The sequence below is a fragment of the Syzygium oleosum genome, unplaced genomic scaffold (assembly GCF_021117445.2).
Source record: "Syzygium oleosum isolate NSW1041296 unplaced genomic scaffold, Sole_v2.1 Sole_v2.07, whole genome shotgun sequence".
NCBI lineage: Eukaryota > Viridiplantae > Streptophyta > Magnoliopsida > Myrtales > Myrtaceae > Syzygium > Syzygium oleosum.
The window spans coordinates 8995743-9067831 of record NW_026607491.1 but is presented as its reverse complement, the minus strand read 5'-3'; the positions used below and the strand labels follow the sequence as shown (position 1 = coordinate 9067831).

The window sequence follows — 72089 nt, the reverse complement described above, 5'->3', positions numbered from 1 at the left end:
TAAGTAAATTTTACTGGTTGTCATATAAATCAATCTAGCAACTTCCTTTTTCACACTTCACCCTCAGGAGCTTGCACGCCCTTTTGATATATCCGTCACTTGATCCATGTTCGAAAAACCTGCTTTTATGGAGAGTTTGATCGCTTTATGGTCAAGGTAGAACCAACGAATAAGTCTATGAGGAAGACGAACACGGAACCGAAGACCTCGGAAGTCTCAAGGCTCCTCTTCCGTTTCCAGGTCAGGGAATCCGACAGAGACATGGTGGTAATCGAGAGTGAATGGCTTAGTGGCGGTGGACGAACAAGGGAGTCGAATCCTGGGGCTTAAATAGCGAACTGTAATTAAAAAAAGTTCAGAGAACTGTCCAGTATTCTCATCATAGACTATATTAATTTTGTAAATTAATTTTCTCTAACAAAGCTTTAGAAAGACCATTCCAAACAAAATTTACTTATTTTGTAAATGAGATCGAATGCCTGTAGTTTAATGGGAGTTTGATACTTGACTACCAATCACACAGTACCGTTTTTTTTTTTCGTGATATTTTTTCATCCCATGATTGATATAATTCGTCAAATCGAATTTAATAAATTACTCTTCGACAAATAAAATATCCCTCTAGAGAAACGTTTTTGTCATGTTTTCAATACCCGCTCGATATGCAGGTCTAGGATTGGACAAGTTAGCGACGAAATTGAGACCCAGTTAGCGATGAAATTGAGACCCTGTGCATGCGCGCAATCTAGAGCCAACTACCCGACCTTTGTCTCTTTCTCGGTAGACTAGCGAACTACCCGGCTTTTGTCTTTTTTTCTCAAAGGTGAGGATGAAGTCAAGTCATCATGATTTTTTTTTTTGCTTGTATTGATTAATTGAAAAGGCCATAAATTAATTGGCGGGCATGAAAGAACAATTATATTTATATGTGAATATGTGCAAAAAGTCGTATTGCATTGTTCCTCGCATTTCAAATTTATCTTTTGTCAACGAATCAAGAGAGAATAAAACAAATAACCCCTCAACTTTGCCTTAATGTGCAATATGATTCCTGGACTATTAATTTGTTCAATGTGATCCCCGAACTTTAATTAAATGTGCAACGTGGTCCCTAAACTTTTAATTTGTTCAATGTGATCCCTGAATTTTGTATACATGTTTAATTTAGTCCCTCGACTAGATAATCCAGGGACTTGATTGAATTTAGGGATATAATAATTCAGGAACTAGATTGAACTTTTACCAAAAGTTTAGGGACCGCATTGAACAAATTAAAAGTTTATGGACCAAAGTGCACATTCGATTGAAGTTCAAAGACCATATTGGTCATTGAGTCAGAATTCACGAATCATTTGTGTAATTATCCCACGAATTAACGACAGTAATGGTTGTTTGGCCTCGAAGAGAAGCATCTACTGTGTGACATCCGGAAATTTCGTAATAATATGTTTGTGACGTTAGAAATTTTCTATGTTTGAAAATGATATTTAGATTTAAAGCTAAGTATTATTTTCGAGTTAGTATTCATGCGGACGCGTAGGAATTTTCGTTGGATCGTATTTCACGAAGCGCGGATTCGGAAACGTAATCGTACTGAGTCCGACGTGTTTAATATTTAGACGTTGTCGTGTGCGTTAATTGTAATGCGGTGTTAATTAAATTACCGTGTTTTGGTAACTAGTGGGTGTTATTATTATTATTGATTAATCTTGGTTAAGTAATGTTATTGCCGTTAAGGAAAAGGGGGAAGATATCTTCTCAAAATATCCCTCTGGAATCTTCTTCTCTCACGTGGCTATTGAAGGAAAAGTTGACCGAATGCCATTTGTCCCCTTGAGCTAGACACCTAAGCCTTGGGTAATCATTTTCCTTGGCCAATACTCCTACGATTAAGCCACTGATTTCTTCAACCTTGCCATGATGAAGAGATAAGGTGCCACATGTGGATACAATGAATTTACCCACCCCTTCGTATACTTCTCAGTTTTCATCTTCGTCGGGGTAATTATCGAAGACAATTTCACCCAAACTAACTCTCTCTCCTTCACTTTCTACTTTCACCATCACCGATCCAGAATTTCCGAGAGAGTTTTAACCTTTGGGGTGTTCAGATTCTGTGCAAAGTAAGTGAAAACTCTAGGTTTAAGCTAAGTAAATCAACTTGACACTTTTAACTTGGTTGCTTGAGAAAGGTTATTTTGATGTGCAATAGTGAGGTTGTGATGATGGTTGAATCTGTTTTGCTGATTCTGTGCACGTTCAAATGGATGTGATTTGTTTCCTTAAAGTATGGTGAAAATCGGCAAGTGAAACGATTAAATCTGAGCGTATAAGTGTTATTTTGAGGTGATTGTTGGATTCTTCTTATTGGTTTATGTATGTTTAAAAAGGGTAGAAAATCGTTTTACTCAAAGTGATGATTATGTTTATTTTGATACTCAAAGTGATGATTATGTTTATTTTTTATACTCAAAGTGATGATTATGTTTATTTTTGAAACTGGGCAGATTTTAATCTTAAAATCTGGTTCTGTATACTTTTTAAACTGTTCAGACTTTACCTTCAGGCCCTACGTTCAAACTTTACCTTCATACCTTACCACTCAGACTTTATTTCAGACTTTACTGCTCAGACATTACTGTTCAGACTTTACCTTCAGAATTTAGCCTTTTGAGTCTGAACCCGTTTCTGAGTCTAAATCCACTTCTGAGTTTGAACCCGCTTCTGAGTCTGAACCCGCTTCTGAATCTGAATTCGCTTCTAAGTTTGAACCCGCTTCTGAGTCTGAACCCGCTTCTGAGTCTGAACCCGCTTCTGAGTCTGAACTTCCTTCTGATCCGAACTTGCTTTTGATGACCGAATTTGCTTCTGAACCCGAATTTGCTTCTCAGTTCGAAATGTATTGTTTCATTTTTAAATTGCTTGGATGATGCATTTCATGGCTTTAAAGTACAAAAACCGTGATGGCTCGGTATGGGACGGGCCAAAGCGGATTTATGCATGCAAATACTTGGTTGTCATGACTTGCATGAGAATAATATTAATTCCGTCGCCTATTTAGTGGTGTGTGATGATGTCCAGTGTGTTGGGATGCCCCATAGGTCGGGATCCAACTTTACGAGATCCATGTGGAGCGATGACCGATGTGGATCCAACTGAAATTCGCGAATCAAATTTTGAAGTGGGTACAGAATTTGATTATGAGACAGAGGATGAAGATGATGCTCATGAAGAAGACGGAGATGAAGACGGAGATGAAGACGGAGATGAAGGTGAAGATGAAAGTGAAGATGAAGATGAAGATTATGATTTTTGAGACTTTTTACTAATTATGTCTAATTATTATTATTATTGAGACATGTGTTTTTTGTTGTTATCATAATTTTTATTATTGTTGTTGTTGTTGTTGTCGTTGTTGTTCTTATTAGAATCCGTGGCTAATTAGCCTCAGATTTAGCCACGGAATTGAAATAGTCGGGAAAAAGCCACGCGACTATATTTCCGTGGCAAATTTCCCACGAATTTAGCCATGAATTTCAACAAAAGGCCATCTCCGCCAGAGGCCTTATTTTCGTGGCAAAATTCGTGGCAAATTTGCCACGAATTTTGCCACGAAAATAGTACCTAGAGCAATATTTGCCTCGACACTTGAATTTCGTGGCAAAATTCGTGGCAAATTTGCCACGAAAAAAGTACATAGGAGAATAATTCCCGAGACTTTAATGTCATTGCAAAATTCGTGGTAAATTTGTGGCAAATTTTGCCACGAAAACGAAGTTTTACTAACAATTGCCCGGAAAGTTATTTTCGTGGCAAAATTCGTGGCAAATTTGCCACGAATTTTGCGACAAAAATAGTATATAGGAGAATAATTGCCCCAAGATTTTGAAATTCGTGGCAAAATTCGTGGGAAACGTGCCCCGAATTTCGAAAAAGGCTGCAAACGCCTAACATTTTTTTGTCGTAGCAAAATTCGTGGCAAATTTGCCACGAATTTTGCAACGAATTTCAAGTTTATAGGAGAATTATATATTGCCCCGAGGTTTTTAAATTCGTGGCAAAATTCGTGGGAAATTTCCCACGAATTTTGCCACAAATTTCAAAAAAGGCCCCCAAGGCTGAATATTTGAATTTCGTGGCAAAATTCGTGGGAAATTTCCCTCAAATTTTGCCACGAAAATACTATATAGTGCAATAATTGCCCGTAAATTTGAAATTTGTGGCAATAATTCTCCTATATACTTGAAATTCGTGGCAAAATTCGTGGGAAATTTCCCACGAATTTTGCCACGAATTTAAAAACCTCGGGGCAATATATAATTCTCCTAGAAATTTGAAATTCGTGACAAAATTCGTGGGAAATTTCTCACGAATTTTGCCACGAATTTAAAAACCTCGAGCAATTATTGCACTATATAGTATTTTCGTGGCAAAATTCGTTGGAAATTTCCCACAAATTTTGCCACGAATTTAAAAACCTCGGCACAATATATAATTCTCCACAATATATAATTCTCCTATATACTTGAAATTCGTGGCAAAATTCGTGGGAAATTTCCCACGAATTTTGCATCGAATTTCAAATTTCCGGGCAATTATTGCACTATATAGTATTTTCGTGGCAAAATTCGTGGGAAATTCAAATATTCGGCCTTGGGGGGCTTTTTTGAAATTCGTGGCAAAATTCGTGGGAAATTTCCCACGAATTTTGCCACGAATTTAAAAACCTCGGGGCAATATATAATTCTCCTATAAACTTGAAATTCGTTGCAAAATTCGTGGCAAATTTGCCACGACAAAAAAATGTCAGGCATTTGCGGCCTTTTTTGAAATTAGGGCATATTTCCCACGAATTTTGCCACGAATTTCAAAATCTTAAGGCAATTATTCTCCTATATACTATTTTCGTTGCAAAATTCGTGGCAAATTTGCCACGAATTTTGCCACGAAAATAACTTTCCGGGCAATTGTTAGTAAAACTTCGTTTTCGTGGCAAAATTTGTCACAAATTTGCCACGAATTTTGCAACGACATTAAAGTCTCGGGAATTATTCTCCTATGTACTTTTTTCGTGGCAAAATTCGTGGCAAATTTGCCACGAATTTTGCCACGAAATTCAAGTGTCGAGGCAAATATTGCTCTAGGTACTATTTTCGTGGCAAAATTTGTGGGAAATTTGCCACGAATTTTGCCACAAAAATAAGGCCTCTGGCGGAGATGGCCTTTTGTTGAAATTCATGGCTAAATTTGTGGGAAATTTGCCACGGAAATATAGTCGCGTGGCTTTTTCCCGACTATTTCAATTCCGTGGCTAAATCTGAGGCTAATTAGCCACGGATTCTAATAAGAACAACAACGACAACAACAACAATAATAAAAATTATCATAACAACAAAAAACACATGTCTCAATAACAATAATAACTAGACATAATTAGTAAAAAGTCTCAAAAATCATAATCTTCATCTTCATCTTCATCTTCACTTTCATTTTCACCTTCATCTTCGTCTTCATCTCCGTCTTCATCTTCATCTTCTTCATGAGCATCATCTTCATCCTCTGTTTCATAATCAAATTCTGTACCCACTTCAAAATTTGATTCGCGAATTTCAGATGGATCCACATCGGTCATCGCTCCACATGGATCTCGTAAAGTTGTAATGTTATATTCATCGGTCATCGCTCCACATTCGTTTAAAGTTCAGGAACCACATTGAAAAAAATAAAAGTTCGAATATCACATTACACATCGAGACAAAGTTCATGAATCATTTAGGTAATTATCCTGTGAATTAACGATAGAGATGGTTGCTTGTCCTCGAAGAGAAGCATCTATTGTGGGGTCAGCTCCCCCGTCCCATGCTCATAATTCAATATTACGATCCTCATTCAATACTATCCACAAGATCGGACCTCTCCTGCACATGTCAACCCATCCCCCGATCTAACGGCCAGAAGATTTCCTTTTGGAATAACGCGAATGAAGTGCGAGACACCAGATTCGGACATTGAGTATTCAATGCCTCCCGTAAGTTAGTTAGCTCTGCCAAAGCCGCCACCAAAAAAAGGTTGTACTTCTGCCAGATAATAATATGCAGAAGAAAATTGTTTTATCTCGTAATGAAGAATACATGAAATATTTATAAACTTTACGAGAGAACTATTTAAGATAATAATAATATATTATAATATCAATTCCAATGAATTAGGATCAACCAAGAATATGCACAATCAAATAAGATATATGTATAATTATGAGAGATATGGAAAACCTCCTCATTATCTCCAGCATCCTCTCCAAATTAATGTGACATAGAAGAAGTTAATTGGAATTTGGAGAAAAGATGTAAAAACATCCGGATGGGTGTGCCTTAGTAAAGGTGTCAGCAGTCCGATTAACCGATGAAGCGGAGGCGAGATGAATGGTGCCACGAAACACGTGATGACGTAGAAAATGATAGCCTATTATAAAATACTTGATGCGCTAATGAGAAATATTATCACGTGATATTTGGATAGCACCCCGCTTGTCGCAGTAAATGATTATCCCACCAGTATGACGAACTCCCGTGTCTTCTATAAACATTGCAATCCCAATAATTTCGATGATGTATCGGCAAAAGCATGATATCCCATCTTCGTACTTGATCGAACGAAATGAGCTGTTTGTTGTTTGCACCATTAGATAAGCGGTAGCACACAGTGAAACGACGATCTATAGGGTTAATTCCCCAGTTCAGTCTAACCTAGAGCTATTGCCGTCTTAATTATACTTCAGTTTAATTGAGTCAAATTTACGAACATTGATTCCGTGCAAATCAAATTGAACATAAATAAATGCATACAATATTTATACTTGTAACCCATTCAAATATTATTATGGGTCGAAGACTTTCTTATTCGCTGAATAGATGGCCTTTTGAATTAACCAATATATAAAGAAAAATACGTGAAAAAAAATATCCAATTGCAGTCAAGCGAGACTAGCAAGCAACAGACAAAGGCCGGGTAGTTAGCTCTTGTTTGTTCCCATGCCTTTGCATCTCAATTTTGTCTCCAACCCACCTAAATCCTCGAGCAATTTATTCAACAGAGCGACAAAGACTAGAGGAATAATTTATTTGGTCAGAAATAATCGGATTGATTTGATGTCATGAATTATGTTAATCGTATAATAATGATATGGTCAGACTCACGTTAGCTCTCGCAAACACAAAAAAAAAGAAAACGATCAGTGTTTTGGAAGTCCTAAAACTTATTATGAAAATGTAATTGAATCCTAAAACTTTCAAAAAGTGCAATTAAGTCCTAAAACTTATTGCAAAAGTGCAATTGAGTTCTAAAACTTTTAAAAAGTGCAATTAAGTCTTAAACTTCTCAAATTGATCCAATCAAGTCATTCCGTTAATCGCATTGTTTTGAAATTTTTAGGACTCGATTGCACTTTCGTGACAAGTTTTAGGATTTGATTGTACTTTTTAAAAATTTTATGACTTAATTGTATTTTCATGATAAGTTTTAAAACTTTCAATGTACTTATCCTAAAAAAATAAATAAAGAAAAGAAACCATACCCTATGAATGTGCAGCGAAAACACAGTTCATACTCAAGTGCCAGACTACCATTAAAACAATGGGCATTCAATGCCATTCGGAAATAAGTAAATTTTACTTGGTACAGTCTTTCCTGAGACTTTGTCAGAGAAAGTTAGTTTGCAAAATTAATATAGTATATGATGTGAACACTGAACTGCGATCTGTCCATCATGCAAGATTGCATCATGGACTTGGAAGTTACTAAGACTATGGGAAATGAAGTAGTTGCTAGAGGTTTTGCAAGTGAAATTCAACAACCGCTAGAGGAGATCCAAGGATTATAAAGAGAAAGAACGCATAGGCAGAAGACACGCTCGAGTCATGCCAAAACTCTGCTAATTTTTTCTTTAAAGTATTTTACTTTTGAAGCAATGTCTTTCCATTTTAATTTCATTTTTAGGATTAAGCTTGTAATCTATAATGTGCATTTGTGAATACTGGTGTAGTATCCATTTCAATGTTTCCATTTGAGCGTCAAGGTGTTTTTAACTTTCCTTTATTTTCAATTCCAGTGAAGTTTGATTTCCAATAATTAATTTCATGTTCTTATCTTTATTTTCCTTTAATCCCTACACTGTTCTTTTAATTTCCTCTGATTTTCCAGTTCTTGGTTTTTCTTTTTTGGTCAAAAGTCCTTGGTATTTACGTTTCAAGTAAATTTACTTGTTGTCATTTAGATCAATCTAGCGAATTCCTTTTCACACGCCCTTTTAATATATCCATCACTTGATTCATGTTCGAAAAACCTGCTCTATGGAGAGTTTGATCGCTTTAGGGTCGAGGTAGAACCAACGAATAAGTTTTAGTTATTTTTGTCAATCACTTTTTTGCCAGATTAGCATTAGGTCGAAATAGCTCCAACACTAGTAGATAGCCATAGTTGCTGCTATAAAATATCGGAATTGGAAAGGAGTTTGACGTAGAGTTGGACGTAGCATTGGAGGAGGATGTAAATAAGCATGATTTTTATTTCATAGTCGATAGAACAGATCGTTGATCATATAAGCCTCACGATAGAACCCACATAAGCGATAATGTAGATGGACTTGATCTATATAACTATTCGTGGTAGACATAGGTCAAACGCCCATACCTTGCGAGTAAATCTGTGCTGTGACTACAATCTCTTTTTAGGACATATAATTACTTAGAACATGGAAAACTGGCAAATGTGCTACAAAACCAAGAGCGAAAAAAGTATGGCTGTGATCGAGAACCTCGGACACAGATCACCTTTTGCCACAAGGTTCATGTCTTCCCGGAGTTGCGTCACCGAGGGTCGTTACTTCGGGGCATGATAATATGCGAAGACCGCATAGAATGCTTGAAGGAAAGTAAGAACCAACAGAACAAAGGCAGCAACAGCCGAAATGAAGGACCAAGGACTACCAAAGTACTCGCGCTTGGTCCCCGCCCAAATCACGTGCCATTTGGTTCGGTGGTATCTGTTCACTTGCTCAATTATCTTGGCCAAGTAGCTTGTCTCGAGATCAATGGCACAGTCCTTACCCAGTTCGTTGAAGAAAGTTGCGACCTCTGCATTCGATCCCAAATAGTTCACTAGTATTTGGTTATCAGATAAGAGCTCTGCATCCACTTCTTTGTTCACGAGACATCTCATGAAGGTGATGTAACTGGTGATGTGCCCGGAGCAGTGGATGTAACACTGCTCGTAGGCGACGCAGTTGAGAAAGAAGGAGCTTATGAAATCGTCTAGAGTCAAAGTAGGGATTTGAATTACTCTACCATTGAATTGGATGTTGAGTAAGTTCGAGTCATCGCCGTTCGTCAGCTTGATCCCGGAGCGAAGAAGCTGCGTCGCTGAAGGGATCAATTGTAAGTAGTGAACATCGACATCTTCAGGTTGTTCCAGCTCCGAATGACCAATGAAACTCAATCGGAATAAGTCAAGCAAGTGTTTGACATTGGAAACCCCATAGAACTTCTTCAATTGCTCCTGAGGCCTTTGAGCCGCGATGTTGAAGAATCTTAGCGCGAGCTCACTGAGGGAGCCCTTGGCGGCTTCTTCTGCTGTGTCGCCCTTTGATAAGTCGAAGATGTCTTGAAGGACAAAGAAAGGGATCTGGTTTTCGATCCGAAGAAGGTCCCTTGTGAGGAAGGTGAAGATCCATTGCATCCCCAAGAAAGGATCGTCGGGATGAGGCTTAATTACATTCCCGAAGATGCGGAACACCTCGACAATGAAACAGGCATCAAGGACTATCATCTTGACTAGATCCGGGCTTTCGCAAAGACGCTCTGAGTAGCAATCCCGAATTTCTTTCTCCCTCGAAGCAACAGCATCGAAATAGTCGTCAAGGCCCACGTCTCGATCCTTGGTTCGTTCGAGGAGAGTGGAGAAGAATCGAGGTTTATGCTGCTCGATCATATTTAGCCGTTCCTTGCCATGGTGGTACGGACCGATGGAGACAATCTGGGGCTCGTAAGCCTTCTGGTTGATCTGAACTAGGCTTTGTGGGGCTTTGAAAATGCAGCAGGAGAAGTTACTGGCGGAGGGTTTCAGAAGAGTCGGCTGTTCCTTGAACTGCAGCTCCATGGAAGATGACCATCCGCTCATTTCTCTTTTCAAGAAAGTAAGGGGAAGATTGGGCTTAAAATCTAGGGAAAAATCTGCTGAAAAGAAAGTTGCCTGAGTGTGCTTTGAGGGCTGCACGAGAAGTATGTATATATATAAAAATTCTACGTCGGCATTCTTCATTAGTCAAATTTGATGGAATTGACAAAGGAACTCAATTGCATCAGATAAATTTTAAAACTTGATCGCATTTATTGAAAGTTTTAGAATTCTTTTACACTTTCTTTGCGGCAAAAGAACACTACAAGTGCCGTAACTTATATACGGCGCTCACTTTGGTGCCATAAGTTTTTTTTGGATCACTTCAGTGCTAAAATTTTTGAAAAACGATCACTTAAGTGCTAAAATTTTTGAAAAACGATCACTTAAGTGCCAACTTCGGTGCCGTACACAACTTTTCGCCGGAAATCCGACGTGGCATTTTTTTTATTAATTTCTGAAGCTGATGTGGCTCGCCGGAGATTGGCACTTAAGTGATCGTTTTTCAAAAATTTTAGCACTTAAATAATCGTTTTTCAAAATTTTTAGCACTTAAGTGATCGTTTTTCAAAAATTTTAGCACTGAAGTGATCCAAAAAAAACTTATGACACTTAAGTGATCGTTTTTCCTCCGACTTGGCACCAAAGTGATCCGAAAAAAAGTTATGGCACCAAAGTGATCTCCGTACACAACTTATGGCACTTATAGTGTCCTTTTGCCCTTTCTTTGCAATAGGTTTTAAAACTGCCATAACACTCATTGTCGTAGTTAATCCTAGGCGTCCTTCTTTATTTGCAGTATATTCCTCAATTTCTCTCTCCTTCAATCATGTCTTTGATTCGTGAGGTAAAGTTACGGCAAACATTTATTCCATGCAAATCAAATTGAACATAAATAAATGCAGATGATATTTGCACTTGTAACACATTAAAATATAATTATGGGCCGAAAACTTTCTTATTTGCTGAATAGATGGCCTTCTGAATTGACCAATACATTAAAAAAAATACGTGAGAAAAAAAATATATATCCACTTGCACTCAAGCGACACTAGTAAGCAACAGACAAAGGCCGGGTAGTTAGCTACTCTTGGGAGAAACAGACAAAGGCCGGGTAGTTAGCTACTCTTGGGAGAAACAGACGAAAGCCAGGTAGTTAGCTCTTGTTTGCTCCCATGCATTTGAATCTCCATTTTGTCTCCAAATCAAATTATTCAAAAGAGCGACAAAGGCCACCGCCGGAGGAATAATTATTTGGCCAGAAGTAATCGGGTTGATTTGATGTAATGAATTATGTTAATCATATGATAATGATATAATGAGATTCACCTTAGATCTCACACACCAAAAAAAAGTAAAGAAAGGAAAGGAACCGCACCGTATGATTGTGTAGCGAAGATACAGTTCATGCTCACGTGCCAAACTATCATTAAAACCATGGGCATTCAATGCCATTCGGAGATAAATAAATTTTACTCGGTGCAGTCTCTCCTGAAACTTCGTAAGAGAAAATTAGTTTACAAAACTAATATAGAATATAATGTGAACACTGAGCGGCGATTTGTCCATCATGCAATTTGGACATGGAAGTTACTAAGATTATGGGAAATGGAGGAAATCATAGAACCGTGGAGTAGTTACACAAGAGGCTTACAAGTGAAATTCAACAACTGCTAAACGAGATCCAAGGATTATAAAAAGAACGAACGCATAGGAAGAAGGCACGCTCCAGCCATGCCAAAACTCTGCCAATTTTTTCTTTGAAGTATTTTCCTTTTGAAGCAATGTCTTTCCATAAGCTTGTAATCCATAATGTGCATTTGTGAATACTGGTGTAATGTCCGTTACAATGTTTTTATTTGAGCGTCAATGTGTTTTTAACTTTCCTTTATTTTCAATTCCAGTGAAGTTTGATTTCCAATAATTTCCTTTCCAATATTCACTTTGAATTCCTTTAATTTCCTTTAATCCCTACATTCTTCTTATAATTTCCTTTAATTTTCTAGTCCTTGGTATTTACTTTTCAAGTAAATTTACTTGTTGTCATTTAGATCAATCTAGCGAATTCCTTTTCGCACTTAACTCTCAAGAGCTGGCACGCCCTTTTAATATATCCATCACTTGATCTATGTTTGAAAAACCTGCTTTTTGGAGAGTTTGATCGCGTTATGGTCGAGGTAGAACCAAAGAATTAGGTCGAAATAGCTCCAACAATAGTAGTAGATAGCCATAGTTGCGGCTATAAAATATCGGAATTGGAAAGGAGGTTGATGTAGAGTTGAACATAGCAATGGAGGAGAATGTAACTAAGCATGATTTTCATTTCATAATTTATAGAACAGATCGTTGATCATATAAGTCTCAGGATAAAACCCACATAAGTAATAGGGTAGATGGACTTGATCTACATAACCATATGTGGTAGACATAGGTCATATGCCCATGCCTAGCAAACAAATCTGTGCTGTGACCACAATCTCTTTTGAGGACATGAAATTACTTAGACCATGGAAAGTTGGTAAATGTGCTACAAAACCAAGAGCAAAAGAAGTAAGGTTGCGATCGAGAATCTCGGAAACAGATCACCTTTTTCCATAAGTTCATGTCTTCTCGGAATTGCGTTGCTGAGGGTTGTGAGGATTCAACGCACAATCACAAGAAAATAAAGAATAAAAGCAAAAAAAGGAAATCGAGATACAAGGTTTTTATCTTAGTTCACCCTTACATTAGAACTACGTTTAGTTGAAGATTCCACTATAATTAACATTTCGCACCTCTGTTACATCCCTCAATTGCAAGAAAAAGATATTATATATACCCGGTAGCTATTCATGGGCCCAAATCTAAATTACCAATAAAATATGAGCTTAAACTATAAAAGTCCTCTGGCGGCCTGGGGGCGTTGCCCTTACTACCCCCACTGGGGTAGCCCCTCTAGATCTCCGCTCGCTCACCAAGTAACGGGACCCTCGTGTCTTCTTGTCGGAGGAGAATATGAACCACACCCCAACATTCTTCCACTTGATGGATACTCAACATGCTTCTTTAATGCCAACACACTTGTACACCATTCAAACTTTTCTGCACTCGCTGCCTTGGTAAAAAAATTGCACTATTCACCTGTGTGTCAACTTTCTCTAGTATTAGAACCTTCTGTTTCACTTTCTGTCAGAAGAAGCGATGTTGTATGATGATGTGCTTTGTTCTTGCATGAAAACTAGGATTCCTGGCCAAGTATATAACATTCAGGTTATCACACCCAATCTTCACTCCTCCTTGTGTAAAACCAAGCTCTTTACACAATCTGCGCATCCTGATTACTTTCTTAGCAGCATGAGTAAGGGCCATGTATATTGTCTCAATAGTAGATAAAGCAACCGTGCTATACCTCTTGCTCATCCAATTCACAGTTTCGCCAAATAATATTTAAATATTCATATTAAGCGTAATGAAGTATGTAAGAATAATTAAATATTAAAATTATGCATTCTTCTAACAGCTTAAACTTTTAGAACAGTTGGCAGTGGTCAAAATTTCACAAGGTATCAGAGCAGGTCCTGAGTTCAAATCTGTCTAACCTTTATTTGCCTCTCTAATTATATATTTCAATACTTAGTACTAGGAAAAAAGAACAGACTAAGCATGAGCGAGAGTGATATAATATTTAAATATTAAACCACGCCTTTATTTAATTGCTTAAGCTTTAAACAGTCAGCAGTGGTCTCACAAAATCACATACCATCATCGATTGATAGTCCAAACAACTAATGATTTTCAATCCCATTGTTGGTTATCAAACAACTCATGAAGAGGTCGATTTTAGCCGCTGACATTTTATAAAGGCCCTTTAGCCCAAGGATTATAGCAGTTTTAAGTCTTGAAAGCTAGAGTCATCATCGCAGTGTTATCCTTTTTTACAAATAAACTTCTTTTATTCAGTCTTGCGTCACTCTAATATGTAAAAATGATGGAATGAACTATCTTCTTTTAGAGCAACAAAAGGGTGGGGAGAGTCGACCAGCGTACCTACGCCCTAGAGTTAATATAAAGGCCCCACGTTTTGACTAAAAAAAACTATAAAGGTGCCACGCCCTTACAAAACATATGATTCAAGTATTGATTATTTGCGTTGTAAAAATCATGTAAAATCGAGGAGGCTTAACATATTTCTCCAAAAACGCATTTATTCTTTCTAGTTTTTAATCATGCAATTTCTCTCTATCAAGTTTGATTCAATCTAATATAATTACCAAATACCACTTTACCGACAGAACGATATGATACTAATTAATAGATACACTAAAATATCACGTAACGATTCTCCATTGTCACAGAAGTTGGTCAGCTCATAAAAAGATTTATCAAACGAGAGAGAATAGAGTGTGATCACACCCAATGGTAACTGCCACGGAGTGAAGTATATATATGACATTATCTAAGTTCCCCGGGACAATAGCATGTAAGTGGATACGAGAATTGAACCATTTTTACTCCCACTAATACTACAAACCAGCCAAACAAGCCGAAACAGCGACCAAGTAGTCGCCAAGCAGGACACGGTCAAGAAGTTTTCAGGTTGACCCATTGCATGGCCGAGCACCTAGTAAAACATTTGACATGAATTGCTTCCTTCAGAAAATGATGTATTCTATCACCATTCAATGATTAGATTAAGTGAAATATGTGGCGGTTGGAAAAATTATGGCAAGCAATGCTGGTTATATTACAAGTTCACAAAATTGGTATATAAAATGATGTGACAGGCTGTAAGCAGACATAAATAAGTAGATATTATTCAACAACAAATAAAAATCTATTGCATGGTTAACTTTTCTTAATTATGATATGAATTGGAGCGTGTATTTCGGGTTCATATGAATTATTAAATTATCTGAATTCAGTGGACCGTTCACATATATAAGATTTGTTCGATTAAATGCTCTCTATATGTCTATTATACGCTTTGATTGCATGCAATGAGGTCTCATAAATTTGGTTGGATTTTACTTATTCTTTTTCTTTTCCTTTTTTTCCACGGTATCATCTTTTGATTTATGTGAAAATCAACTTTCCTATATAACTGGGTTTATTCCCCAGTTAACTCGAACCTAGAACGATTGCCCTCTTAATTATAATTCGATTTGATTGAGTTAAATTTACGAACATTGATTCCGTGCAAATCAAATTGAACGTAAATAAATGCATACAATATTTATACTTGTAACCTATTAAAATATTATTATGGGCCGAAGACTTTCTTATTCGCTGAATAGATGGCCCTTCGAATTGACCAATATTTAAAAAAAATACATGAAAAAAATATCCACTTGCACTCAAGCGAGACTAGTAAGCAACAGACAAAGGTCGGGTTGGTAGTTCTTCTTTGCTCCCATGCCTTCGCGTCTCAATTTTATCTCCAACTCACCTAAATCCTCGAGCAAATTATTCAAAAGAGCGACAAAGACTAGAGGAATAATTTATTTGGTCAGAAATAATCAGATTGATTTGATGTCATGAATTATGTTAATCATATGATAATGATATGGTGAGACTCACGTTAGGTCTCACAAACACACAAAAAATAGATAAATGCATTGAAAGTCCTAAAACTTATCATTAAAGTACAATTGAATCCTAAAATTTTCAAAAAGTGCAATTAAGTTCTAAAACTTGTTGCAAAAATGCAATTGGATCTTAAAATTTTCAAAAAGTGCAATCTAGTCTTAAAACTTCTCAAATTGGTCCAATCAAGTTATTTCGTTGAGTGGCGGTGGACGAATATGGGAGTCGGATCTTGGGGCTTAAATAGCGAACTGTAATTAAAAAAAATTCAGATAACTATCCAATATTCACATCATAGACTATATTAATTTTGCAAATTAATTTTCTCTAACAAAGCTTCAGAAAGTCTGTACCAAACAAAATTTACTTATTTTGTAAACGAGATTGAACGCCCATAGTTTAATGGGAGTTTGATACTTGACTAAGAGTTGCATTTTCGCGCTACAATCACACGATACCCTTTTTTTTTCCATGAGACCTAAAGAAAATCTCAATATTTTTTTTATCCCGTGATTGATATAATTTGTTAGATCAAATTTATTAAATTACTCTTTCAACATATAAATATTCCTATAGCGGAACACTCGGATACTTTTTCAATCCATGCTTGATATGCAGGTCTAGGATTGGGCAAGTTAGCACTGAAATTGAGACCCCATGCATGCGCATAATCTAGAGCCAACTGCCCGACCTTTGTCTCTTTCTCGGTAGACTAGTGAACTACCCGTCTTTTGTCTTTTTTCTCAAAGGTGAGGATGAAGTCAAGTCGTTTATGATTATTTTTTTTGCATGTATTGATTAATTGGAAAGGCCATAAATTAATTAGCGAGCATGAAAGAACGATTATGTTATATGTGAAATATGTGCAAAAAGTCATATTACACTGTTCCCCGTATTTCAAATTTATCTTTTGTCAATGAATTAAGGGAGGATGACACAAATAATCCCTCAACTTCGCCTCAATGTGCAATATGATATCTAAACTTTTAATTTGTTCAATATAGTCCATGAACTTTTGATACATATTCAATTTAGTCCCTTGACTAGATAATCCAGGGACTTGATTGAATTTAGGGATATAACAATTCATGGACTAGATTGAACACTTACCAAAAGTTTAGGGATCACATTGCACAAATTAAAAGTTTAGGAATCAAAGTGCACATTCACTTAAAGTAATTAGCGAGCATGAAAGAACGATTATGTTATATGTGAAATATGTGCAAAAAGTCATATTACACTGTTCCCCGTATTTCAAATTTATCTTTTGTCAATGAATTAAGGGAGGATGACACAAATAATCCCTCAACTTCACCCCAATGTGCAATATGATATCTAAACTTTTAATTTGTTCAATGTAGTCCATGAACTTTTGATACATATTCAATTTAGTCCCTTGACTAGATAATCCAGGGACTTGATTGAATTTAGGGATATAACAATTCATGGACTAGATTGAACACTTACCAAAAGTTTAGGGATCACATTGCACAAATTAAAAGTTTAGGAATCAAAGTGCACATTCACTTAAAGTTCAGGGCCCACATTGAAAAAAATAAATAGTTCGAATATCACATTACACATCGAGACAAAGTTCATGAATCATTTAGGTAATTATCCCATGAATTAACGATAGAGATGGTTGTTTGTCCTCGAAGAGAAGCATCTATTGTGGGGTTAGTTCCCCCGTCCCATGCTCATAATTCAATATTACGATCCTCATTCAATACCATCCGCAGGATCGGACTTCTCCTGCACATGTCAACCCATCCCCAGATCTAACGGCCAGAAGATTTCCTTCTGGAATTACTCGAATGAAGCACGAGACACCAGATCTGGACATTGAATATTCAACGCCTCCCATAAGTTCGCTAGCTCCTCCAAAGCCGCCACCAAAAAAAAGGTTGTACTTATGCTAGATAATAATACGCAGATGAAAATTGTTTTTCGTGAATACACGAAATATTTATAAACTTTATGAAATAACTATTTAAGATAACAATAATATATTATAATATCAATTCCAATGAATTAGGATCAATCAAGGATATGCACAATCAAAGAGGATATTTGCATAATTAGAAGAGATATGGAAAATCTCCTCATTATATCTAGCATCCCCTCCAAATTAATGTGACATAGAAGAAGTTAATTGGAATTTGGAGAAAAGATGTAAAAACATCCGGATGGATGTGCCTTAGTAAAGGCGTTGGCAATCCAATTAACTGATGAAGTGCAGGCGAGAGAGAACAATGCCACGAAGCATGTGATATCATATAAAATGATAGCTTATTGTAATATATTTGATGCGCTCATGAGAAACATTATCACGTGATATTTGGATAGCACCTCGCTTGTCGCAGTAAATGATTATCCCACCAGTATGACGAACTCCCATGTCTTCTATAACCATTGCAATCCCAATAATTTTGATGTCATATTAGCAAAAGCACAATATCCTGCCTTCGTACTTGATCGAACGAAACAAGCTATTTGTTATTACACCATAAGATAAGCGGTAGCGTACAATGAAATGATGATCTATAGGGTTAATTCCCCAGTTAACTCTAACCTAGAGCGATTGCCCTCTCAATTATAATTCGATTTGATAGAGTTAAATTTACGAGCATTGATTCCGTGCAAATCAAATTGGACGTAAATAAGTGCATGCAATATTTATACTTGTAACCCATTAAAATATTATTATGGGCCGAAGACTTTCTTATTTGCTGAATAGATGGCCTTTTGAATTGACCAATATTTAAAAAAAATACATGAAAAAAAATATCCACTTGCACTCAAGCGAGACTAGTAAGCAACAGACAAAGGCCGGGTAGGTAGCTCTTGTTTGCTCCCATGCCTTCGCGTCTCAATTATTCAAAAGAGCGACCAAGACTAGAGGAATAATTTATTTGGCCAGAAATAATCGGATTGATTTGATGTCATGAATTATGTTAATCGTATGATAATGATATAGTGAGACTCACGTTAGGTCTCACAGACACAAAAAAAACAGGTAAGTGCATTGGAAGTCCTAAAACTTATTATTAAAGTACAGTTGAATCCTAAAATTTTCAAAAAGTGCAATTAAATCATAAAACTTATCGCAAAAATGCAATTGGGTTTTAAAACTTTCAAAAAGTGCAATCAAGTCCTAAAATCTCTCAAATTGGTCCAATCAAATTATTTCGTTGAGTGGCGGTGGATGAAAATAGGAGTCGGATCCTGGGACTTAAATAGCCAACTGTATTTTAAAAAAAAATTTCAGATAATTGTCCAGTATTCACATCATAGACTATATTCATTTTGCAAATTAATTTTCTCTAAACAAAGCTTCGGGAAGACTGTACCAAATAAAATTTACTTATTTTGTAAATGAGATCGAACGCCCATAGTTTAATGGGAGTTTGATACTTGACTAAGCGATGTATTTTCGTGCTACAATAACAGATACCCTTTTTTTTTTTCCGTGAAACCTAAAGAAAATCTCATTATTTTTTTTATCCCGTGATCGATATAATTCGTTAGATCAAATTTATTAAATTACTCTTCGATATATAAATATTCCTATAGCGGAACATTCGGATACTTTTTCAATACAGGCTCGATATGCAGGTCTAGGATTGGGCGAGTTAGCGATGAAATTGAGACCCCAAGCATGTGCGCAATCAAGAGCCAACTACCTGACCTTTGTCTCTTTCTCGGTAGACTTGCGAACTACCCGCCTTTTGTCTTTTTTCTCAAAGGTGAGGATGAATTCAAGTCATTTATGATTTTTTTTTTGCATGTATTGATCAATTGAAAAGGCCATAAATTAATTGGCGGGCATGAAAAGATAACTATATTATATATGAAATATGAGCAAAAAATCGTGTTGCACTGTTCCTTGCATTTCAAAGTTATCTTTTGTCAACGAATTGAGGGAAAATGATATAAATAATCTCTCACTTTTGCTCCAATGTGCAATATGATCCCTAAATTTTTAATTTGTTCAATATGATCTTTGAATTTTAACCGGATGTGCAACGGAAACAATAATAGAAAGAGAAGGCCGGCCACTTAAAGGCTTTGATGGGCCTTGGTGGGCTTTCCTGAAACTTGGGAGCTTGTGAGCTTTTTGTTGAAGCTCTCGTTGTGTTGACATCTAAATTCTCATTTACTAATTCATTATGTAAAAAATTAGACATTAACCTCGGCCCCTAGCAAAAATAACAGCATATAATCATTAGGAGCATATTTCAATTAATTGCATTTAATCGGACCGGTGCTAGATGGTTCTGAGCAAAACTTGAAAAGACTGAGCTTGCGAAGAGGACGCAAAATTCGGCCAGTTTATAAATTCACTAAGGAGGAAGGCCTTGATTGGCCTAATTTGAGCTTAACTTAGCCCATTAAAAGCTTAATTTGGAAAAGGCCTTGAATTAAAGTCCATTATATTAAAAGGCCGAAGTTTAAGCCCGTATGATTGACATTAAACCTAGGTTAAACATTGTAAATAAACAGCCTCATAACCTAGAGGTCGGCAATTTTATTCTCAGGACACATAGTGAGAAAAATACAAGAGCAAAACTGAGAGCTTGAGGAGAGTTCGGCCGAGCACCAAATGACCGAACCCCCCCCCTTCCGCGGCCAAGTCTTTGACCGTGCCCTTTGGTGAACGCCGTGCCTAATTGTCGTCCAACGTCGATGTTGCTGCCGATCCGGTGAGATCCCGCAACCGACGAAGCCACCTCCACCGAACTCCACCGCGACCTGCCATCCCACACCGAGCGACGACAAGGACCTGCTGTCCCATGACTGCATCGAGTCCTCACTGTGCCGACCCTAAGCGTCACCCACTGTTGAGGCAACATGAGCCACCGCCTGGACCGAAGAGCCCAGACGATGCTACCCCATCCTTCACTGCGATATCGGCCTCGCGGCTCCTGCATCGTCTTGCTGCACCATGACCAATTCCAGTCCGGGAGCCATCAAAACGACGAGCGTCCCTCTGCTGCGTTCAGATTTGCTGGTTCACCGTGAGCCCCTGTGGCCTGATCCTCACTGTGACAATGTCGGCCATTCTTGGCGCGAGCCACCTAAGACCACCGCCCGCCATTACCGTACACGAGCCGTCCATTGTTGGTTCAAATTTGGAAACAATATCTCTAAACTAGATAAGATTTTATTCAAACTAGATTCAAATATATTATTGCTTAATTTAGATGATATCGATATCTAATGTGCATGTGTCAAGCTGTTTACACCAAAAAGTGGAAAAAAACCATGGAAATAGGCATCGGGAGCTTTGGCGTCGGTGACTTACCGATAGTTCGCAACTTACCGATAGTGGGCGAGCAGAGGATTGACATCAGCAACTTACCGTTAGTTAAGCGTCAATAACAAAACTGCTTATGGATAAGAGTGGTTATTTGAACGTGGAGAGTGCCTAGAAAATAGGAAGATAATAACCACCGTTAGGAAGTTACTTTTTATTTAAAATTTAAAAGTTGTAAATGCTTGTACGAGATTATAAATATCCCAAGTTTGTATATTGTAAAGCCCCCCGAAATCAATAACAGAACTCACGTTCTTTATCAGTTTATCTTTCTTTTATCTTTACATTTCCTGCACTCGTACCTTTACATTGGCCAAGGCCATTATTTTCCTGCAATTTACAAGCTTTAATTCTTTAGGAGTAGTTCTAATTCTCAGATTCACGTCGCCGAGTCGTCCTCCGATATGAATCTTCATCCTTGGTGCTTCGTCGTCGAGTCAAATCCCGGCGTAGTACCGCCGCTCTTTCAAGCTTCGTCCTCGAGTCAAATTCCGTCGAAGTATGTTTCGATAGTACTTCCTAAGCTTTTCCGTCGAGTCAAACTCCGGTTTGGTTTAGGTTTGTACAATTCCACGTTGATTTTTATGATCGCTTGGATATTTCCTGTCAAATCACCACAGAACCCGTCCTTCAATTAAAAGCCGAAGATCCATTTTCGGTGTTTGTTTCCTTACGGATTAAATTACGGAGAAACAAATTGGCATGCCCGGTGGGACCAATGTGGCTGATTCGAGGAAATATGAAGGTACGTACTCAACTTGATCCTGACCATCCTGGTGGTGTTCTGGGTTATCATCTGCATAATTGGTGGAACAAGTAACGAGAAGGAGGTGTCAACATCCTGAAGTAATTACCGATGAGCAGAGAAAACAGTTGGAGACGAAAATTCGATCGTAATGGCTTCTATAAGGAGGATACAGAATTGGCCCAACCAACAAATGAGACTCCACAAATTGCAGTAGCAGATGATGTTGAGTCAAGTTCTACACCTTCTATGTTTGTGAATTCAAAACCGATGCGAAAGGATCAGGGGGCAGGATGGTCAACGACTTGTATGCTCTTCAAATGACAAAATATGAGGATTCGACTTTTGTCAAGTAGCAGAAAAGTTACCGATGCCAGGGGGCAGATTCAGCTTCTATCAAGTAGCAAAAGAGTTACGGGGCACCTAAAGGTCATTAGTTAAAAGAATCGAATGATTGATAAATCATTCAATTCTTTTAAGGGGGCATCTGTTTACACCAAAAAGTGGAAAAAAACCATGGAAATAGGCATCGGGAGCTTTGGCGTCGGTAACTTACCGATAGTTCGCAACTTACCAATAGTGGGTGAGCAGAGGATTGGCATCAGCAACTTACCGATAGTTAGGCGTCAATAACAAAACTGCTTATGGATTAGGGTGGTTATTTGAACGTGGAGAATGCCTAGAAAATAGGAAGATAATAACCACCGTTAAGAAGTTACTTTTTATTTAAAATTTAAAAGTTGTAAACGCTTGTACGAGATTATAAATATCCCAAGTTTGTATATTGTAAAGCCCCCCGCGAAATCAACAACAGAACTCACGTTCTTTATCAGTTTATCTTTCTTTTATCTTTACATTTCTTGCACTCGTACCTTTACATTGGCCAAGGCCATTATTTTCCTGCAATTTACAAGCTTTAATTCTTTAGGAGTAGTTCTAATTCTCATATTCACGTCGCCGAGTCGTCCTCCGATATGAATCTTCATCCTTGGTGCTTCGTCGTCGAGTCAAATCCCGGCGTAGTACCGTCGCTCTTTCAAGCTTCGTCCTCGAGTCAAATTCCGTCGAAGTATGTTTCGATAGTACTTCCTAAGCTTTTCCGTCGAGTCAAACTCCGGTTTGGTTTAGGTTTGTACAATTCCACGTTGATTTTTATGATCGCTTGGATATTTCTTGTCAAATCACCACAGAACTCGTCCTTCAATTGAAAGCCGAAGATCTATTTTCGGTGTTTGTTTCCTTACGGATTAAATTACGGAGAAACACAAGCATAGGTATATCCCAGTGAGGATTATTTCCTAATAAGCAACGCACACATAATCGGTAATTCAATCTCTAACCCTTGAGATAGGGTTATGAATTGCGCAGAAAAATCGATAACTTAATATTTAAGGCTTAAGATTAGATTATGGATTTTATTTGCTAGTAAATTTGAGTTGGGTGGATATTTTTTGAGATCTTCATGATTATCTTATCTGAGTTGATATTTCTCTGGTGCAATTTGGTGTTATCTCGTTTGTTTCGTTTCCTATTAAAAAAAACAGAAAAAATTGCATGTTAGGATAATATTTATCTAGTTGAGATGATTATCTGATAAAAAAAATAGGATTTAACTTAGATTATTTGCTATTTTAAATTGGATTATATTATGTCCTAGATAATTTATATTCATTAATTTTTAATCACGAATTTAATGAAAAATACAAAAAAAATCAGGACAGACTAGATTCTGAGATAACATTGCATGATTTAGATAATATCACATATTTAAAATAGTTTTCCAAGATAGGCCAGGATTGGGGTCAAATTATTTTTTAATCTAAATTGGATAACCATTCTTTCTAGATAGTTTATTTTAGGTATATATTAATTCCGAATTTAAATAAAAAATAAATAAAATATTATATCATGTCATATAGTTTGAATGTTAGGTAATTGCATGTCATATTTCGATAAAAAAATTTGCATATCATATAGTTCAGTCTTTAAATTTAAGATAAAAGAAAACCCCAAAAAATGCTTGATTGCTTTTCTTTCTTGCAATTTCTTTTCTTTTCTAATTGAGTGTTTATTTTATAGATTGCGCACCCGCGTGATTATCACTTGCATGTTAGTGGCTAGGTCTAAAATTAATCTAAGTTGTGAGCAAAATGTTTTTGAAAATAAAAGGGAAAAGGTACCGAAATGGCGTTAGAGTAATATAGCGTAATCAAATCTTCGGATCCATTTAATTTCTGGTTCATAGAAGTAAAGTACACTCCCACTTTACTTGAGTTTCTAATCGACCCACCAAAATAGATTAATGACGACTTCTAAATAAAAATGATTTGTATGTTAAATAATTTGAACCTAAGTTGCAAATTAGTATGGGTTTCGGAGAGTTGAGCTTGGTGCAAACTTATAAATCCATTTCTCTTAGAGGTGTGCAAACTGGACCGCCTAAACCAGGAGCCGTCCGGACTGGACTGAACCGGCCGGTTGGGTCCTGTTCCTGTGAGTGTAGGTAGTGGAACTAGTGTCCGAGCGGTCCGGTTCCCGGTTCCAAGGGGGTACCGGACCGAACCGAATCTAACCGGATCAACCGGACTGGACCGACTACATATACTTTTTTATTTGTTATGTTTTTAAAAAATTAGTAAAATGTGAACTAAACCCTAAGTGAACTTCATCGACACAAATTCATTGACAAAAATTAGCAAAATGTGAACTAACCCAAAGTGACTAATTCCATTGGACCGGATAGGACCACCAGTCCTAGGACCAAATGGTCTAGTTCCCGGTTCCTAATTTTGGGAACCGATCCTCCTGGTCCGGTTCCCGGTTCCACTTTGTGACCGGATCGGACCGAAAACCGATCACCCCTAACCTATATATATATATGGACTACAAGTATGAATATTGCTTACATTTATTTATATTTAATTAGATTAGCACATGGAGATAGTATTCGTAATTTGAACTCACGAATCAAAGATATAATCGAAGGAGGGACAAAGTGAGGAATATATCACCCTTCGCAAAAAAAAAAAAAGTGTTAGAACCTTTTCGAGCGCTTCGACAACGTGAACGACGAGGTTGAAGGTGCACAATTTATATCAATCCAAGCAAGCAAGACATCACATAGACAATAATTACGGGAAAGCGCGGGAAATAAGGAAAAAAAAAACTCAAAAAACACGAAAAACAAGAGTGACTCGTTCTTTGAAGCAAAAGACACTAATCTCCTGAACGAGGAAGAAAAGCGAGGACAAACATTTATTGAGACACCGAGCCCGTCATTTCTCTTTTGCCCCTCGATCGTTCGGGCGCGCCAGGGCGCCGCCATGGACTCCCGACGCCGTTGGTGGGTTGGAGCTCACTGACGCCTGCATCCCCCATACAGCTAGCAGAGGCCATTATCATGGGTAGATATGTCAAATGAGTCATAAATTCATTTTTTAATCCAGTCATAAATGGGTTAAAAAATAGATTAGTTATATTCACTAAATGGATCATAAATGGATATAATATAATATGAGTGGTAAATAGATCATAAATGAGTCTTAAATGGATCATAAATAGATTTACAACTTATTTAAATTTAACTCATCTCTTTTCACTACAAAAAAACAAGGATTTAGCCACGGAAAATTAGCGATGAAAAATTTTTCGTCACTAATTTCCGAAGAAAAAAAAATTCGTCGCAAATTAGCGACGGAAAAAAAATTCGTCGCTAATTAGCGATGGAATTTGCGACGAAAAATAATTCGTCGCTAATTTGCGACGGAAAACAAATTCGTCGCTAATTAGTGACGGAATTTACATCTAATATTTTTTTGTCGCAAATTAGCAACGGAATTTGCGACGAAAAAAAATTCGTCGCTAATTTGCGACGGAAAACAAATTCGTCGCTAATTAGTGACGGAATTTACATCTAATATTTTTTTGTCGCAAATTAGCAACGGAATTTGCTACGAAAATTAAATTCGTCGCTAATTTGCGACGGAATTTGCCACGAAAATTAAATTCGTCGTTAATTTGCGATGTAAAAAAATTTCGTCGCTATTTGTGACAGAATGTGTGACGAAAAGTAATTCGTCCCTAATTTGCGACGGAATTTGCGACGAAAAATAATTGTCGTGGCATTTTCATCGCAAAATTCGTCGCTAATTAGCGACCAATCACATTCGTCGCTGAATTTTTATTTGCTGATTTTTTAATATAATAGGCTCGTCGCTAATTAGCGACAAACGATATTCGTTGCTAAATTCGTCACTAAATTAGCGACTTTCGTCGCTAAATTCGTCGCTAACTGTAATCTACCCACCCCCAATTTCTCTCTCTCTCGCTGTTGTTTCCTCATATCCTCCAACGCTATTCTCCCTCCCTCTCCCTCTTTCGTTTCTCTCGATAAATCTCTCCGTGCGTGCGCAAATCAGTCTCGATAAAGCTTTTCTGCCGGTAAGTGTCGTGACTAATTTCGTGGCTAATTAGTGACGAAGACAGTTCGTTGCAAAACTATTCGTCGATAATTCTATTCGTCGGTAATTTTGAATTTTTTAATTTTTTTGACTTTTTTTTTCCTATTTTCTTCCCCCACGGTCGCAGGTCCAGCGACCGGCGAGAGGGTGAGGCCGGCAAGGTTACCTCGCCGGCCATAGGCGAGGCCGCTGGACCTCGCCGTCGTCACCTCGCCGGCCATAGGCGAGGCCGCTGAACCTCGCCGTCGTCACAGATCCACAGATCTGGGCGACGGCGAGGTCCAGCGGCGGCCATGGCGAGGCCGCTTGACCTCGCCATGGCCGTCGCTCGCCGTCACCCAGATCTGGGGTGACGGCGAGGTCGAGCAGCCATGGCGAGGCTGCTTGACCTCACCCTTGCCCTCGCCAGTGCCGGCGAGGGCCAGCCTGGCCCATGGCTGGCGAGGTCGAACTCGCCGGCCTCAGCTAGACGCCGGTCGCCGGTTCGGCGACCAAATATAGGGAAAAAAATTCGAAAAAAAAAATTTATTATGTAATTTTTCTTTTTTTTTTTTGTACGTGTCCATTTGAAGATCTCGCAATTCAAGTGAACATTGCAATTCTCATCAAATTGACCACATTATACTATAAAGATTTCAGTCAATTCTCATCAAATTGACCACGTTGCAATCCACGTAAGTCTTCTTGACATGGTAATTTTTGCATTTTTTTCAATTTCAAAGTAATTGTTTCGTCAAAAACACAATTTTAATTTTTAGAATTTTATGGTTTTAATTAAGAATATTAAACAGTAGAACAATAGATATGATATTTTTAATATTTTATGAGATTTTTTAATTTTTATACAGACACAATGCAAAAAGACAGGGGTTGGATGTATAATAAGAACTTATCTGGACGTTGAGGATTGACCGATGAGTTTTGTATTGGGTTGGAACTGTTTTTGGACTTTGCTAGTAGTAAATTTGAGTTCATGGATGAAAATAAGTTAAGGTGTCCGTGTAAAAAGTGCAGTAATGGTAAATTTCAATTGTATGATAAAGTTAAAGAACATATTTGTAGATTTGGATTTACTCCGAATTACTATAATTGGACTTGCCATGGTAAACAATTTATATCTGATGAAGGATATCGAAGAAGTGATTAATTTTTAGTTAGGGAAAAATGTAGATATTATAACCAATTGAACCCATACTAGAGGATGGTGATTGATGCAGGTGGTCAGAATTTTGTTTTAGAATCGAACCATGCAAGTACTAGTTTTACTTCTACACTTGAACAAGTGGGTACTAGTCATGCATCACAATTGGATGAGATAGGAGTAACATGTTTTGATGAGAATGTGTGTAATGGAACTTTTCCATCTAATCAGTTCTAGGAAGTGTTGAAAGCAGCAGATGAACCTTTATGGGCAGGTTGTGACAACCACATTAAGTTATCAGCGACAGCAAGACTGTTAAATATCAAGGCAGAGCATAATGTGTTTGAGAATTGCTTTAACTCTTTTGTTGACGTAATGTGGGAAACAATGTCTCGTGATAACATCATGCCAAATGATTTTTACGATATGAAGAAGCTAGTGGATAATTTAGGTCTTCCAGTTGTAAGGATTGATGTATGTAGTAGGGGTTGTATGTTATATTGGAGAAATGACGAAAATACAGAATCTTGCAAATTTTGTAGCCAACCTAAGTACAAGATTAACAGGAGGCAGGGTCGTAGTCAGAAGCGTAGACCATGCAAGCAAATGTTTTATCTGCCCTTAATCCCCAGTTTGCAAAGGCTTTATGCGTCTCAAGGCACTGTTGAACATATGACTTGGCATGCAAATCATGAAACAGAGAAGGGTCTAATATGTCATCCTTCATATGCAGAGGCATGAAAATATTTTGATAGAACATACCCTGAGTTTGCGATAGAGCCTCGAAACATCAGGTTAGGTCTATGTGTTGATGGATTTGCCCCATTTGGGAAATTAGGAAAAAAGTTATTCATGTTGGCTAGTTATCTTAACTCCGTACAATCTTCCACCCGGTATGTGCATGAAGACACCTTATATGTTTTTGACATTGATCGTGACTGGCCCGTAAAATCCGAAAAAGTTGATAGATGTTTATATGCAACCATTGATTGAAGAGTTACAACGACTATGTGATGAAGGTGTCCTTACGTATGATGTTTCTGCTGATCAAACATTTGTAATGAAGGCTGCTTTTATTTGGATGATAAATTACTTTTCAGCTTATGGAATATTATCTGGATGGAGTACAGCTGAGATCTTAGGATGTCCGATATGTTTGGAGAGATTGAAGTCATTCAGATTAAAACATGGTAAGAAGGCCAGCTATTTTGACTGTCACAGATAATTTTTGTCGATAAGTCATACATTTAGAAGGAATAAGAAAGAGTTCATGAAGAATAAGATTGAAAGAACACCTCCACCGTTGAGGTTGACCGGTGATTAAATTTAGGAAAGAGTGCATGACTTTCCAATTGTTGTTGAAAATCCTCATGGCACAACTATTGGGTACGGAAGTACACATAAGTGGATCAAACGCAGTATATTTTGGGATCTACCATATTGGAAGGTCCATCTTTTTCATCATAATCTTGACGTCATGCTCATTCGACAATGTCATAAATACTATGATGGATGTCACTGGAAAAATAAAAGACAGCTTGAATACAAGAAAAGATATGAGAGATATTTGTGATCGGCCAATACTAGATGTGGATGCAAGCAGCAGGGGACCAAAATCAAAAGCAGTTTATACATTGGACAAGGAGCAAAGACGGGATGTTTGTCAATGGTTGAAATCTGTGCGGTTTCCTGATGGATATGCTTTGAACCTTGAGAGATATGTTGATTTGAATGAATGCAAGTTGACAGGCTTAAAGAGTCATGATTGTCACATATTTATGGAAAGACTAATTCCAATAGCTTTCAAGGAACTTCTACCAAATTTTGTATGGGACGCCATTACAGAATTAAGTAATTTCCTTCATGATATTTGTTCAACAGTATTAAAAGCATCACACATGGAGAAACTAGAGAGAGATATTCCAATTATTCTTTGCATCTTAGAAAGAATATTTCCTTTATCGTTTTATGATTCAATGGAGCATCTCTTAGTTCACTTGCTTTATGAGGCCAAAGTTGCAGGTCCCGTCCAATTTCGATGGATGTATCCATTTGAGAGGTAATTTTTTTTTAATATATTCCAAATTACTTTATTGTATATTATGTTATGATAAACTTCTTTCTATTGCAACTAGGTTCTTATATCATTTGAAGAAAAAAGTGAAGAATAAGGCATGTATTGAAGCTTTAATTTGTAATGCATATATTGTGGAAGAAGTGACAACATTTGCATCATACTATTTTGAGCCGCACGTGCAATGCAAGAGGTGGAGAGCAGGAAGAAATGATGAGGGCCACATTGATCCCAATTGCAAATCATTCTCTATTTTCAATTATCTTGATCAACCAAGCGGCCCATATAAGTTTCGTTACTTAACAGGCGAAGAATTGCAGGCAGCCCATACATATATTTTACTGAACTGTCCAGAAGTGGAGCCATACTTCGAGTAAGTGTACATTTGCAAATATATGTATTGTGTGTCAAACATTTGCTAATATATAAATGGTATTTGTTAATAGGATTTTTCAAACTTCAATGTATGAATTACCACCAAATGAGTTTGACCGTTTGTGCGATAAAGAATTTGCAGCATGGTTCAAAACATATGTAAGTTGCCTATGGACCAAAATCAAGTTATTAATATTTTATACATAATTTATTAAAATATATATTGTTGACTTTGCGTGTGTGACCTTAGGTTCACAGTAATCATAATCAAGTTGAAGAGCAATGATTGCTATATCATCTGTCATGGGGTCCAAAGTCAAGAGTACGAAACTGGCAAGCATATTTCATAAACGAGTATAATTTTCGCACTCAAGAATATGGAATGGGAAAAGCCATAATAAATAGTGGTGTGTGTGTTCTGTAATCCAATGGCGACAGTTCAAAAGATGATTTTTATGGCTTGTTGGATGAAATCATAGATATAGAGTACCATGACCATTAATGCGGGTTGTGTTATTTAAGTGCATGTGGTTCGACCCCGTCAAAGGAATGAAGGTGCATACGAAGTTTAATTTGGTTGAAATAAATCACAAGAAAATGTATATGAAATATGAACCATTTGTCTTGGCACATAATTACACTATTTTGAGATATTTTATTAATTATGTGTAATTATTATTATTATTGCGACATGTGTGTTATTGTTGTTGTCATAATTATTGTTGTTGTTATTATTATTATTATCATTATTATTATTATTATTATTATTATTTATTTGACGAATTGTTAATATGAAAGGTCGATGCTAATTTCGTCGCTAATTGACAACAAACATAATTTCGTCGCAAAATTAGCAACGACATTGGCGACAATTTTTATTTGCTTAATTTTTAATATAATAGGTCGTCTCCAATTTCGTCGCTAATTTCATCGCAAAATTACATTACAAAAAAATAAGGATTTAGCCACGGAACATTAGCGAAGAACGCCAATTCGTCGCTAATATGTGACGGAAATAGCAACGAACGCAAATCGGTCGCTAATTTTCGACGGAAATAGCAACGAAAATAACTTTTGCAGACCCACCCATGGGTACCTCAGTTGGTTAAGGCATACTTGAGATTGTGTGGTTAGGCGCACTGGTCCAGGTTCGATTCCCTAGCTGAGCACTTGTGATTTAAGTGGGTGGGTTGCTGTGCTAGTCTCCCCCGAGGAATAGTCGAGGTGCGCGCAAGCTGGCCCGGACACCTTGGTTACCCAAAAAAAAATTAAATAAATAACTTTTGCAGCATGAACGCGACTATTTTTATAGTTCGTTGCTAATTCCGTCGCTAATTTGCGATGGAAATAGCGACGAAAGTAACTTTCGTGGCATGTTCCCGACTATTTTATTTTCGCCGCTAATTCCGTCGCTAATTAGCGACGGATTTAGCGACGAAATTAACTTTCACGGCACTTGTGCTATTGTTTTTAAAATACATTGCTAAATCTGTCGTTAATTAGCGATAGATTTAGCAACGAAATTAACTTTCGTGGCACTTTCGCAACTGTTTTTAAAATCCGTCGCTAATTAGCGACGGAATTAGCGACGAAATAAACTTTCCCGGCACTTTCCCTACTATTTTTAAAATTCGTCGCTAATTAGCAACGGATTTAACGACGAAATTAACTTTCGCTACTATTTTTTTTAATCCATCGCTAATTAGCGACGAATTGAAATTCGTCGCTAATTAGTGACTGATTTAGTAATGAAATTAACTTAAAAATACTATTTGTGAAATCCGTCGCTAATTAGCGACGGATTTAGCGACGAAATTAACTTAAAAAAACTATTTTTAAAATCCGTCGCTAAATCTGCTAATTAGCGACGGATTTAGCGACGAAATTAAGTTTCGCGGCACTTGCTCTACTATTTTTAAAATCCATCGCTAATTAGCGACGGATTAAAATACGTCACTAATTGGCGACGAAATTAACTTTCGCGGCATTAAGCTCTACTATTTTCAAAATCCGTTAGTAATTTCGTCGCTAATTAGCGACGGATTTAGCGACGAAATTAACTTTCGCAGCACTGGCGCTACTATTTTCAAAATCCGTTGCTAATTAGCGATGGATTTAGCGATGAAATTTTAAAATCCGTCGCTAATTAGCGATGGATTTAGCGACGAAATTAAACTTTCGCGAAAATCCATCGCTAATTTCCGAAACGGCGTCGTCTTGATTTGGGGGTACAATTAGGGCTTTCTCTCGCCGTGCTCTCTCTGTCGATCGATTCTTGTTCAAAACAGAGTAGGGCTCTCTCTCTCTCTCGATCTCTCGACGGTTCCTCCGACGATTTGGCGTTCTCTTTCTTCAGATTTGGCATTCTTCGGCGCGATTTTTTGTTTGAGACAGGAACCCCTTCAGCGGATGCTCGTCCGAGAGGAACCTGAAGCGCTTGTGCTCGGACGGTCACGGACCGTCACTGTCATCCGAGAGTTTCGGATCTGAGGAGGATCGTCGTCGTCCGAGAGTTTTAGAGGAGGTAGTTCGCATGAATTTTTTGCACTTTTTGTCTCGGGCTAGCGCTGTTTCGGATTGTTTGGTTTCCGTTTCGGTTTCGGTTTGCTGCTTTTCGGCTTGTTCGGATTGGGTCTGCTGGATTGTTCGGTTTCGGTTTGTTTGCTGCTGCTCGGCTTGTTCGGATTAGGTCTGCTGGATTGTTTGGTTTTGGTTTCGATTTGGCGAACTTGGCACTTAGATTGACGAACTCAGAATGGTCTGAAATTTGGTCGGTTGTGTGAAAACGGGCCGCTGATGAATACTCACCGCTTTGCGGTGATGAACGTCGTTTTTTAGCGTTTCGAAGTCGTTTAGATAGGTTTTCGAGCACAAATACATTCTGTTTAGTGCAATTTTTTTTTTCTGAGCACAAATACATTCTGCTGATTGTTCTTTATGTTTATATTATATAAAGAATGCTTGTCATCCTTAAAATCTGCTGATGGTATGCTCACCATGTTCTATAATGGGTTCATGAGTTCGTCCGGACAAATAGCATATTGTATGAATAACTTGAATTTTCAAGGGTGAATGTGAGATTGTGTTGAAACTTTCGTAGGTTGCATCTGATATCAATCCATGAGACCATAAAAACTCCGCCCGTGAGTTGAAATCAGTGTTGAACTCAAGAAGCAGATTTCCTATCTTTAGTGAGCATGAGATTTGTTCATCTCAGTAGGTATCAATCTATGAATGTGAGATGCTAATTCAAGTTTGCAGATTTTTCAGTCTAACTCACAGCAATTCCCTTCAATTTGAACAACTTGGACTGCACGATGAGCATTGCAAGTTGTGGAACATAGTGACCTGGTAAGAGTGAAAGTAGATAGATGTTAAAATTCTGCATTCATTGAGCTTCCAATTCATTCAACCATGCAAATCGGTGTTCACAAAATCTTAATAACTAGTTCACCTGCATAGCTCTCTCCTGTGACGAATAAATCTCTCTCCTTGTATTCCGGGAATTCTTCGAACCAGTTGAGGAGGAATGCGAGATTGTTTCTTGCTGAAATGTGGAAGCATTGTTTAGCTGGTACTAGATTACATCTGTAGATCGTTGCTGCACTTTAATTTATTAAAAATATATTGCAATTTGCAAGGAAAAGAACCTATCATCGTGTCGTCGACAGAGTTATAATAAGAAGTATTGACAGAGTAGGAGAAACCAACTCCTGCAGGAGATTCTAGGTACAACATGTTTGCTTCTGCAAATAAATAGAAAAATGCAAGAATTAGCCAAGTACGAAATCCTCGATGTAGCGAGTGTAAGCAATCTCACATTCACTCTTGCACGAAATCTGCTTGTCATCCTTGAAAATCAGCTGATGACTAACTTGAATTTTTCGGTTTACCCGCAATACAGTATGTATATCAACAAGAACAGCATGAACATTAACATCACATCAACCTTGGTTCGGCCTTGTTCGAAGAGCCTGTTCGCATCAACAAGAATAGCTTTCTAATGTTCATTAATTCTCCTGTTTTCTTCTTACATAGTAATCACCAGAAAGTGCTTCACTTCACTAGCTTTTTTAATGTTTTTGTAGACAGGGGTAACAACTGTTATTTGTGGCAAAAAAGATCTAAAGAAGCTCGTAGACATTTCCGGACAGCTTGCTATTTATCTAGACGCTATAGTAAGTTTGTTTCGTTTTCTCAAATTTAACTCTTGCTCTCTAAAACAAAATGGTAAGCTTCATGATGTACGTCATTATGTGTTCATGTTTTTTAAGATATTTGTCTAACCTTCCTACTTGTCGGTATAAACGTGGAGGTCACATGCATGGTGCAGTTTCACAAAGAAGAGCAGCACCTTCCCCTTCCCCGTTCCCGTCCCTTTCCTCTTCCCCTGCCATTTCATGTTTCCCTCAACTACTACATGCTAATGGACAACATGGACACATTGGCCCTTCCTCTGACCCTCAAGAACATATTAGGGGACAATTTGGAAACATGCGAACTGAATCTACTCCAGTTCCATGTCCTTCGGTTCCACCTTCTTCTTCAGTCCAACACTTGAATGATGAGGGAAACACAGGTGAAGAAGATAGCCGATTCATAATATGCCCATATGGAGATTCGTAAGTGCTTCATTTTTTTTAATTATGTGTTATTTAGGGTTTTAGATTTCAGTCAACTGAATTGTCCATGTTGCAAATTATCCGTATGCTTCATTGTTTCATTGTCCATATCGTTCTTTCTAACCTGTTTGCAGATTCACGGATGCTACGTATGTTGTGAGGCAACTTAATAAAATAGTCAATAACTCTTGGAGGGGGCAGTATATTAGTTACAGCAGCGCTCCAAAAGAAGTAAAGGGTTTGTGGTGGAATGAGTTCAAGGTAAGTTTTGTTCTTGTAGGTGTTTCTAGTGGCCGTGTTAAGGAAGTCCCACATTAAGTAGTAATGGATATGAACTTTAGAAAATCCATTGCCGAATTGTCTGGTGCATGATAATGGCCATGTGACCCTCATAATAACTTTCAATTGTTTTTCTATTGATGCAGCGGAAGTTCGGGTGGGATGAAATGGAAGAGGATGAAGTTAAAAGAATTTTTAAGAAGAAAGCCGGTGATCACATACGAAATGTGATGAATAAAGCAAATATAAGTCAAGTAAAGCCAGATTTTATTACGGGTGACAATTGGACCGAAATTAAGAGAACTTGGGAAATTGAAAAGAATAAGCAAATGAGTGAATAGAATAAGAAGAATCGAGCTTCTAGTTCTAGTGAAGGGTCTGTCACATATGGTGAGGGCTCTATCAACGTCGAGGAGCATAGAAAAAGAACGGTAAGTCTGTTGAACATGTTGTAAGTTAATTTAATTCAATTACTCATTTATGTTTATATTTTGTAGGCAGATGAATTGGGGACGGAACCGACATATACAGTTACATTTGAACGCACATTTCAAAAAAAAGATAAGACATGGATTGTTGATTGAGCAAAAGCTATTAAGATACGTAAGTTTATGGAAACTAGAATGAAAATCATGAATGCTTTTAATATTTATGGTAGTTATATATATGAAGTTTTATTTTTATAGATATTGTTAATGCAGGAAAAATATGATGAGCTTTTAATGAGTAGTGCTAGTGATAGTGGTAGTGGTGGTGATGGTGTTGCTGCGTCTGAGCTATCAGTTGATAGTATGACATTATGGGTGGAGGCATCGGGTGGGATGAAAAGAGGAAAAATATTTGGGATGAGATCCTTGTCAAGGGTATACACAAAGCAGGCTGCTGCAACTTTATCCTCCAATGCGGCTATTTTGAGGAGGACACGACTTGAGGAGCAAATGCCCCAATAATTGAGCCAACTGAAATATTTACTTGTAGAGAAGGATAAAGAAATAAGAGTGGTCAAACAACAAATGCAATTGATCTTGCGACACCTCAACCTTGATCACGATGTGGTTCCTCCTGTACCTCCGACTAATCCAATAGGTGATGGGCACAATGATGAGCGACATGATGATGATGACATTGCTGCTGATGATGATGATTTTCTTTGTCCTTTCTAGTTAAAATTTCCATTTTTAAGCACTAAATTTTGAGCACTATGTATTTTATCATCATTTCATTATGTATTTAAGCACTAAATTTTGATGTTATTAAGTGCTTAATCATTGTTAAATATAAATTCTAGAAATTAATTTTGCTGTTAATTATATTTAAATTCGAAATCGTCCCTAAACAACATTCGTCGTTGACTTCGTCGCTAAATTTGTTCCGGAACAATGTTCGTGGCAAAAGTAAAAAATTTTCGTGGCAAATTAGCGACGAATTTTGCCACGAAAAATTAGCGACGAATTTTGCCACGAATAATTAGCGACGAATTTTGCCACGAATAATTAGCAATAAATTTTGCGACGAATTTTGTCACGAATAATTAGCGACGAATTTTGCGATGAATAATTAGCGACAAATTTTGCGATGAATATTTTTCGTTGCAATTTAGCGACGAAAATTGAAATTTTTCGTTGCTAAATTTTGCGACGCTGAATTGGCGACAAAATTTTTTTCGTCGCAAATTCGTTTAGCGACGAATTTTTCCATTTTTTTCATGCCAAAATTCGTCGCTAAAACCTACTTTTTTTTGTAGTGTTCACTCTCACTTATTCTTGTGTTCACTCACTCCGCATTCTCATATCAGTTTGGATATATGTTTTCCTATATTGAGTTAAATATGAAAGTGTTTTAGCAATATAGGTCGGGTCAAGTATGGATTGGGTATGGGTATAGGTTGCGTTAGGTATGGCTCATAATATTTGCATTATATGGGAATGGATCAAAACGAATTAAATGAATCTATTTGGATCGGACTATTTTCGACTCGACCCAAACCCGACCCGTCCCACCCGTTTGACAGGTCTAATCATTTTCGACTCGACCCAACTCATCTCTCACTCTCACTTATTTTTCCGCTCACTCACTCCGCATTCTCATATCAGTTTGGATATACGTTTTCCTAGATTAAGTTAAATATAAAAGTGTTTTAGCAATATGGGTCGGGTCGAGTATGGATTGGATATGGGTATGGGTCGAGTCAAGTATGTGTCATAATATTTGCATTATATGGGAATGAATCAAAATGAGTTAAATGAATCTATTTGGGTCGGACCATTTTCGATTCGACCTGTCCCACCCGTTTGACAGGTCTAATCATGATACTATGATGCGGTGGGAGAGCCAATGACAGCCCATAACCTACCAAAGACAAGCTGGGGCAATTTCGGGGCGCTCGGTATTGCGGAAGCCTCTTGGGATCGGGAAGAGACGCCCCTCACTTTGATTTTAATCGCTCTCTCTGCGACTTGCTGGGAAGCTTATAAGCCATTCTGTGAAGTTTTAAAATTTTTTATTTTTTAAAAATTTTTTTGGGCACCTAAAAATATTTAAATTTCACTCAAAGTGGGTGGCCACATGTATTTTAAGCCATTTTCTAAAGTTTTGAAAATTTTGATTTTTTTATTATTATTCTGTTTTTTGGGCACCTAAAAAATTTGAAATTTCACTCAAAGTGGGTGACCACAGTTATTTTAAGCCATTTTTTGATATTTTGAAATTTTGTTTTTTTATTTAAAAAAAAAATTCAACAAATTTCATATTTTCCCAAAATCTGACTTTTTTTAATTTTTTGGAAATTTTTATGAATTTTTCTAGAATTTTTCAATTTTAATGCACTTTCTGAAAAAACGCTTAATCAACCACACGATCGTCATTGAACGCTTAATCGGCGACATAATCGACAAATTAACCAGGCGAACATCGATCAAAACAACATGCAATCCTAAAATCGGCCCCTAACTTAGCCAACCAAACCGACACTAAACAATCCCTAAACAAGTCCGATTAATACTCATTATACTAGGTAGGGTTTAGGGAGTCGCTTACTTGGTTCAAGGCCAAGAAAAACCAAACAATAACAATATTTTGGCCGGTCGGCTAGTGGCGGGCTCGGCGCGGACATGGGCCCAAGTGGTGGCTAATCGGCCAGGCGCTCGGCACGGCGCTCGGCCACGGCCGGGCGAACGACGGCAGCTGGAGCCAGGCACGACGGCAGCCACGGGGCGGCGGCTGGCCGGGCGGCGACAAAGCTTGGGGCGGCGACGGTTGGGCGGCGATGATCAAGGGCACGATGGCCAATCAAGGCGACGGTTAGGCGGGCGGGGCCGGGCAAATGACAACGCCGGGCGGAGTCAAAGGCACTGGCGGCGACGGCGATGCGCCCTACGAGCCCGAGCGAGGCTGGGCGGCGATGGCGTCGGCGGCGGCTGGGCGACGACGGCTACATTGCCGAGCGGCGGCCGGGCGGCACTACGGCGCTGGGCGGGGGGCCGGGATGGGACGGGCTACGAGCTCGGGCGAGGAGTGTGAGCGAGCTGGGCTGCGGCGAGCTCGGCCAGGCGCGCGGCGAGCACACGCGCGGAACTCGGCGACGACGGCGATGGCGGCGACGGCTACGACGGCTGCAAGCTGTCGGGCGACGGCTGCGAGCTGTCAGGCGCGCAGGCGACGACGGCGACGGTGGGGGCGAGCTGTTACAGGGTACTCGGCGACGACAACGGGAAGAAGAAGAAGAAAATGAAGAAGAAGAGGAAAAGAAAAAGAAGGGGGGGAAAAGTCTGAAAAAGAAAAGTGGACGTGACCGAACAGACACGTGCGAGGGCAAGGGGGAGAGAGAGAGAGAGACGATTGCAAAAATTTGAAACGTGCGCGAATGTGGTTGCGACGGAAAAAAAAATCCGTCGCAAATTTGCGACGGATTTTTTTTCCGTCGCAAATTCGAGATGGATTTATTTTTCCGTCGCAAATTTGTGACGTAACATATAAATCCGTCGCAAATTTGGGACGGATTTTTTTTTCAGTCCCAAATTTGCGACCGATAAAAATTCCATCGCAAATTTGCGACGGAATTTTTTTTTCCATCGCAGATTTGCGACGGAAAAATATTGTCCGTTGCAAATTTGCGACGGATTGACGGAAAATATTTTTCCGTCGCAAATTTGCCACGGATTTTTTTTCCCGTCGCAAGTTTGCGACGGACAATATAAATCCGTCGCAAATTTGGGACGGAATTTTTTTTCGGTCCCAAATTTGCGACGGATTTTGTTTCTGTCGCGAACTTGCGACGGATTTTTTTTTCCGTTGCAAATTTGCGATGGATTTTTTTTCCGTTGTAAATTTGGGACGGATTTTTTTTTCCGTCCCAAATTTGCGACGGATAAAAATTCCGTCGTAAATTTGCAACTGACAATATTTTTTCGTCGCAAATTTGCGACGGAATTTTTTTTTCCGTCGCAAATTTCGGAGGGAATTTTTTTTCCGTCTTAAATTTGCAACGGAAAAAAATTCTGTCGCAAATTTTTTTTCCTGTCACAAATTTGCGACGGACAATATTTTTCCGTCTCAAATTTGGGACGAAATTTTTTTTCCGTCCCAAATTTGCGACGGATAAAAATTCTGTCGCAAATTTGCGGCGGACAATATTTTTCCGTCGCAAATTTAGGTGGGAATTTTTTTTTCGTCGCAAATTTGCGACGGACAATATTTTTCCGTCGCAAATTTGGGTGGGAATTTTTTTTTCGTCGCAAATTTGCGACGGACAATATTTTTCCGTCGCAAATTTGGGTGGGAATTTTTTTTTCGTCCCAAATTTGCGACGGACAATATTTTCCGTCGCAAATTTGGGTGGGAATTTTTTTTTCGTCCCAAATTTGCGACGGACAATATTTTTCCGTGGCAAATTTTCTACTGAATTATTTTTCCATCGCAAATTTCCGATGGATTTATTTCGGATTCCAAAAATAAAGGACATTTTCGAATCCGTTGCAAATTTGCGACGGATTCGAAAAATTGCCGTGAATTTCACTTCCGTCGCTAATTCTTCAATGAACAGTAGCCACGAATAAGTTGTTGTCGTAAAATGAGCGACGAAATTAGCAACGATCCAAATCCAGTGGAAAATAGAATATCGCAAATGTCATCGCACGAATAATATTTGACTTATCGTCATTTAGCGACAAATTTTCCGACGATCAATTACATTAATAAGAATAATCGACAACAACAATAATGATAATAACAATAACAATAATAATAATTATGACAACCAAAATAACACTTGTCGCAATAATAATTACACATCATTAGTGTTTTGTCACAAAAATTTTAATCTTCGTCTCCGTCTTCGTCTCCGTCTCCGTCTTCGTCTTCGTCTCCGTCTTCGTCTTCGTCTCCGTCTCCGTCTTCGTCTTCGTCTCCGTCTCCGTCTCCGTCTTCGTCTTCGTCTCCGTCTCCGTCTTCGTCTTCGTCTCCGTCATCGTCCTCGTCTTCGTCTTCGTCTTCATCTTCTTCATGAGCATCATCTTCATCATCTGTCTCAAAATCGGATTCTGAACTATCTTGTACATTTAATTCGCAAATTTCAGTTGGATCCATATCTATCATTGCTCCACATGGATCTCGTAAAGTTGGAATGTTATATTCCTCAGTTTCAACCGTGTTACAAACTTCCTCTTGTTGATAAGCTCTATCCTTCCAGTGTTTCTCGATTTTTCTTCGTGCTTTGATTTTACATACAGCCCACCAATCAGCTTTGTCACGTTTCAAACTAGGATATGATGGATAACATACTTGAATTGCTTGTTGTGCCAAGACAAATGGTTCATATTTCATATACATTTTCTTGTGATTTATTTCAACCAAATTAAACTTCGTATGCACCTTCATTCCTTTGACGGGGTCGAACCACTTGCACTTAAATAACACAACCCGCATCATTAATGGTCCAGGGTACTCTATCTCTATGATTTCATCCAACAAGCCATAAAAATCATCTTTTGAACTGCCACCATTGGATGACCGAACAAACACACCACTATTCATTGTGGCTTTTCCCATTCCATATTCTTGAGTATGAAAATTATATCCATTTATAAATATGCTGGCCAACTTCGTACTCTTAACTGTGGACCCCATGACAGATGATATAGCAATCATTGCTCTCCAAGTTCATCATGATTACTGCGAACCTAAGGTTACACACGCAAAGTCAATAATATATATTTTAATAAATGATGTATGAAATTTTAATAACTTGGTTTTGGTCCATAGGCAACTTACATATGTTTTGAACCATGCTGCAAATTGTTCATCGCACAAACGGTCAAACTCATTTGGTGGTAGTCCATACATTGAAGTTTGGAAAATCCTAGTAATAAATACCATTTATATATTAGCAAATATTTGACACACAATACATATATTTGCAAATTTATACTTATTCGAAGTATGGCTCGACTTCTGGGCAGTTCAGTAAAATATATGTATGGGCTGCATGCAATTCTTTGCCTGTTAAGTAACGAAACTGACATGCGCCGCTTGGTCGACCCAGATAATTGAAAATAGAGAATGCTTTGCAATTGGGATCAATGGGGCCCTCATCATTTCTGCCTGCTCTCCGCCTCTTGCACTGCACGTGCGGCTCAAAATAGTATGATGCAAATGTTGTCACTTCTTCCACAATATATGCATTACAAATTAAAGCTTCAACACATGCCTTCTTCTTCACTTTTTTCTTCAAATGATATAAGAATCTAGTTGCAATAAAAAGAAGCTTATCAGAACATAATATATAATAAAGTAATTTGAACTTTTTTTAAAAAAAAAATTACCTCTCAAATGGATACATCCATCGAAATTGGATGGGAACCTGCAACTTTGGCCTCATAAGGCAAGTGAACTAAGAGATGCTCCATCGAATCAAAAAACGATGGAGGAAATATCCTTTCTAAGTTGCAAAGAATAATTGGAATATCTCTCTCTAGTTTCTCCATGTGTGATGCTTTTAACACTGTCGAGCAAATATCATACAGGAAATTGCTTAACTCTGTAATGGCGCCCCATACAAAGTTCGGTAGAACTTCCTTGAAAGCTATTGGAATTAGTCTTTCCATCAATATGTGACAATCATGACTCTTCAAACCTGTCAACTTGCATTCATTCAAATCAACACATCTCCTGAGGTTCGAAGCATATCCATCAGAAAACCGCACAGATTTCAACCATTGACAAACAACTCGCCTCTGCTCCTTATCCAATGTATAAACTGCTTTTGGTTTTGGTCCCCTGCAGCTTGCATCCACATCTAGTGTTGGCCAATCACAAATATCTCTCATATCTTTTCTTACGTTCAAGTTGTCTTTTGTTTTTCCGGTGACAGCCATCACAGTATTCATAACATTGTCGAAAACATTCTTTTCTATGTGCATGACGTCAAGATTATGATGAATAAAATGGGCCTTCCAATATGGTAGATCCCAAAATATACTGCGTTTTGTCCACTTATGTGTACTTCTGTACGCAAAAGTCGCACCGTGAGGGTTCTAAACAACAGTTGGAAAGTCCTGCACCCGCTCCCAAATTTGATCGTCGATCAATCTCAATGGTGGACGTGTTCTTTCAATCCTATTCTTGATGAACTCTTTTTTATTCCTTCTGAATGTATGATTTATCGGTAAAAATTGTCTGTGACAGTCAAAATAGCTGGGTTTCTTTCCATGTTTTAATCTAAATGACTTTGATCTCTCCAAACATATCGGACATTCTAAGATCCCAGCTGTACTCCATCCAGATAATATTCCATAAGCTGAAAAGTCATTTATCGTCCAAAGAAGAGCAGTCTTCATTACAAATGTTTGATCGGTAGAAACATCGTATGTAAGGACACATTCCTCCCATAGCCGTTGTAACTCTTCAATCAATGGTTGCATATAAACATCTATTAACTTTTTCGGATTTTGCGGGCCAGTCACGATCAATGTCAAAAACATATAAGATGTCTTCATGCACATACCAGGTGGAAGATTGTACGGCGTTAAGATAACTGGCCAACATGAATAACTTTTTCCTGATTTCCCAAATGGGGCAAATCCATCGGCACAGAGATCTAACCTGATGTTTCGAGGCTCTATCGCAAACTCAGGGTATGTTTCTATCAAAATGTTTCCATGCCTCTGCATCTGAAGGATGACATATTAGACCCTCTTCTGTTCCATGATTTGCATGCCAAGTCATGTGTTCAGCAGTGGCTTGAGACGCATAAAGCCTTTGCAATCTGGGGATTAAGGGCAGATAAAACATTTGCTTGCATGGTCTACGCTTCGATTACGAACCCGCTCCTGTTAATCTTGTACCTAGGTTGGCTACGAGAATTTGCAAGATTCTGCATTTTCATCATCTCTCCAATATAACATATAACCCCTACTACATACATCAATCCTTACAACCGGAAGACCTAAGTTATCCACTAGCTTTTTCATATCGTAAAAATCACTTGGCATGATGTTATCACGAGGCATTGTTTCCCGCATTACTTCAACAAAAGAGTTGAAGCAATCCGCAGACACATTATGCTCTGTCTTGATATTTAACAGTCTTGCTGTCACTGATAACTTAGTGTGGTTGTCACAACCTGCCCATAAAGGTTCATCTGCTGCTTTCAACACATCCCAAAACTGATTAGATAAAAAGGTTTCATTACACACATTCCCATCAAAACCCGTTACTCCTATCTCTTCCAATTGTGATGTATGACTAGTACCCACTTGTTCAAGTGTAGGAGTAAAACTAGTACTTGCATGGTTCGATTCTGAAACAAAATTCTGACCAGCTGCATCAATCACCATCCTCTTGTATGGATTCAATTGGTCATAATAGCTACATTCTTCCTTAACTAAAAATTAGTCACTTCTTCGATATCCTTTATCATATATAAATGGTTCACCATGGCAAGTCCAATTATAATAATTCGAAGTAAACCCAAATCTACAAAGATATTTTCTAACTTTATCACACACATTAAATTTACTATTACTGCACTTTTTACACGCCTACAAAATGTGATAAGACCCCAGTGGCAATTAGCTAGGATCGATAAGGCCTTGATGTTTTGTTGCATGTCCATCAATTCAATGGAGTATGGTCTTATTGGCGGTCTTTGCAACTTCTGGTCACCTTCTTCATATTGTTTCTTCCTTCCTTATGGCCCGGTAACCATAACTCTTTTAGATATTTGGACTTTAATGGATCTTTCTCCTTTCGTTAAATTCCGTGGTCAAGAAGCTCTTAAGTGTTTGCCCTTCCAAAATACAACCTCTCTTGACCTTCCTTATGACAAATTTATGGACAAATTTGCTAAATCCGAAGAAGAAGTTTATCCTAATGAGCATGTAGCATTCCTTCTATGTTGGCTCTCACGGTACATATTTTGTGCACCAACCTTGTTAGTTTCTTCAGAATTCCTCAACATTGCTCATATGCTCTCTCATGGCCTCAATGTGGGTTTAGGTCGAATTGTTCTTGCTGTACTTTATCGATCCCTCACAAATGTTTAGACTTCTCTTTCTAATGCACATCCTGACCCTTTCTTTGGTCTCTTATGGATGGTGCATGGATGGTTACGAATATACTTTCCTCATCTTTTCTTCGATGTAGGAGTACCTCCTGTTCATTGGCCTGAAGCTAACTATCCTCCTATTGAAAGAGAATTTGGCCTTTAGAGACTTTGTCATCCTCTTTATAATCCCTCGACAGGGACTTCTCTTTTTGAAAGTTTCCTTCAGGCCTTACTTTCATTTAGGAGTTTTGTTTTCTATAGAGTCTGTGTCGACGTTCTTGAGCGTAACCCTTCTTATGACCAACCTGACACTTGTATTTTCTGGAAAAGCATCCTCGCTCCCTGCGATTTGATTGTGGATTTTTCATCCAAAGGCAGGTTCTTTTCAGGTTTCGAGGTGTATAATCCACATTACTGCTCTCGCCAATTTGATCTCACCCAAGGTATTCCAGCTTCGATTGTCTACTCCATGGAGTACCCTTTTTCTCATGTCACTAGTCATTGTTTCATTGATGAAGGGAGTATTCTTTGCTGTAATGAGATCACACGCACCATTCTTGAAAGATTTGACTACATCCATTTTACTGGAGAATCGCACAGCACTGATGTCTTCACTGAATGGTAGGTTGAATATCAAGCATTTATTTTTTCGTTGCATGTTGATGTAGTGATGTCCAAAGTCACTCGATTTCTCCCTGGACTAAATCATCCATTCGAGAGGCCTTGTGATCTGATGTCCAGCTACAATGACCTTTCTTCGGAATATCCCTCTAATGGAGGTACCATTTTTAACAATCAATAGATATAAAATCTGCTTACTCAGCTTTTACCTTAACCTCCATCTTCTATTGTCTTTGTCTCGCAGATATGAGCATTACGTCATGAAAAATAAAGGTTGAGAATTACATCAATACCCCTATCAATACCAATCTTGAAACTCATATCTCAGTCTTTGATACTAGCCCGTCTCCACCGATGTGCATCTTTGGTAAACAATCCCTCTCTCGGGGAAATGGCAAATTTCAACCCAAAAGGGTTCGGCTTTTCCATTTACTGTCGCTTGATTTAGCTCATATTTGCAATGATACTATGGTGGAGACGGAGATCAAATCTCTTCTAACTGACTTATCAAGTTTACCTTTCCCTTTAGACTGTCTGGCTATGGAATATGCTGTCGAGGAGTTGGCTCATTCTTTTAATTCAACTCTAACATCCTACAAGTTTCGACAGGATTGCATCGATGTTTTCGACAAGCTGGAAAAGTCATATTTGGACATGTGCGAGGATTTGGATCGGGCACATGCTCTCCTCGCACGTTATTAAGCAGTCGATGACATTCCATTATAGCGCCTAGCTAATCAACTCAAACAGGTGGATTAATTGGAGATTACATGCCATGCTATGGAAGATCAGCTTCAAGAGGCCACCTCTGAAAAAGATCAGTTCTTTGAGGCTAATTGTGACATGGAGATGCGCTTACGCAACTTTTGCTTAGGGATTAATCAATATTTTATGTAACCATGGGTCTAGCTTATCTGTTAATATTATATGTTGTTATATGTTAGGGTTTTTGCTTTTATCTAAGTCCATGTGTATTCCCGATTATTGTATAAATGCAACTCTCCTTTTTACTAAAAGTGCTCAATCAAGGAGCTCTACCTCTGATCCTCTGTTTCCCTTTTTGGTGTTCTTCATTTAAGCGGCATTACACTATCGCCAACTGTCCAATGCTGATCTCTTATATCAAAAGTAACCAAATTTATAGCCTGTCATAATTGCCCATATCTCTGGCGGATAATACATATAATTGTAACCCTTCACATTCTCGTAATTGGTAGATATTGATCATAAATGTCCTTTAATTCTGATAGACCATATCTACTAGGGGTGAGCATGGTCCGGGTTGGGCCGGTCCACCCCCTAACCCTAGGACCAACCCGCACAGTGTTGGTCCTCAATTTTTGGGACCGAGGACCGACCCTATTGAGCCTAGGACCGAGGACCGGACCGACCCAATGGGTTCGGTCCGGTCCAGGGTCAACCCGGGACCAACCGATAATTTTTTTATTTCATTTTTTGTACCAGGTTTAACCCGGGACCAACCGACCCAATGGGTTCGGACCGGACCGAACGCGGCGAGTGGCGAGCGACAAAAGGCTAGCAGCGAGCGGGACGAGCACTTTCAATAACAAGACTGCAACCCACAAGATGCAAGGAAATTCACAGAAAGACCAGCATTTTCACGACCAAATCACTAGCAAATGTCAACAAAGGGAACATGTTGAGGAAAACTCCTATTGATTTTGAAGTTGACAAAACCTTCCATGTTATTGTAAATCTGATACTTATTCTGAACTATTCTATTCCAGGAATGTATATATATTATGGAAGCTCAGAAGGAAGTTTTTCAGACTTTACAAGCTGGTAAATACATTATTGAAGACCCACATAATCTAAGTTCTGAGACTCAGACGCTGAAATTATTCAGACGCAGACGGAGAAATTTTCAGAAGCAGATGCAGAAGCTGAAATTTTTCAGAAGCAGACGCAGATGTAGAAATTCTTCAGATGCAGAACTCAGAACGAAAAACAACAACTAGTGATCTGGTATGGATTTCACAGAAGGAAAGCTTTGATCTCAATTTAGCAATTGCTATTGTACACAAAACCAAACTTTCAGAAGGGTTCAAAACAAACCTACAAGATGCAAATCACCAAAAGAATATCGGCGTAAGAACAAGCTAATCTCACTTGTGTTCTCTGTTTGATTCTCTCGGTCTTTTTTTCTACTTGTCGGGATTTATTTAGCAAGTCCAAGAAGAAGATCTCTTAATCACCGGCTTCATCTCGCTTGTCCTCTTCCAGGGAAATCATTCCCAAGTGCGAAGGATCCTCCAGCATCATCTTCGCTACCAAATATCCTGCTATAGACCATGTTTGGTACTTTCTTGCTTGCTTGCCAACATATCTACCCTTTTTACCATCATAAAACAGAGATGCTACCGAAGACCCATCTAAGTGCATCATTTTGTAAATGATTTTTAATGGGTAGTTTCTCCAACTAAACTACCCATTTACAACCCACTACCCGGAGCAAAGCAAATGCGAGAGGAAAACCGGCGAATTTGACCAACTCATGTCGAGAATCGCACGAAAAGAGACGCTACTAAAGCACCGAAACATGCGAAAGAGGAATTCACACGAAATAGAGATGCGACTGAAACACGTGAAAGAGGAATTCATGCAGCATAACATCCAAAGCCCAGCAAAGTGCGCGGGTTTCTTCGCACACGTACACCCCCACATTCAGGCGAAACGAAACCACACCCTGCAGAAAATCGAGAGAGCAGCAAATGCAAAGGACAACCGGCTAGAGAGAGATAGCGAGAGAGCGAGACTGGCGATCGCATGGGAAGAGACGGAGACAGAGACCGGCGAACCCGACGGAGACGGAGACCGGGCGATGGAGACGGAGACGGAGACGGTGAGAGTCGGAGAGGATAGAGTATCGGAGATTGAGACTTGAGAGGCGTCGACCAAGAGTGACTGAGTGAGCTTGTGTTGTGAGAAAGTATCCTGATTTAGGGTTTTGAATTTTTTAAATTAAAAATTAAAAATATTATATTATATATATTATACCGGTCCGGTCCGGGTGGGCGGTTCCACTCCCGGAACAGGGAACCGGACCGGTACCCACCGGTTCCAAAAAATTGGAACCGGGAACCGGACCGAAACCCTTAGAACCCACCGGTCCTGGTCCGGTTCTGGGCGGTCCTGGGCTGGTTGGGCGGGTACCGGGTTTTTTGCACACCCCTAATATCTACCCCTTTCTTGTGTAAACTACCGGCAGATTTAGCGCACACAATCTCCCATTCATCATGCCATTTCATTTCCAACAACACCAAATGACGTGTCTTTGCTTTCTAGTTGGTTCAACCAACCTGTCAGTTGCATTTATTACTCATGTCGCTTGAATTCCGAATGACTTCTTTTGTGCCCTTTGATCTCGGTTCATCGTATTTATTCTATTCTTGTATAAACTGCCGGCGGACATGATCTCCTATATACCTATTATGACGTTCCATTACCCCTAACATTAACAGCATCCCGTGACATGTCTTCATCCTCCAATCAATTCAAGAAACCTGTTAGTTGCATCCATTACTCATGTCACTTGGACTCTACACAGTCCCTTTCGTGTCCACTGATCTCGGCTCTCTATTTAAACGACCTTTGTGAGCTCATTATCGCTACACTTTAATTATTTTCTTTCTTTGTTAACAATCCTCTTGAGTCCTTGCAATAGTCTTGCCATGGCCAACCTTTCTTCTTCTTCATCCTCTAACGCTCCTGTTACGGCTAGTGCTATCACCTAGAAGGGGGTGAATAGGTGATTTTACCAAATTGAATGATTTAAACGTGCGGAATGAATGTAGTCGAGATCAACAACTCATATGATTAATATTAGATGGATGCGTATGACAAACTTGTATATAAGTTGTCGTCAGATGATTGCATCTAATGACTAAGATGATGTTCTGACGAACATGTTTGACAGATATGTATGCAGTATAATGTCAGCAATAATAAATAAAAGTTTAGGGATAGAGAATACTGCACATGGATCTTTATAGTGGTTTGGCTTTATCGAGCCTACGTCCACTCTCCACGCTGGCAGTCTGTTGGCTGTGTTTCACTATTGAATCACCAGAAGATTACAAGAGCAGTGCTTCTCAGTTGATAGACTACACTATCACGTACACTCTTCACTCAAGTAATTTTCTTTCTAAAATCACAGCATGGAAAACAGTAATCACAAGTGTGTAAGATCGAAGCTCTATTCAGACTTTGGAATTCTCGATTATGGTTCTTCTTTCTTGTACGACGTTTGCACTCCTCTACTTCCAATCTATCCGTTGGAAAATCTTTAGAGGACTAATCTCCAAATTAAACCGTTGGAGAAACTTTCCAAAAGAAAATGCATAGCCGTTAGAAGAAGAACTATTATCTCCGAGTGATTTGATCGCCCATACAATCAAATCAAGGTTTCCATAAGTGTAGTTATTCGTGTTTAAGGAACGATCTTGTGATTGCCAATTTGAATATCTTGAAATATCAATTTGATTATCCTGCATAAACTTACCAAAAATACCACTTATTGAATCTGACGAGTAATTTTGAGTCTGATGACAAAGTCGTTTCATCGACTAAGTCTGATGACTCAGCATTTACCTGCATCAAATAACTTAAGTGTAATTCTGGTCAGTAACAGATAGTTTTGTCATTCCTCAAAACTCATTAGGGATTCTTCTCAACATTCTCCCCCTTTTTTATGATGACAAAACTATCTATATACGATGTAAATAGTCTATTCAAATGATATAACTTTCGAAGCATATATAAAGCATTGTTAAGCTCTGAAATCAATATTCATATTCTGAAGCATATGCTTAGCATTGTTAAGCTCTGAAATCAATTCATATTCTACCGGTTCCATACTTGCATTCACATCTTCTGCCGCTTCTCCCCCTTTTTGACATCAATAGAAAGGATAGATAGCATAATCAATAAAAATTAAGTCGAACAACCATTGTCGAATCATATGTCAATAGTCAAAGTTCACACCAAGTCAAACATTTAACAAAAACCAATATGGAAAGTTGAAACAAATAGTTTAGAAATGATAAGTTGGGAAGAGATGTGATCAATTTGGCTGATTTGCTGGAGGGGCAGAGGGTCCTGCAGATTCAGATGAAGAAGCTCCAAAAGGTGCATATAGGAAAGGCACTTGGATAAGACTGAAGCTAGAAAGTTGGGTCAATCGTTGCTCAATATGTGATGAGAGCTGATGAATCTGGCCCGCAGTGTTAATTGCTGCAATTTGTACATTAGTTCTAATTTGAATCTTCAGATTGTTGATCCTTGCTTCCATCAAGTCCTTGATCTCCTGGATTCCTTCTTTAAGTTTATTGCGGAGTTCACTAACCTCATTCTGAACTGCAGCTTGTCTCCATCTTAGATCGGTAATTGCTGCATGGTCTGACATGGATGAGGAGATAATATATCCAGAAGGAGTGTGAGTGGTTTGAATGTCAACAGATATTGCTTCCTTCCCTTTGCCTCTCTGTTGATCTTCAGATGGACTGTTTTCACAATCATCTCCTTCAAGAGGAAAATCTACAGAAGTTGCTTCTGAAGGAGCTGCCTCTTATGTATTCTGATTGTGGTCCTCCTGTATGTCAGGCAGATTAAAGTCATTGTCCTCGACATCTTGAGCATTTTCTTCCTCGAACTCCTCCTACATTTCAGCTAGATTAATGCTATTTTCCTCATCATTGTGAGCGTTTTCTTGCTCAAACTCCTCATGCATTTTAGCTTCATGATCATGTTCAAACTCCTCCTATCTCCTAGAGGGCCCTTCCTCAGCTTCTTTCTCTGCAGTAGCCATGTGTTCTTACTGATTTTCAATGACTATTTTGTTGATAATGTCACTTAGTGACTTCATCAAGTGTTCCTCCTCATCTCGCAGTCTTTGAATTTCAAGCTGAGTGGCAGCATGTCTGTCTGCACGGGCTTTTTGCTTGGCATCTTGAAAAATTAGCCATTGCATAAACCTTGACTCCTCAAGGCTCCTATCATCAACTTGAGATTGTTCAGCAGATTGTTCATCGGATATTTCCATCTCATTAGAATCACTGGCCATAGCTTGAGTTCTTTTGGCTGGTCTGTCAGTTCTGGATGCTGTCAGCTACACTTTCCTCTTTCTTACTAAAGGTTCAATTGATTCCTCTTCATCATACTCATGAAAAATGTTAACAGAGCCCTTGTTCTGTGCATTCATCATTTCGGCAGGAATAATCTTACCCTTTTTATCCTTCCAATTTTCACCATTAAATCTGTATCCCATCTTAGTCATCATGAGTTCTCCAACAGTCATAGTTTGAAGAGGTTTACCTTTAAGTTTTGCAGGAATAGAGATTTTCAAATACTCAAAGATAGCGGTGATCAAAGCTCCAAAAGGAAGTTGACCTTTACTCTTCTTGACGGTTCTATACATTTGAAGAAGAATCATATGGGACAGAGAAATGGGAAAGGTGGTTTGAATTGCCCAAATCAACTTTGCCTCATATCGAGAGACATCGATTTTGGAAGATCCGTTGGGTCTGAGATAATTGATGATGATTTTGTGTAGGACAATGGAATTTAGAGGAAAAAGAGTGTGAGATACATGAGATGTAGAGCCTCTGATGAAAGATGAGTAACCAGACAGAGATCGATGTTGACACCTATTTTTAATTTGCCCAAAATTAATTGCACAAAATTTAGGAATTAATTTTCTTTAATTCTTAAAACAAAAAATATTTCTATTTAAATGCATGGCATATAGAAATTAGGTACATTTGCACTAATAGAGTCTATTATAGAGTTTAATTTAAAAAAAAAAATTCGAGTCGGGCCGGGTCGAAGTTGGGCCGACCCGGCCCATTTCTTTTTTCCTTTTTCCCCCCCGGGCCCGGCCCCTTTTCCTTTTCTTTTTTCCCCTTCGCGCGGGCCCGGCCCGCTTTCCTTTTCTTTTCTTCTTTCCCCCCTGCAGCTGGGCCTGGCCCGGCCCAGCCCTTCTTCTTCCTTCTCCCCCCGTCGCTCTCCTTCCCCTGTTCGCCTCTGTTCACGACGTCACGCCGACGTACGGCGGCGCCGCTCCTCGCCATCGCTATCTGGCCAGAGGAAGGCCGAGAGAGCACACCGACGGGACTGGCATTAATTGCCAGTCCCGTCCTCTCTCTGTTTTCCCGGCCTCTCTCTCCCCCCCTGTTCGCCTCTGCTGCCTCGCTGAACCGGACCCCCCTGCTCTGCACCGGCCTGCCATGGCCACGAAAGTCGTGGGGTGGCGTAGGCCGGTGCAGGCCGTCGTCATTGCCGACGCAACGGAGCCGGGGGACGCCGCCTATAAAAGCCGAAGAGAGAAAGAGAGCCCCCGGGTCGGCCATTTTGAGATATAGAGAGAAAAACAGAGAAAGGGGGAGACGGAGCGAAACAGAAGAAACTGAGAGCTCTTCCGGCGGCCACCGCGCCTCAGCCATCCATCCCCGCCGCCGAGCCGACGGCGGCGATACAGAGAGAGAGAGAGAGCCCCCGGGTCGGTCGTTTGGACAGACAGAGAGAGAAACAGAGAAAGAGAGAGATCGAGAGAGAATAGAGAGAGAAAGAGAGGAGAATGGGTTTTTACAGGTCCTCAGCCGCGTCGCCGTCGCCCCTCGATCAACCGGAAGTCCCCAGATGCTCCGTCGACCGGTGAGCCTCTCCCGGTCCAGACTGCCCCTGTTCTGCTCTGTCCTTCCCTGTTTTTGCACGCGGTCCGCCCGGGACTCGCGCCAGCTGAGTCGCGCGATTCCCGGCCCATGCTGTCACCGATCCCGGTCCCCACTCGCGGTCAAACGTCAGCCGCAGCCGTCGGAACTGACCGTGCCGCCGGAGGAGGTCGAAATCGGCTGATTTCCACCGCCCACGCCTAGTGTTCGACAAAATGCCTCAATGAGGCCGGTTTTTGTCTTGTCGCCGGCCGGCGAACGGCGGTCCGACGGCGGCTCAGGTGAGTGGTGTAGCTTAATGGTGGTACAGGGGGTCAATTTGGGGTCAATTTGGGGGGAGGCGACGGTCTGGGTCGGCCGGCGGACGACCAATTTTGGCTCCGCCGATGTTTCTCCCCCGCGGGTCTGCGAGTTCGGGTCAGACCCGACCCGAATCAGCAGATCCGACCCGGGTCAACACCCGGGTCGGATCCGTTGACTCGGGTCGATCGAAACCGACCCGAATCAGCAGATCCGACCCGGGTCAACGCCCGGGTCGGATCCGTTGACTCGGGTTGGTCGAAACCGACCCGGATCAGCCGATCCGACCCGGGTCAACGCCCGGGTCTGATCCGTTGACCCGGGTCGGTTCCGACCCGGATCCGCCCCGACCCGGTTTTATTATAATATTATTTTTTTAAAAAATTAAAAAGAAATTAAAAAATTAATTAATTTGAAAAAAAAATTAAAAAATTTTTTTTCTTTCTTTTGTTTTTTTCTTCCGAAAATTTTTTAAAAAAAAAAAAATTTGTACTTTTTTTTCTATTTGGGGTTTATCTAAGTGTTGTAATTTATGGTTGTATTATTATGCATGCTGTTATAATTGCATAATTTACCATGTTTAAATTAGATAAGCCTAGGATTGCGCGGTAGTATTTTGCATGTTAATTTTATTACCGTTGTATTATTATGCATGTTTTTAATACAATCGCATGAGTTGTTTTTTTTTAATGTCATCTGACTTAGTTAAGGTTAGAACCTTAGACTGCATGAATTGTTATGTTCTTGACTGCTAATCGTTTCTGATTATGCACTCGCTTGATCACCTCACATGTTAGGAGAAAGGTCCTAAAATCAATCCAAACTGCTTGATAAATGTTTTAAAAAATGAATAAGGTAAAATGGTACCAAAAGGGCATTAGTTATCCAACTAATGTAACCAAGTCCCCGAATTCAGTTAATTTCTGGTTCGTAGGAATAGGGTGATTCTCCCATCACCCTATTTGGGTTTCTAATCGACCCACCCCAAATCGATTAGTGGCGACTCCTTGGTATAAACCACTTGCATGTTAAATACTTAAACCCTAAGTCGCGATATGGTATGGGCTTGGGAGGGCCCGAGTTAAGTCTTGAACCTAGACTTAGCACGTACCAGGCGAGCCCCCCTTTTTTTTGCATGTTCGATATAAAAGGGCTCGGGAGTTCGGTCGTGACAATCGATATGCCAAATCAGAATTGATAGGAATAAAAGAAAATTCTGTATGTTTTACTCCTAGAATGGCAGAGAGATCAAAGGCTGTTAACTTGCAATCTTGTTGAAAAACAGAGAACTCAATTTCAGCAGGAGAAATGAATGACAGATTTGAATAAAAGTAAGCCGTGAGTTTAGGGTAAACTTTGTGAGAGAGAGAGCACATTCTTTGAAAATCAAGATTTTCAATCAAATTCTGAATCTTGATATTGAAATTTTTAAAGAAGTTGAAGTCTACAACTCTATTATTCATTATTCCTCTGGCTAGGAGAGAGTTGTAAGACACTTGATAGTTTTGTTTCTAAACAAGCTGTCGCTTTTCTTGTCATCAGGAGGAATTTCAGAAATGGGCACAAATTCAGCAAATAGTTTCTCATCATTATCCTCCTTCCCAGTGTCATTATTCTTGCTTTTCTCCAAAGTCTGCAGTTCCTCCTTACCAACAAATTCATCTCCTCCAATATTCGAATGTTCTCCTACTTTCTCTTTTCCTTTTCGAGAAACTCCTTTCTTCACAGTCACAGGGGTTTCCTAAGCATTAGAAGTTTCTTTGAGAACTATCCTCTTTTCAGCAACAGGTGATCTTTCAAGTCTCATACCCTTCTCATATTCCTTCACAACTTCACGCTCAAACAGAAACCTAATGTTTTACACACCGCATTTACAGTACTCTGTTCACTCTAATTTTCTCGAAGTACTCTAATGGTTTTTATCAGTTGTCTTGCCATAACAAAATGATCACATTCTTGAACAGGGATACGTGGAGATTTATTACCTGCAGATGACTCTTTCTCAGAGCCCGAGTCAAAGATATCGATTTTCTCTGCTTCTCCATCTTTTTCTGCTCTTGTGAACATTCCCACGATTCGGTTTGAACGTCTGGAACCCTTGATTCCTTTCTTTGATTCAATTGTTGATTTCAGCGCCATTGAAGAGATTTTTGGGTTTCGGAAGAAAAAGATAAGATCTTTTAAGGTAAAATGTGTGTTTGGAGATCTTTAGGGTTTCAGAGAGAAGAATGTATGTTCGGAGAGAGTGAGAGCGAGAGAGATGAAGAAAAAGGTTTTAAACCGAGGAGTGCAATATATCGATTTTTATAAAACCCTTTTTGGAAACTGTCAATTGACAGTTATGGAAAATTTCGGAAATTATATTTCGAAAATTTTGGGATTATAATTCTCAAACGGTATCAATTAAGACAACTAATTTCAAACAATCATGATATTCAAAATATATGAGATATACATACCTTTTATAAGATGAGTTGCGCGCCAAAATTAGACACTTCAAATATATGATTGATCAAATAAGTCATCAAATGCAATGAAAGTTTATTCTGTACAGCTCAATAAAGTGGGTTAATGATGTTTATATTATCTCTAATAAGCTCAAAACTTTTCTTTTCTAAAGGTTTTGTAAAAATGTCAGCTAATTGTTGTTTAGTGTCAATGAATTGCACATAAATATCTTCTTTTAAAACATGATCACGAATGAAATGATGTTTAATATCGATATGCTTAGCTCTTGAGTGCAGAGTAAGATTCTTGGTCAGATTAATGGCGCTGGTATTGTCACACTTGATCTCCACAGTTGAGTCTTTGATGTTGAAGTCTCCCAATTGTTGTTTCATCCAAAGGATTTGAGCACAGCAACTACCAAGTGAGACGTATTCTGCTTCTACCGTTGAAAGAGCTACAGTTTGTTGCTTCTTTGAATACCATGAAATAAGCATGTGTCCTAACAATTGACACGTTCCTAAAGTGCTCTTCCTGTCTATCTTGCAACCAGCATAATCAGCATCAGAATATCCAATAAGAGTAAAATTTGATCCCTTAGGATACCACAACCCAAGTGTAGGATTGGTGCTAACATATTTGATAATTCTTTTGACTGTAGTAAGATGAGATTCTTTTGGTTCTGATTGAAATCTTGCACATAAACAAACACTAAACGGAATATCTGGTCGTGAAGCAGTTAATTATAAAAGAGAATCAATCATGCTTCTACATAATTTTTATCTACTGATTTTCCTTTTTCATCCTTGTCTAGTTTAATGGAATATGACATTGGAGTATCTGTCTTTTTGCAATTTACCAAATCAAACTTTTTCGTAATTTCCCAAGCATACTTTTCTTGACAAAGAAAGGTGCAATTTTTGGTTTGTTTAATCTGTAATCCAAGGAAGCAAGTTAACTCACCCATCATGCTCATTTCAAATTCACTTTGCATCATTTTAGAGAAATTCTTACACAAATTTTCATCTGTAGAACCAAAAATGATATCGTCTACACAGATTTGAATAATTAAAATATCTTTACCTTTTCTTTTGATGAATAAGGTAGTGTCTACATTACCTTTTGTGAATCCATTTTGTTCCAGAAAGCTGCTCAATCTTTTGTACCAAGCACGTCGTGCTTGTTTGAGATCATATAATGCTTTCTTAAGAGTATATACCTAATCAGGCTTGTGAGGATCTTCAAAACCTGGAGTTTATTCTATATATACTTCCTCTTTGATGTAGCCATTTAAGAATGCACTTTTGATGTCCATCTGAAATAGTTTAAAATCACAAAAATAAGCATAAGCAAGTAAAATTCTTATTGCTTCTAACCTGGCCATCGGAGCATAGGTTTCATCGTAATCTATTCCTTCCTCTTGTGAATATCCTTTGGCCACAAGTCTTGCTTTATTTTTGACGATTTTTCCTTGATCATCCAATTTATTTCAAAATACCTATTTTGTTCCACTAATTGAATGATTTTTAGGTCTAGGAACAAGCTCTCATACTTGATTGATCTAGAATTGTAAAAATTCCTCTTGCATAGCGTCAATCCAGCTTTCATCTTTCAATGCATCTTCAACATTCTTTGGTTCAACTTCAAAGATGAGAGCCAGCGTATTTATGACTTCTTTTGCCTTTGCTCTAGTTTTGTTTCCTTCATCTAAATTTCCAATGATGAGATCTTTGGGATGACTGGATTTTTGCTTCCAGTTTCTATTGAATCTTTTATCATTTTCATCATTGAGATTTGATGATTCTTCATTGTCTTGTTTGTTTGATGATTCCTGAGTTTTATCAGATCTTTGATTCTAATCATCTTCAGATGCAAGGTATTCAGTGTCAGAATCATCTTGTTAAGTCTGAATTGAGTCTTCAAACTTGACATTTAATGATTCTTCCACTGTTTGAGTATTTTTATTATATACTCTGTAGGCCTTGCTTGTTGTTGAGTATCTAAGAAATATTCCTTCATCTGACTTTTCATCAAACTTACCAATACGATCATTAGGATTTTTAAGAATAAAACATTTACATCCAAAAATCCGAAAGTACGAAACATTGGGAATTTTACCTTTGAACAACTCATAAGGGGTCTTTTCAAGAATTTGTCTTGGAAAAATTCTATTTGAAATATAACAAGCTGTTGAAACAGCTTCAGCCCAAAAATGTGCTGGAGTTTTGTTTTCAAATAGAAGAGTTCTAGCCATTTCTTGCAAAATTCTATTCTTTCTTTCAACTACTCCATTTTGTTCAGGAGTATAAGGTGAAAAAAAAAATATATTGAATACCATTTTCATCACAGAAATAAGAAAAAATTTGATTTTCAAATTCTCTTCCATGATCAAATTTAATGCTCGAAATAGTGTAACCCTTTTCATTTTGTACCTTTTTGGCAAATTTTGAGAAATATTCAAATATTTCACTTTTATGAGCCAAAAAGAATACTCAAGTAAATCTTGAATAATTGTCTATAATAACTAAACAGTATTTCTTACCTCCAAGACTTAGAGTTTAAGTAGGTCCGAAAATGTCCATATGAAGCAACTACAAAGCTCGGTTAGTGCTGACATAATTTATTGATTTAAATGAACTTCTTACCTGCTTACCTTTAGAGCAAGCTGAACATAATTCTGTGCTTTTAAAATTTCGTTCTGGTAGTCCTTTGACAAGTTTGTTTGAAGCTATTTTTGAAATTAACTTGACACAGACGTATCCGAGCTTCTTGTGCCACTAATCAGATTCTTCTTTTATGGAAATGAGACATTGCAAGTCATTAAACTTTGTGTCTAGTACGTAGATGTTTCCATGTCTTCGACCCGTAAATGATTGCTTGTTGTCTTTACTTATCCCAGAGCATTTGTTTTCTTGGAAAGTGATTCTGTAACCAATATCACATAATTGAATAATGCTAATTAAATTGAGATTCAAACCTTTAACTAGTGAGACTTCATTGATGATGATATTTTCGATTCTGACAGTTCCCTTGCCAATTATTTTTCCTTTGTTGTTGCCTCCAAAGGATACACTTCATCCTTTAATTCTTTATAACTTAATGAATTTCAGAGGATCTCCGGTCATATGTCTTGAGCAACCACTGTCAAGGTACCACTTATTCTTTCTTTTCTTTGGTATCCATATTTTCTTGGATCCATTTTGATTAGGATCAATCATTCTCAGAATATCTTTCTGAATAGGTCTCCAAACCTTAGGACAGTCACTCTTAAAGTGATTTGAATCACCGCAATTTGAACATATTTGGGAAGTTTGACCATTGAATTTTACAAACTGCTTTTGAAAGTGATTTTTATAAGCAAATTTAGAAGGTATTTTCTTTAGTCTTTCTTTGACTTTCGGAAAAGTATTTTTCAATTCAGTATTTTTCTGAAAACCCAGACCTGATTTATTATAATAAGGAACTTGAATTGCCAAAATATGTTGAAGATTTTTCGAACCCATTGAGAATTGCTTGGTTATATTAGAAATTTCATTTTTCAAAAGTTCTTTTTCATTAGAGATGCGATCAAAACTTTCCTTAGAAATATTTTTCAGACCAAAAATTTCCTTTTTCAGTAAATCATTTTCCATTTTAAGAGAATCTTTATTCTCCTTGATAAGATTAAACTCTTTTTGCAAGAAATCAATCTTATCCTTTTGCAAAATATCTTGCTGTTTTAAAAGATTGTTTTCCTTTTTTAAACAATCAATTGACTCATCAATATCCTTGTTTTGAGTTGCACTTTTTAGAGAAATAATCTCCTTCTTCAATACAGAAATCTTTTTGAAGGCAGTTTTATTAACAGAGATTAACTCATCAATATAATTTGCAACTGCTTTAGAAATATTAGAATTACTTACTTCATCTTCTTCATCAGGACTTGATTCTGAGTCTGAATTTGCCATCAAACAAATATTGGCAAAATCTTGTTCGCTTTCATCATCCTCCGAATCACTCCATATTTCAGCTTTGAAAGCCTTCTTATATCGTTCATATTTTCCTTTGTTCTTCTTGAGAAGAGGACATTTAGACTTTATGTGTCCGTTCTTTTTGCAGTGAAAACATGTCACATCTTTGTTTTCTTCATCTTCGGCACTTGATTTCTTCTGAAAGTTTAGCTTCTTGGCTTTTGATGGCTCGGAATTCTTGAATTGCTTCTTTGACTTATTCATCTTCACCTTCTTTGCCATCTTTCTCAGTTTCTTGACCATTAGAGCTAACTCTTCATCTTCATCTTCATCTGAATCTGTATCTGTGTCATCAGAACCAATGTTACTTTTTAAAGCAATGGACCTTTTACCTTTGGGTTCTTCAATTTCTAAGAACTTTTCAGTTTCATAGGATTGAAGAGTTCCGATAAGTTCGTCCACCGTGAGTGGTATGATCCCCTGAGTTTCTCGAATAGAAACTTTGATGTTGTTCCACTCTTTTGAAAGAGCTCTCAGCAATTTGTTCACTTTCATAGGTTCTGAGATAGGATTTTTTGGAATTCAAGCCCATTTACGATCTCAGTGAATCTACTATGCATCTCAGAAATTATTTCATTTGGTTTCTGAGTGAAGGACTCGTACTGTCCAAGGAGAATGTTGAGATTTGTCTCCTTGACTCTTTATGTTCCTTCATGGACAAGCTTGAGACGATCCCAAATTTCTTTTGCAGTTTTGAGATTTGCAATTCATTTGTATTCAACACTTGTTAGACCATTGTATATGGCCGTTCTGATATTTGCATCCAGATGGATTCTTCTGGAAATTTCCTTGGCCGAGAGAGGTAAAGCTTGAGGTCTGATTTGCTCTCTAATTCCTTCAGAAGGAGGTGTCTCATTTTGCCCTTTTGAAGTTTCTGGGGATTTTGTTCGTTTAGAATGATTCCATGTTCAACTATGTCCCATATGTCTTGATCTATTCCCAAGACGAATGTCTTCATCTTGTTTTCCCATACACTGTACTCAGTTCCATTGAAATAAGGTGGTCTATTGTTGTGACCTGACTCAATATTACTAGCCATCAAGAATCGTTAGCTTAGAAGTAAAGTAACACTTTAAAGAAAAATGAGCACTAGGCTTTGATACCAATTGTTACGGCTAGTGCTTCCACCTAGAAGGGGGTGAATGGGTGATTTTACCAAATTGAATGATTTAAACATGCGGAATGAATGTAGTCGAGATCAACAACTCATATGATTAATATCAGATGGTTGCATATGACAAACTTATATATAAGTTGTCGTCAGATGATTGCGTCTGATGACTAAGATGATGTTCCGATGAACTTGTTTGACAGATATGTATGCAGTATAATGTCAGCAATAATAAATAAAAGTTTAGGGAAGGAGAATACTGCACACAGATCTTTATAGTGGTTCGGCTTTATCGAGCCTACGTCCACTCTCCACGCTGGTAGCCTGTTAGCTGTGTTTCACTATTGAATCACCAGAAGATTACAAGAGCAGTGCTTCTCAGATGATAAACTACACTATCACGTACACTCTTCACTCAAGTAATTTTCTTTCTAAAATCACAGCGTGGAAAACAGTAATCACAAGTGTGTAAGATCGAGACTTTGGAATTCTTGATTCTGGTTCTTCTTTCTTGTACGACGTTTGCACTCCTTTTATACTCCTCTACTTACAATCTATCCATTGGAAAATCTTCAGAGAACTGATCTCCAAATTAAACCATTGGAGAAACTTCCCAAAAGAAAATGCATAGCTGTTAGAAGAAGAACCATTATCTCCGAGTGATTTGATCGCCCATATAATCAAATCAAGGTTTCCACAAGTGTAGTTCTTCGTGTTTAAGGAACGATCTTGTGATTGCCAATTTGAATATCTTGAAATATCAATTTGATTATCCTGCATAAACTTGCCAAAAATAACACCCATTGAATCTGACGAGTAATTTTGAGTCTGATGACAAAGTCCTTTCATCGACTAAGTCTGATGACTTAGCATTTACCTGCATCAAATAACTTAAGTGTAATTCTAGTCAGTAACAAATAGTTTTGTCATTCCTCAAAACTCATTAGGGATTTTTCTCAATAGCTACTCTTTCACTGAAGACTTTGTTGCTTTAAGGAGCGACTTACTATGTCGGCTGAGTCTCACTCATACCTATTTATCCATTGAATCAAGGGTTGTTGATAAGATCTTCACTTTCCTCAAAAAAGCTGAACCTAAATTCCTTCTTGCCGATCACCCTTTCAGAACTGATTTTGATAAGTTTTATGCAACTTTTACCCATGGGCTTCAAGCTTTTTCTAAAAACAGGTTAATAATCGAGCAACATGCAATCACTGAGAGCGAGTATTTTAACAAGATAGATCGTACCACTGAGGCTGAGAAGGTGTACTTTGATCAACTCAAAGTTTTAGAACCCGCTTGTGCAGGGTTGGCCAGGTTGTCCCGTTCGAAGGACACGAAAGTGGAGTTGTTGAACATCGCAACTTGCCATCTTCAGGGAAAACTGTCATCCAAAGAGAAAGCAGAGGCCAAAATAGAAAAGAAGGGGCTGATCAAGCTGCTGGCCCAGATAGACGAGGATATCAACTCTTGTGGGTCGCTGGTGAGTTATTTGGACAAGCAGGCTAACGCTTGCTTTGAGACTCTCACAGCACTGGAAGCAGAGTGTAACCAGGCCTACTCGGCCAGGAACATCAGTTCTTCTACCTGCTACAGCACTAAAGAGGAGAACCGTCAACTGAAGGGTCGTCTTTCCCGCTTTGTAAATAGGTTCAAACGTCATATTGGTTTAGACTAATCATGTAATGACTATTCCTGAATAATCTTTGTAAATCTGACCCTCTCGTTCGGCTAGCTTGACCCCTTTAATAATCCAATGCAGTAGTTGATCTTTTGTATATAAGTTCCATCAGTCAATGTATTCTCCTTTTTCAAATATGACATGAATGACTCTGAGTTTCTTCACTTTCTTTCATCTCCTACATAGTCGGGTAATATTTCTTTAAGTATTTTCCGTTGATCAACCTGGGCATTTCTCCAATCCCATCGATGTCCATTAAATGATACGCATTTCCACCTAGAACTTCTGTGACTAAATATGGACCTTTCCAATTTGGCAACCATTTACCAAATCCTTTGTTATCTGAACCCACTGGTAAAATAGTTTTCCAAACCATGTCACTAACATCGAAGCGTTTCTCTTTTACGTGTTTGTTATATGCCTTAGCAACCCTATTTTTCTGGGCAATTAGCTACTCCAAAGCCATAACCCTGTTTTCTCCCAATTCATCAATGTTTCCATACACCAACTCATCATATTCCTCTTTGGACATGCCCCCTTGCAATTTTACCCTTAACAATTGTACGTAATTTCTACAGGTAGTACTGCTTCCTGGCCATAAGTTAGTATGTATAGACTGACCCCTGTACTTGACCTTTTCGCCGTTCTATAGGCCCATAACACTGTCGATAAGAGTGAATCCCATTCTCTAGGGTTTTCTTCCAGATGCCTTTTCATAAGATTAATAATAATCTTATTGGATGCCTCAGCCTATCTATTTGCCTGAGCGTAATACCGAGTAGAATGAAACATTTTGATTCCTCTGGATTTAGTAAACCCCAAGATTTCCTAGCCAGTGAATACAATACCTTGATCTGCTGTTATTGTTTCTGATATTCCGTATCGATGAATAATTCTTTCCTCTATAAATTCTTTCACCATTTTTTGAGTTATGTTTTTATACGAGGCTGCTTCTACCCACTTGATAAAATAGTCAATGGCAACCAGTATAAAACTATGTTTTTTAGATGATGGAGGATAAATTTTTCCAATTATATCTATTGCCCATCCTCTAAATGGTCATGGTTTAATAATGAGTTGCATAATTGCCGCAGGCACATGTTGCACTGGATCATGTTTCTGACATGGCTCACACCCTTTAGCATAATCAATGCAATCCTGGGTCATTATTGGCCAAAATAACCGTGGCGTCTTAACAACCACTTTATCTTTATGCCTGCTTGATGTGCACCACATATCCCTTCATGTACCTCCGCCATCACTATCATCGATTCTTTTTTACTTAAGCATCTAAGTAGAACACCATCGACCATTTTTCAATATAGTTTACCATCAAGCAGTAGGTATTTTAACGCTTGCCTCTTAAATCCTTTATCATCAGAAACTGGGTTCTCTAAATAATCAATAAAGGGTGTTCTCCAGTCTCTTTCGTCGATATCAATGTGCTCTTCATTAGACTACATCATCATGATTCGATTTTCTATCGATGGCAAAGTTTTTGTTTGCGTAATGATAAATCTAGTCAATTCTTTGGATATTTTATACCCATATGCCATATGAGCTAACTCATTGGCTTCCGCATTTTTATTTCTTTTTATATGCTCCAGTTCATAGTCAAAGAACTTGTTCAACAAAACTTTCGCCATATCGAAGTATCGAATAATGTTTTCATTGAGGCATTGATAATTCCCCGATAATCGGTTGATCACTAACTGAGAATCCCCTTTTATTTTTACAAACCGAACTTTCATATCAGCCAATATGTTAAGGCCGGCAATCAATGCTTCGTACTCTGCCTAATTATTTGAACAATTAAAATCAAGTTTGCACATAAGTTTAGTTCGATGTCCCTGAGGGGATATAATCAAGACACCAATACCAGATATTGTCGCCGTACTTGATCTATCGAAATACAATGTCCATCGTACCACCTGTATCGAGCCCTCGACGTCCTCTTCTTCCAGATGTACATATGGGTATTCCGTGATAAAGTTAGCAACCGCCTATCCCTTAGCTGCCTTAAGTGGTATATACATCAAATGTATTTCAGACAAAGCAAAGGCCCATTTTGCAATTCTTTCTATAATAATTAGACGAGTCAATATATATTTAATAATATCCGTTTTACAAATTACCTGAATTGTAGTCGACAACATGTAATGACGTAATTTTGTACAAGCAAAATATAATGACAGGCATAATTTCTCCACCTGAGTATATCTTTTTTCCGTATCATTCAACATTCGGCTGAGATAATATATTGCTTGTTCTTTTCCATTGTCATTTTCTTGCGCCAACGTACTTCCAATAGTATTATCAGTTGCCGACAAGTAAAGTTTCAACGGCCTATTTGGCTTAGGTGGCATCAAAACTAGTGGATTGGTCAGATACTTTTTGATATGTTCAAAAGCATGCTGATGTTTTTCCTCCCAAACAAATTGATCTTGGTTTTTTAACTTAAGTAATGGAGAAAATACCTCTATCTTACCTGACAGATTAGCAATAAACCGACGTAGAAAATTTATTTTACCTATAATCATATGTAGTTGTTTCTTATTTAAAGGTGGTGGCAACTCTAGGATAGCTTTTGTTTTGTTCTTATCTACTTCTATTCCCCTTTAATTTACCAAGAACCCTAAAAGTTATCAGCCCTTATCCCGAAAGCACATTTAAGAAGATTCATTTTTAATTTAAACTTCTGCATCCTTATGAAAGCACGTTCGAGATAAGTTGGATGACTTACCTAGTCTGATTTAATGATGATGTCATCAATATATATTTCCATGAAATGTCCTATCATATCGTGGAAAATAAAATTCATGGCTCTCTGATATGTTGCTCCGGCATTCTTTAATTCGAACGGCATCACCAACCATTCGAACGTCCTAATAGCTCTCGGGTATCGAAATGCTATTTTATGAACTTCTTTCGATATGAATATATGATTATAACCTGAATGACCATCCATCAATGACATGATCTCGTTGCCAGACGCCGAATCAATCAACATGTTTGCCATTGGCATCCGATACTCATCTTTTGGTGTTGCACCATGTTGAAACTTAATTTTTAGCAGACGCGTCATTAAAAGTAGAAAATTCGATATTATGGTTTCCGATCACGACGGAACCCGTTTCTTGAACAAAAAGTGTCGTTTTTTTTAATTTTGTATATTGGCCTAGCTTCTGTAAACAATTTTCTATTCATTTCAAGCAAAACTCGAAAAATCAAACGGTTGACTTTTGCTTTGACTTTTTGGTCAACCCTTTGATCAAAAGTCAACCCCGGGTCAAATTGGGGCTTTTCACATAAAAAGATTCCTTTCAAGTTTAATTTCACTTTAGAAGTGGAAATTCCAGAAAATTCAAGGATTTGATCATAAATCAAACTCCTAGTGAAAAGTCAACTAGGGTTTGACTTTTGGTCAAATCTTTGACAAAAAAATTGAAAAATACAAAAATCCCAAAATCATATTATTTTACATTCAATTTGCCTTTGGCATTTGAAATTTTACAAAAATCGGTTTAGAATCAACTTTTTCCCAATTTGCGGAATTTGGTTCAAATCGGCCAAAAATGAAATTACTTCATTTCTAGTCATTTTTTAGGTTAGTTTTCTTCACGACATTTGATCTAGAGGTCATCTTATATTCAATTTTGGAACAAATTTTGTCATTCCAAGCCAAACACAAAAACCCCCAATTTTGGCCCTAATCAGTGATTTGGATCAATTCTTCATGATTTGCGCAATTGAGATACGAATGAGCCTAATTTCTTATATCAAATCCAAATTCAAAATCAATTTTGGAAGATTCACATGAATTTGAGTCAATTTGATCAATTTAGTGATCCAACGATTGAGAAGTCTAAGAGTAATTGGTTCAATTAGTGCAATTCAACTTGACCCACTCTAGACTAATATTCAATTTGATGAATTGAGACTCAATTTGGCTAATTGGACTTCAATTAAATTTGTCAGTCTAGCTTAGCCATGCAATTACCCAAATTTAAGAACAATTGAGCTAAACAAGTTAAATTGGATCAATTTGTGCATGAATTTCAAATCGGTTCAATCCAATTTGATCGAATTCAATATTAATGGGATCAATTAATCATGATAGAGATCAAATTGTACAAAATTAGAACACATGAAACCAAGGATTGAACCCGTTCAACTGGTTCAACCCGGTTTGATTCGAATTAAACCGATTCGATCGGACTGGTCATTTTCCGGTCGAAAATCCGGCGATCGACGGTCCATTCCGACTAGCCAAGGCTGGCCACGTCCTTTTAAGCCCAAAAATGACAAAAATGCCCTTGATTGAAAATTACGAAAATGCCCCTAAGTGAAATTACTAAAATGCCCTTCTTTAAGGATTAAGCAAATTAATTAGGGGATAAGCAAATCAATCATGGCCATTCATTTAGAATTGATCATGTCCATCCATGATGCCATGTCACCAATCCTTAGCCTTTAAAGAATATTCTTAATCATTAAGCATTTTGAGATATTGGATTAATCTAAGGGCTAAGATTCAAAGTTAAGGGGAGTATATAGTTTTTTTTCCCTCCAAAATTAGGGGGGACTCTCATTTTCAGATCTGAATTATCTCTCCTCTCTCTCTCTCTCTCTCTCTCTCTCTTGGCCGCCGGCCATCTCGCCTCTTCGCCGGCCATTTTCCGGCGAACCATTGCCTCACCATCGTCCCCCACGGTGAGACAAAGCCAGTCGTAAGATCAGCCAAGCTTGCTGGTGGCCGGAGCTCCTCATTCTGGTGAGATTTCCTCCATGGCAGCATCACCGGCTTGGTCGCCGGCGATTCAATCAGCCGGTTCAAGCGGCTGAACCGGCCAATCGGCGTTCCCTCCGGCGATCCTGAACCTCCAGCAGCATTCCTTGGCGTCTTCATGTCGCTGTGGTGGCCGGCTTCTCGTTGAACAGCCACCGGATCGCATCTTTTGACTTGATTCTCTGTTATTAGTTCATTAGTGCGAAATCGAATCGATTCTCACTATAGTTTGTGCAATCTATTCTCATAGGTTTGTCGAGCTTTCCGAGACTTCTCCGTGCTGTTTTTGATCTGAATACGGAGACCGGATCGCTTGATTGCGCGTCGGAGCATCGTTAAACAAGGTAAGTAAACTTGGATGTTGTTCTGTAAATTCGTGTACAGAGAAATCTGCATGTTTGAGATGCTGATTTCAGCTAGTTAATGTCGAAATATTGCGAAGTGACGAACTAGAGAATCGTAAAACGCATCTCAAGCTTCGATTTGATATATCGTATGCCTCAATCGGACTTAGTTTGCTATGTCAAAACTCTTTCGAAAGTTAGGATCAGAATCTGGAATGTGATGTTCAAGTCTGTTCTGATGTATTCCTGATTGACGTTGTGCTGTTCTATGATTTTTCTGATTTTCTACGATCGTTTTTTGAAAAAACTTTCTTCATAAAAGTCGTAAAGCACATCTAAATCTGTTTATTATAAAATTTTCATAAAATTCCAAGCATGTTAGCATAGTACGATCTGCAACGTCATCTATTCATAAATCTGGTGACAGACTAGTTTCTGACTGACCTTCGTGTGTTCTTCGATTTTCATAAATTCATGTGTTTGAAATATGAAAAAATTTTCTTCACAAAAGTTCACTCTGAGATCGAGATATTTTCATTGATACTAATTTCATTAAAATCAGAGTTCATTTGGATTTTCAAAAGGAATTTTTATGATCTAATCAGTATCTGTGTTCAGATCTGATTTTCATTCCTTTGGAATCCAAAAGATGTTTTTCCGAATTTGATAAAGTTAGAGTCCTCCTTTGCAAAAAATAAAAATTACAAAGTTGTTCATTGGGGTCTCATTATGTTGACTGAAAATTTTGAGGGCCTAATAGCAATTTTTAGAGTGTCAATTTGCTTAAAATTTCATAAAAGGCCTTCTCGGGTTAAAATTTGATTTGCAGTTGAGTCCTTTGTGAAAACCGAATTTTATAAACATATGGAGGACTTTTTAGCAAAAAATCAAAACATGAAAGTTGTCACACACGGAGAATCCTAACTGCATAAAAATTTTCACACGGTTTTGATAAGGTTTGTTATTTTTCCCGCCATTATTTTGAAATCCTTAACAGAACCGGGTCCAGTCTGTCACCGAGGGTGAATTTGTCATTTTCGTGAAAATCGGTGAGGATTAAGAAAAAATGGTCTTCTTAACTTTTGATTCTCATGTCATAAGATTTCTAATGACACCTGAATCACTTCATTTGGACATTATTAGGTTAGTTAATCACATCTGAACAGAAGCAATCCGAATTAAATAATAATTGAATAAGTGGTCTCCTTACGAAGTCCACTTCTCATTGTTTGATTGGCTTTGAAATAAGGCCCACGGGCCTGCATGCATGCTTATTTCATTGCTATGCATATGTTTGTTAGATGAATGTTAGGCCCAGTGCATGTTCGGCGGGTAGCCCATTATGATCATTTAGAACCCGTTTTGTGAATGCAAATGGTAGCCCATTATCGTTAACCATTAATCAAATAATATTAGATGATTAGGTGGGTGGTGAATCGAAATGCATGAAAAACAAAGGCCGATCCTGAGGCCCGTGCTTGATTAGTGAATTGTTTGCACCATTGTTTTTCTTTGGTTATTCTTTTGGACATTGTTTGTCATGAATGTATGTTGTGAATATAAACGCCGACACCCGAGAGACGGTCCATGGGAGGATAATCCAAAGTTGTAAAAAACCAAGACGATTGACCGATGTCCAATCCGGTCTCAATTTGTATTCATTTGATGATGGCGATAGCCCGATGTCCGATCCGGTTTCAATTCGTATTCAATTCATTCATCCCCGATCATGTCTCGGGTTTTCAATTTGTGTTGTAATAAACACCCGACGAGTTGCGGGTTTTTACTTTCTCGCACTTAGAATTAGCTCGTCTTTTCAATACTTTGAGTGTTTACTTTACGTAATGCCTTTCAATACAATCGTTTCTTTCTTTCTTTTCTAGACTAAGATAGGATTAGTTTAGAATCTTAAATGAAAACACAAAAAACAAGATGCATGATCACATTGTGGACTAAAACTTTGACATGAAAATGGTAAAGAACAAATGCATGACAACTTAGATAACAACCATGTTAAGTTTAGCGGTACCGAAAGGGCGTTAATAGAAATATTAACATAAGCTAGTCCCCGAACCTTTGATCTCTGGTTTTCATAGAAACCAATACAAAATTCCCACGTATTGGTTAGGTATTCTAGCCGACCTCCAACCTAGGCTAGTGGCGACTCCTAAAAAAAGATAAAATTGATCCGCTGTCACGCGAGGTATGAATTAGGGAAGATTCACGTTCACAAATAATGGATTGTACGGATGAACCATCTTTTATGATGTACCGTATGGACCATTTCATGAACACTTACCTCTAAACCCGCCTTATCGAGTTCGGCCCTTGAGAGGTAGGTCGCGACAGGCTTGGCGACTCCACTGGGGACTAGGTTACAAACCTAAGTGGATTAAAGCCGTAATAAACTTGTTGGTTGTTATCTCACTTATCTACATTTTGTAGCATCGAATGCATGTCGAAGTCGCGTGGAAAATGAGGTTAGTCCACTAACCATGTGTTAAATGGTTTTGTAGGTGGGAGACATAAGGGGTGGAGTGAATGTAAACCCGTTGTTTTGTAGGTGGCGTTCGGATGAATGTCGAATGTATGAGCTTATGTTGAAGTGTTGTTTGCTTTAGATTTAAATGCATGTTTGCTTGCTTTAGCACGACACAATGCACCCACGTCCTGCGGTCTAAAACCCTGGATCGCTTTTAGGGCACCTTTAGGAGGTATTAAGAGTGGAATCTGCACGTGAATGCATGTGGTAATCCATTCTTCAATATCGCTCATCTTGATTAGTAAGAAGTGCACCGACCGACGTTAGTAGCGGTGGGTAAACTCTTCTTATCTAATTAAGGTGGGGACCTTAAACCTTTAAAATCCTACCCTTAGATGTCAAAACTCACATGTCCTCATGCGATGTGTTGATGTGTTTGCCATTTTTCTTCACGGTAAGGTTGATTGTATCGTTCTGCAATTTCAATTACGCCATTTCAATTCCACGTTATATTTCTTTCTAGGCAAAAGGACACTATAAGTGCCATAACTTGTGTACGGCGCTCACTTTGGTGCCATAACTTTTTTTCGGATCACTTTGGTGCCAAGTCGGAGGAAAAACGATCACTTAAGTGTCATAACTTTTTTTTGGATCACTTTAGTGCTAAAATTTTTGAAAAACGAACATTTAAGTGCTAAAATTTTTGAAAAACGATCACTTAAGTGCCAATCTCCGGCGAGACTCCGGCGAGCCACGTCAGCTTCAGAAATTAATAAAAAAAATGCCACATCAGATTTCCGGCGAAAAATTGTGTACGGCACCAGAGTTGGCACTTAAGTGATCGTTTTTCAAAAATTTTAGCACTTAAGTGATCGTTTTTCAAAAATTTTAGCACTAAAGTGATCCAAAAAAAGGTTATGGCACTAAAGTGAGCGCCGTACACAAGTTATGGCACTTGTAGTGTTCTTTTGCCTTTCTTTCTATAATGCATGGTGATTAATCTCGATGCCCCAAATTAGGGTAGTCAAAATGGATATGTCGGAGATTCGAATCATCCCCGTACCTAGAGCTCTCGTGACCATGTGGGAAAGTCTCGAGTCAAAGCACAAGGACTACGTGGAAAAGAGGATCGGATATCTTCCCGCACTTTTATACATCGAGCCTCGTGTTGCTATGATCAAAGCATTGTCCCATTTTTGGAACTCAAAAACATCCACTTTTGTGTTTGGACGAAATGAATTGACCCCTACAATTGAGGAGTACGATATTGCCATTGGAAGAGTCGGGTTTTTTGGTCTAGTTAGTCCTCCGATAGATATAGATCCTATAACTCTTTTGAGCCAATTCTTAGGAGTTGACATTCTCCAAATCAAAGGCGTTCTTAGAGGAAATTCTAATGCACTCCCTTTTACATTCTTAGAGCGACATTTTTCTAGCTTGCCAAAAGAAGCGAGTAATCAAATTCCTCAAGTCTTTCTCTTAGCATTCTTTGGTTTTGTGGTTTTTCCATTCACCAAAAAGACTATGGATCCTTTAGTAGTTCACATTGTCAATCAAGTGTGTATATTCAAAAGATTCTCCAATATGATCCTAGGTGAGACCTTCGTATCACTCAATAAGTTCAAACAAAACAGAAATGGTATCTTTAGAGCCCCAATAGGTTTACTCCAAATTTGGTTGGTCTCTCACCTCAAAGACTTCGGTTTGAGCTTGAAAATCATAGATGTGTCCAAAGATTGTCATCCTATCTCGCTCTTCCAAGAAAAAGAAGAAATCTTTCCTTATTGGTCCTTCTCAACTTGGTTTAATTTTTTGAAGAACCTTGTTCCAAATCAAATCCAATGGCATGTTCGTTGGCTTGGAAATCCCGAGGTACGCCTTAATAACGGATCCGACAACCCAATCCCACTTTTGGGTGTAACGGGGTCTACGTCATATTACCCTTTTGGGGTGATCCGTCAATATCGCGCACTTCAAAAGATTCCGCCATTCCTCAAGCTGGGGTTATATCAATTTGACTATGGCAAAGATGTCATCCAAAAAGACCAAATGGCGGATTTGAAAGAAATGATCAAGTCTATCATTGATATGTGGTACAAATGCCACCCGGAGTCGATTCTCATTACCGATGAGTCAGAATTGGAAAGGGAAATGAAGATACATCATGCATTGCCAGAGTACATACACCGTCGTCTCGAGCCCGAGCTTAAAGTGGATCTCCCTAATGTCCCCGGGAAGCCAACTCAACAACAAGCTATAGCCGCAAGAGCTCTTAGGGAAAAGGATGAGGCTTTAGCCGAGGTTGAACGTTTGACCCAAGAAAACAAACGAA

At 38.4% G+C, this 72089-nt stretch overlaps 3 protein-coding genes across 6 annotated transcripts; 1 reads left to right on the top strand and 2 right to left on the bottom strand.

Moving 5' to 3' along the window:
* Positions 1 to 8548: 8548 nt before the first annotated feature.
* Positions 8549 to 10255, bottom strand: LOC115673888 (UPF0481 protein At3g47200-like). The gene has a single exon (XM_030596155.2). It carries the CDS (start codon positions 10171 to 10173, stop codon positions 8878 to 8880), a length of 1296 nt encoding a protein of 431 aa, XP_030452015.1. The 5' UTR covers positions 10174 to 10255; the 3' UTR covers positions 8549 to 8877.
* A 22559-nt stretch (positions 10256 to 32814) lies between these two features.
* Positions 32815 to 33587, bottom strand: LOC115673665 (serine carboxypeptidase-like 45). The gene is made up of 4 exons (XM_056313363.1): positions 33495 to 33587; positions 33299 to 33391; positions 33125 to 33192; positions 32815 to 33030 (listed from the first exon to the last, which is right to left on the bottom strand). The coding sequence occupies exons 1-4, from the start codon at positions 33580 to 33582 to the stop codon at positions 32815 to 32817; spliced, it is 465 nt and encodes a 154-aa protein (XP_056169338.1). The 5' UTR covers positions 33583 to 33587.
* A 140-nt stretch (positions 33588 to 33727) lies between these two features.
* On the top strand, positions 33728 to 35893 carry LOC115673296 (uncharacterized). 4 transcript variants are annotated; one of them, XM_030595424.2, is made up of 4 exons: positions 34016 to 34466; positions 34601 to 34727; positions 34892 to 35176; positions 35243 to 35335. In XM_030595424.2, exons 1-3 carry the CDS (start codon positions 34072 to 34074, stop codon positions 35084 to 35086), a joined length of 717 nt encoding a protein of 238 aa, XP_030451284.2. In that variant the 5' UTR covers positions 34016 to 34071; the 3' UTR covers positions 35087 to 35176; positions 35243 to 35335. The 4 variants fall into 4 exon arrangements, with proteins under 4 accessions (XP_056168950.1, XP_056168949.1, XP_056168951.1 ...); XM_056312975.1 differs by lacking the exon at positions 34892 to 35176 and having other exon boundaries at positions 33728 to 34466; XM_056312974.1 differs by lacking the exon at positions 34892 to 35176 and having other exon boundaries at positions 33728 to 34466; positions 34601 to 34731; positions 35247 to 35335.
* The last annotated feature ends 36196 nt before the right edge of the window (positions 35894 to 72089 follow it).

What these genes read in the sequence shown, in the direction of transcription:
- LOC115673888 (XM_030596155.2), bottom strand. Translation starts at nt 10,173, where the DNA reads ATGAGCGGATGGTCATCTTCCATGGAGCTGCAGTTCAAGGAACAGCCG.
- LOC115673665 (XM_056313363.1), bottom strand. Translation starts at nt 33,582, where the DNA reads ATGTTGTACCTAGAATCTCCTGCAGGAGTTGGTTTCTCCTACTCTGTC. An exon ending in CACAGGAGAGAGCTATGCAG is followed by an intron (nt 33,193 to 33,298) that starts GTGAACTAGTTA and finishes CACTCTTACCAG; the next exon opens with GTCACTATGTTCCACAACTT. An exon ending in TCAAATTGAAGGGAATTGCT is followed by an intron (nt 33,031 to 33,124) that starts GTGAGTTAGACT and finishes TGCTCACTAAAG; the next exon opens with ATAGGAAATCTGCTTCTTGA.
- LOC115673296 (XM_030595424.2), top strand. Translation starts at nt 34,072, where the DNA reads ATGGTAAGCTTCATGATGTACGTCATTATGTGTTCATGTTTTTTAAGA. An exon ending in ATATGCCCATATGGAGATTC is followed by an intron (nt 34,467 to 34,600) that starts GTAAGTGCTTCA and finishes ACCTGTTTGCAG; the next exon opens with ATTCACGGATGCTACGTATG. An exon ending in TGTGGTGGAATGAGTTCAAG is followed by an intron (nt 34,728 to 34,891) that starts GTAAGTTTTGTT and finishes CTATTGATGCAG; the next exon opens with CGGAAGTTCGGGTGGGATGA.